The sequence below is a fragment of the Epinephelus fuscoguttatus genome, linkage group LG2 (genome assembly GCF_011397635.1).
Source record: "Epinephelus fuscoguttatus linkage group LG2, E.fuscoguttatus.final_Chr_v1".
NCBI classification, from domain to species: domain Eukaryota; kingdom Metazoa; phylum Chordata; class Actinopteri; order Perciformes; family Serranidae; genus Epinephelus; species Epinephelus fuscoguttatus.
The window spans coordinates 15,297,114-15,369,202 of NC_064753.1; the positions used below are offsets into that span (position 1 = coordinate 15,297,114).

Consider the following 72,089-nt stretch of genomic DNA (forward strand, 5'->3'; position numbering starts at 1 on the left):
AGCTCATTTGTATTGTTCCGGAGTGAAATTGTGAATTTAGGACATTGTAAAGAAATGACCCCTTTATGCATGAGAACAGCCTCTGAGAGAGGAGGCGGCTGGGGGTGCGGGTGGTGAGGGGCGCTGTCAAAGCAAAGTTGATCGATGATGCTGCCTCAGATTATGAACACAGAATTAGCACATTAGGACTTGTATGATAAATAGACCAACCAGCGGCCAGTCCCCAAATCACCTAAAAGAGTAGCGAGACAATTTGACTGCACCCACTGCTTAAGCTGATTTCAGCAGCGTGTGTTTGCATAGAATCTCTAGCTCAGCTCTTCAGGGCTGCCCAACTGTCCACAGTGTCGAGTTAGGCAACACTGGAGCCTAAAGGCGAGGACTGACCCAACTGCATAAAGTATTACTCTGACAGCGGCAAAAGTTTGCCACAAAATAATTTCATTTCAACAGAGTTTCTGCGATTAGTGATTCGAGGTGACAAACTAAATGTTTCAAGTTCAACTTTAGCCGTTTTGACAGTGCTGACCTTTGAGGGAACGGACAGCTGGAGTTTTCTAAATGGAGGAAGCTAGCTTATTAGCTGTGTGCACCATCCAGTTTTACTTAACCCACCTCTGTCTGACTATAAACTTCTCCACAAAAGATGAGAATAGTTTACAGACAGTTATGTGAAAGAGGACTCTGGTACAAATACATCTTTTGATAAACTGTGTGACCTTATTGTTCAAATAGCAACTGAGCTTACAAGTTTCCCTGCAGACAGTAAGCAATTAAATTTGGCAATTATCTAGCTGGTTTTCCATGTTTCTTTCTGAAGAAAAACAACTTTTTATTGAATGAAATGATGTACAATCTTGAGAACAAAATGGCAAGAGGGAGTAAATGTCCAAGATTAGATTAGATAGAGTACTTTAATAATCCGGTGGGAAATCTTACTGTTACAGCATCTTAGAGCAAAAAAGACAAATATAAAGAGTAAAAAAAAATATATAATACTGATCAAATTACGAGCAAATAAACTATACAGTACTAATAAAAATCAAGTACAATTGAAATAGAATGAAGCTCTGAAACTATAGTGACTGGTTGGCTAGCATTAGCTCTGCAGCGACAGTGCTGTGACCAGGCCCTTAGGTTTCTGACCTTAAGTACTGTTATCTTTGAAGTTAATTTACAGTAGTCTGCCCAACTTGTTGTTTATTTAGCTCAAAGTCCCTGCACAGCTTTGTCCCAAGCACAGAGGTGTTTTCACATTTTTGGATAATTAGACCTCTTCCTCAGACTCTGCGGGTACAGACATGGTTCGATTGACACCTCCCTCACTTGTTTATTAGTTTGTTGCACCTGTTAAGGGCGGTACAGCTTCAGGTGTAATCAGCCAGAATAACTGAAAACACATTTGTGAGAGTAACTAGTCTTTAAGTTAGATTTTATTAAAGTATAAGTTAGAGATTCACACTTTACAGATGCAGTTTAGCCTGTGGATGTGTTTTTACGATGTCAACCTTTCAGCATTTATTTTGTGCAGTTCTTAAGTTTGTAAAGTGTGTATATCTAGCTGCCATTAACCTCCTTGAGTTAATGAGCCACGGCAATTGAAGTTTGTCTGGCATGATGAGATGAACATGATCTGATCTATTGTCGTCAATATTGCAGCAGTAAACTTGGCCAAGACACAAAGTGCCTTGAAGCAAACACTGAAAAGGTTTTATGTGAGGAGTTTATACTACTCCAGTGTGCAAAATGAGGATAATTGGCTGTACACCCACAAACAGACACAGACACTGGCTGAGATAAGGCTGGAAATAGGAAGCTTTTAAATAGCTGACTGACATGAGCCACTTGTGATCTGTTTCTCTAATTAGTGATAAACTGAAGATGTGACTTGATATGGACATTCATAACTCTCACCGCTACTGCTGCTATTAATAATAATAGCATTTTTTTTTTACCAATATAATCTGTAATTAATCTGTAAATGAAACCTTTGTCTGTACCTAGTGTAGTGGGGTTGATCAGGTGACTGCGCCATTTTGCCACTGTATGAGTGTTCATACTAAACTAACAAGGCAGCTAAATCGTGCTGTGCAGAGACTGGTTAGAACCTTGCAAATGAAAATGAAACTACCGTTAAAGACATTAGCTTTAAACACCTATTAATGCTCTAACAATGAAGACAAAGGGACAATTTAAGAACAGAGTTAAGGCCAATGGAGGAGCTGGAAAATAGATTACCTGTCACCATTTTATTTCACTAACTGCAGAGTGTGATCTTCAAAAGGTGGCTTCAAGTGGCAAAGTGCTTTTAAAAAAAATACTGATACATACAATACTAAGCCCAGTGACTGATTTAATTACATTATTATACATTTTGTGCATCAAGATAAACAGTTGGGTTTTATTAACAGTTTATGACTGCAGAAGAAAAGCACACAACAACATGATGTGGTTAAAAGTGCGCCAGACAAACAGCACAGAAGAAAAATAATATGGATAAAACATGTCCACTTTGACATAAACCGAGTTCAACTTTTTGAACGCAGCAGCGCGCACCGCTTGTCACATGACGAGGAAAAACCAATCACAGTCGACAGATTTCTTTCCCTTCTTCCATAAATATCAGTCTGTAATAAATATAGAGAAGTTGATCATTTTAAAGCAGGGCTGCCAGAGCTTTACATCTGTCCCACGGACAATAAGCCTACACACTTATTAAAAGCACCTGGAAGAAGATCAGCTCTGCACTCAGGATTTCATGTAAACGGGCTATGGTACTGTCCTTGTTGAGGTTGTTTAGCAACCTCAGATGCAACCTACCGCTGCGCTCCTGAAAGCTGAAACAAAAAAGGCACAAAAGTAGCGCCCAGCACCCAACCTCACCTATCCATGCGGTTTAAGACACAGCGTGTGTATGGCCCCTGACAGTCTAGAGCGAGATAGTCTAAGAATGGTTCTCAACATGAAGGTGGCTGAGCCAGCTTCTATGAGTATAAGCAAAATGCAAAGTGGCGTTAGCCTATGGGACACAATCACAGAGACTCACGTGCACGAACATGCACAGTTGGCAGGCACGACAACCAACAGAGAAGCTCGGATGACAACACACACAGAGGAAGTGTGACTTTAATCTCTGGTCAGGACGCCATTACTGCACTACATCTTTACATAACAAAAAGTTGTTTGCTGCTTAATTAATGCTCTGAATGTTGCTTACCGCTCCTTTAGAACTATGTATAAAAACAGGTGGATGGAAATGCACCAAATTTCAAAGTATGCGGGATCAACATCAGGAGAACATAGAACCTCCACCCAGAAATGTGGAACTTGGAGCCACCATAAAACCTTTCAGTGGTTCACAGCAAATATAGACTAAACTGCCACTACCTGATGAGATGAAAATGGCAAATTCATCACACTGATAACTGAGAAGTTATCTTTTGCATCTCTAAGGATTAACCTTTTAATCTACTGAAGGTTTAATGGTTCTGTTGATTAAAAGCTGCAAGAAGGCAAATTCCACAACTGCAAATATGGCTGTGAAATATTGGATCTGTCTGATACAGGGCTGACCCTTCCTCAACCCTCTGCTGCTTCTCCATGTTAATGTCTCTGCAATTTAGATCAAACTTTTACATAAATAGAGTACCAGTATGCTTTTCAAACACGTTTATACCCTCTAAGTAGCCTCACAATAAGACAAACAACACATAGCTGACCTGCTCTTTTCTATCGTGCCTGCCTGGATGCAAAGAAAGTGTCAGTATTTTAAATATTTCAGCTGTATATGGCAAATCCTGACCTGTAATGTAAGTCTGAAGTGCAGTGTATTCAGCGTGTGTGAGTGCTAAAAACACTGGTACACATAAATAAAAATTAGGCTGCATGGCCTTTTAGGGCTAAAAGGACTGTAGGTGAGAATGTGTTGAGGGTAAGTGCAGACCCCTGGCACCCGGCGAGACCCCAGATCTGCTCCTTCCCTCCCCTTTAGCTGGCCCCTTCTCTCTCTGCAGGCACTGAACAAAGAGAGGACCCAAACAATGGATCACTCTGAGAGCTGAATGGCTTTGCGGGTCAAGCACTAACCCCCCTCCCTCTTTGACAGAAACACAACCCATACTTGTTCTGCTGAAGAGAGGCTGACCCTCCCGGCAAAGAAATAATGAACGCTGCCTGGGCATTAAACTGATAAAACTACTGGGACTGGGATCAGTTTGGCAGACAAATCACCTCTAATGGCGTGAGGCTGGAGCCTGTCTTCTGTCCTGTCTCTCCCCTCTTCATTACAAGTCTACTGTACACTGTCCAGGCATCCACACAGCCATGTTGAGCTGCTCGGCAGAGTTCATAGCTCAGGACGTGACCTTAAAGAGCAGCTGTCCGCTCTTTCTCCAAGCATCACTCATTTTTTTTTTGTAAATAATTTATTTCATTCCTGTTTCGGTTCAAGTTTGCTTGAAATGGTGTCACAAACAAAGAGGCCACCATGTGCAGCCAACTGAAAATGTGTTGGAGAGTTATTTGTTAGGCAAATTGACTGATCAACTGCCACAGGAGCTGCTGTTTATAAATAAAAGCCCCGCCTATGAAATCTCTCGCAGCATCGAGGTCCAACCGGGAGATTTGCATGTTTCATAGTCAATTTGGTTAAAAATACATTTGCAAATCATCTCTAACATTAATTATATTGCTCCTTCCTGCAGTGTCATAGCATCTGGAAATTCAGGTGATGTCTCTCAGGTTATCAATCACACCACAGAAACATGACCAATTTATTTTCTGCTACTTTTCTGTGATTGTCTGAAGCTTCACTTGCAAATTCAGTTGTTTTATGGCTGCAAAACACACCCCGCCATCTGGTACTGTGAGGTTAAGAAATTATTATAATGTTATGAATTATGCCAAAATGCAATTAGATCCAGCTCTGTTCATAGTCAGCATAAGGTACGATAAGATAAAACTTAATTATCCCCATGGGGACAATGGGTAAGATCATCATCATTTACTGATCCCTCCCTCCTCTTCTTCTTCTTCCTCCACTTTAACTTTGTTCCTCCTCAGACCACTGTTTAACCGGCGTATTGTATATCAGGTGCATTTGACTTCCTGTCGGCTTTGTGTATGGACGTTTGTGTGGCTCAAACAGTGGTTTTACAGCTCACCGTCTGTATGGGCAGCTGAGGTCTAGAGGCATGCAAGCTGTTCGGTCTTTCACCTTCGCTCGTGGCCCCTCCCCCAGGTCAGCGGCCATACATTAGATCAAGCTAGGCCTCACGGGGTCGAGGAACGGGTGCCAATCACATCACAATGCAGCATAAAGCAGGGGTGAGCGGAAACTATAAGCCTTGCCGAAGTGATGTCACATGATTTTTTATCATTTATTTCAGGCCTTTATTTCTTTTCCTGGCTGTTGTTAATTATATACAGTTTTTGCAAACACAGCAGGTATCTGAAATTATTGTCATTAAAATTTTCAAATGACTAATTGAGATTATTTGAATAATCTCCTTTAATCTGACTACTTAAAAGCTATTAATAACGTAAATTTGGATGGAAACCCCAGTGTTTGTATTTTTGCCGGCATGCCATTGTGGAGTGGAGCATAAAAAACAGTACAGCTGAAACAATTAGTCAGCCTATAGATCAGTTCATTGTAAATTGACTAGCAATAAACTAGCTTCTCCAAAGTAAATATTTTTTGGCTTTCTTAGTCGTTTATGATAAGAATCCAGCTGTGGAAAGCACATTACTAAGTACTAAGTATCATTCAAGTAGTATCACTATTTTCTGATATTTCAAAAACAGCAGATTAAATGATAAGAAAGCATAATAATTAGTTTCAACCATAAAAATATATAATAACCTTCCAGTGCAAACAGGTGTTACAGTATAAGGAATGGCAGCATGCTGCTCCTGGACAGCCTGTGTGTATCTATATTTGCATGCACTTCAGACAGCAGTCATACACTGAGAGGAGACTCTATGGCTCATTTGCCTCTGCTTCTGCACCCTGAGAATTGACTGTGTAAAAGAATCATCCTCAGCTTGAATCTATTATCACCTGATCCTGTACTGTTTCAAGTCTGCCAAGCCTGCAGATTGAACGCCTCACGTTTAACCCTTTCCCCGTCACTCTGCTGGATGGCATCCCATTTCCCTGACTATTACCAGGAGTAAATGTTTTCCTTCGCTCTCTCCAATGAGTAATTTTTGGTGTCGAACTTGTCTCTAACCTTTTCCTACCCTCTTTTGTTTGGCTTTTGTTTGGCAACAGCTGTTATCATGGATTCTTTTTTTTTTTTTTTTTTGGTCAGCTGTGATTGCTCCGGGCAAAACAGGAGCAGATGGTGTTTTGCTATGCATGAATGGAGCGTTAGAGGAGTTGGACTGAATAGGCCAAGTTTTGAATGGTGTCTACACAGCACCTGCCTCTTGTAGCAGCAGGGACATCCTAGTGGCATGATCTGTCTTGGCTTCGCTGCCATCGTAAGGGATGAAAGAAAGAAACAGAGGGGGAACCTTGTTGGGTACCGTCCATATTTATTGATTTTCCTGCGAGTCGTGGCATAATGTGGTGTACAGTCAGTTTGAGTTAATTGGATGTGACACAGCGTGCACGTGTAATCTATCACTCCAGTCTCCTGGTACACTTTATCAGTTTTGTTGCCATAGAAACATGTTGGCTCTGTAATAGCCTATATTAACAGGCTAAGTAAGTTGCAATAAAAGGCAATTTCAGAGTTGGGATCCTCTGCTGAACACAAAGCCTATAAAATACTGATGAAATAAAATCGGCAGCAGTGGGGGGAGAGCGAGCTGGGTTTTTACATTCTTAAACCAAGCAAGTCCAAATAAAAAGAGACTGCAATCGTTTCCATACAATGCAGGGACATCTGTCAACCTCTGGGGCATGATGATCTGTCACAATAAAGAAAGCTTTCTCAAATCACTGACAGCTTGCTGTGCATTTTTTTTTTTGCATACAAGAGCGACTGTATCACTCAACGGAGAATAAATGCTCCAGATGCATTTGGTCCGCAAAATACTGACAATGCACAATAACATTCTGAGTGAACCATAATACTCTGAAACAAACCAGCTCCTCATACGCTCATTGCTGTTATTGTTACGGTGACAACTGCTTCCAATAAACAGTTTTTCTTTGGGCTTTAGATGTTTATTCCATGACCTTTATGACGTTGACAGCAGGATGATGGCGGTTAGCTTATCTGCCCTCATTCTAGCTTCAGCCCAACTGCACAATACACATGCAAATATGTGTAGGCATTGGTATTAGCATGGAAAAATCCTGGTATCTGAGTGTGATTGGAGCATTTCAAAACAAGCATGAGGCAGGTAGTTTCATTTTAAGGATGTCTTTACTGTCATCACTTCAACATCAGTTTCTCCCTTCACTGCAACATTTAGATGTGGTGATTTAATAGGTAACAGCTGATGTGTCATTCCTCTGATTGTGATTACATACTGTTAATCATTACAGGAAAGGCTAATTCACAGTCAGCAAGAGCCGCACCATTTCCTTTGGGAATATTAAACATTTAAGTACAGTATCAATCCTTGTAGTGTATCGTTTTCTGTATGTTTAAAAGGTTGTATCAGAGTTCAGCAGTGCACAGGCTGACACAGGTCAAAAGACTGGCAGATCCGACTTACCATAACAGAACTCAACAAAAGAGGAGGGGTAAGACTAATGGCTGAATCACTGCATCACCAAGGCAACATCATCGAGCAGAAATCCAAGGATGGAAAATGTGTGTATGTGTGAGTTTGCATTTTGCACGTGCATGCATGTGGCTGCACGAGATGAAAAACAAGGAGAGGGAACAAAAGAGTGCACATGATTATTTCTGCTCGGGCTCATATTTTCTGCAGAATAGCACATTTCCCCAATACTTCATAACAATAAGCACTGTATTAATTCTTTTTATCAAATTAGGATTAATGTGCTAAATTAACTCAGCAAATTAATGATAAATAGGATTAAATTCAAAGATTTAGACATGATTCTCAGAAAGGTTGTGCGAGGGTATCATAATATTTATACTAGCCCCCCTGAATATACCATTAGCTTTGCTCGGAGGCATCGTCTACGGCGCTCCTTCAGTCTGGCAGGTCAAAAGTTCTCTAAACAAATGTTACCATTGGTCAGGGATGTCAACAGTCCAGCCAGCCAACAGAGCAGCCAACATCCCCCCAAACAAAGTTCACTATTCATCTCAGAGGTCAATAGTTCTCTTCACAAAGCTCATCATCGCAAGGTCAAGAATGCCTCCAAGAAACAAAGTCAGCCGTTTGACTGGAAGCTGACTCTCTCCCTGTAAACAGGGACTGGCCTTGGACTTGTAGGGTCAGCTGTCTGTGCACTTCTCTGAACCAGGTCTTAACAGAAAAAAAGTCCTGTTTTGTTTTTTTTTTTGTTTGGTTTTTTTTTTAAGGAGGCAAAGTTTCATGTCAGAGCAGAGTGGCAGGTCCTACATCTGCGACCTGAGTCCAGACTATGAGATTGGCTGCAGCGTGGGTCTGATGGTCAGATGGTCAGTGTCAGCAGGGCTTTTGTTGCGCTCACATTGTATCTGTGCGATGAACGGGAAAACAACAAAAGAGCCAAATAAATCATTAAAATACAGAATCCCTTAGCTTCCACATCTGACTCCTTAGTCATCCTCGGCACAGTGCCGAGCGACTGACCTCAGTGGGGAGGAGGAGGACAATTAGGTCACCTCATGATTGCATTACTCAAATGACATATTAATGTCATAGTGCCCTTCATGCATTTCATCAGCGTTAGTTAATGATGAGGACAGAAAGAAAGAAGAGAGGGTGTTATTGACTACTTCATGCTTCTATGATCCTATCACATTACACTCTGGAAAAAAATATTTATCTTGGAGGAACAACAAGGTCTACAGCATGAAGCAGGTGAAATTTATTTATTCACCTCTTCAAATCAAACCAATCCCCATTATAGGAGGAGCAGTGTATTATCCTTGTAAATTATGTGTGTGTGTGTGCGTGCGTGTGTGTGTATAGCGGTGTTTTGAAAATATCTGTAACCTTTTTATTGCAGAGTCCCATAACTCCAACCCTGGCTGTGAGATATTTGTACACACAGTGACCGCAGTACTGAGGGGTTATGGAATAACAAGGAGCTCCATGCATTATTAATGGGCTCTGCTGTGAATCTGTTCAGAATAATAACGGCGATTTCCCAGAGCCTCATTACTGTGTGTTTTTAAAGCATGTGTTTGGTATCCATGGACACCCGCTCTCACATTCTCCTCTTCTCCCCCTGCGTTGAGATTCAGGTCATGCACGGCACTTGCTGTTTTTAATTTTCATTTCATCATAAGCACTTTAAGACTGTTGCCAGCGCTTATTTGCAGTTTTCCTGCAGACCTCTTCACTCGGGCTTCTGACAGGACAGATGCTGCAATTAATCACGGCAGAGAAATGGGCATCGTTTCCATACCGAGCTGAAGAGCCAATCACCGCAGCAGCAGCGACGGCAGGGCCTCGGCCCAAATTACAAATGCTTTCCTAAAACTAACTAATTGAAAACAAACCAAAATTTGAAAATTCTATCAAGCCGCTATCACAGAAGCACAGGAGCAGATTCTCTCTCCTAATTTGTAACTAACATTAACCCATGTCTAAAATGTCTCAGCTGCCTTTGGAATAAAAAGGCCCTTCCCTGGGCCAGTGGATTCACAGCCTATTGTGAAGATATGATAATTATTGTTTGCCTGCCTTCCCTCCCCCGCTCGCCATTTTATTCAAGGGAGCTCAGCAAACCCCTGGGGATGTCTTGGAAATGAAGCGATTTTGAAGGGAGTAAGAAAGAGGCAGAATCCAATGCACTGGTGTGTGAGAAGGGGACTGTTATTGAGACAAGTACCAGTTACATGCTGACCTTGTCCAGTATCAACACTGTTTTTACACACAGTTACAATGGACTTCCATTCAAATCACTGGGAAACAGCACACACTATAATAATGCCAACATGGATGCTCATATACCCCTGCAAAGTATTTTTTCCCTTATAGAATTACTCCATAGAAAACATACAAATTTGTTTTTTGAATATCTCATAAAGAAGTGAGTGCTATGGATATTTATCAGTTTATTGATTTTCAATAGCTAACAAGGAGACGTGAAGAAATACCTCATAGAAATTATGGCTGATAAAGCTTTTGAAATAAACCGATTCCTTCAAATAAATATTTGTGATTGATAGTTTAATTTTGAACAGAGACACAAAGAAATATATAATACTTCATACAAAATTATGGCTACTATCATATTAGTGATGGAATGTCTCTGGATTCGTCTTCATGGCCGAGCACAAACTCAAACATTAAATTACTTTTTTTTCCTACCGTGAGCTGAAAACAACCTTTCAAGAACTCCATACCGATATGCATTTATTCTATGGACAGTTTTCAAAAGCAGTTGGTTTGTAAGCAAAATACAAACAAAATTAATCGCTGCTATTGTAACTCATAAAAAAGTATAAAAGAGCAGAAATGCACTATGTGATATAGCAATCCACAGGTCGTTTAACAATGTTTTAATTAAAGCCTCACATATTAAAACTTTACAACAGGTGATATGAAAAATGTACAACATTTTCTTTTTCTTTTTTTTTTTCTTTTTTTTTTTTTTTAAATCAGGGACTTCTGTACAGCTGGCAAAAATACCTCCGATGCATTTTCAGTTGGCTTTGGCAGTGCAACAAACTGGCTCTGCTAGTTTTCTTTTTTTCCTTTTTTAAAACAATGACGTATCAAGGAGCAGAGTAAAAATACATCAATCCCCAAACCATCTGCCTTGATCCGGACATTTGTATTTACCATAAAATATCCCCTTTGTTACACAAAATAAAAACATAATTTAATTGTTAAACATCTGAAGTAAAAACAAATAGATTAAAGAAGTTTTTGGGGGGGCGTGGGGTGGGGGGTGCCAGTTACACGCTTTTGGGCAAATCATCTGAAGGGTAGATTACTGGATACAGGAGGTCTCTCCCCACTCTACAAAACATGTACAGCAGATTACAGCTACAGTTTGATGATGTGATGAAATAAATGATTTATGGCAGTTTCTGTCTCAGTCTGTTCATCCAGAGATCTGCATCCCAAGACTTGTTCCTTTTCAGTTCCCCTTATTCTGCGAGACATTGTCTGCATTTGTGACGTGATTACAATGTGTTCAGATATCACGAGCCTTCCTCGTGTGATGATTTGATCAGCCATTTCCTCCGCGCCATTGTTGAACAGTTCGAGAACGATGGGTGAAAGACAAAGGTTGGAGTAAAGAAAGTCTTGCTATATACTGGCCAGTGTGGGAACAAAGACTGGTGTGTGGGTTACTGGTTTCCAGCAAGGATCCTGTGAGTCACTCAGTCCAGGCGAGAGCTGATAGAAATGCTTTTGTTGAAATGCATTCAAAATGTCCCTTTGCTGCGCTGAACTGACAACTCTGGCCTCATAAATAAAGCTTTATTGTTAAATAAAAACAATGAAAGACACACGTCTCTCAACATATTGTGTGCCTGGTCAGTTTAAATTGACAACTGAAAGACCTCACAAACAAACAAATAAACAATCACTGGGCGCTCGCCCTAACAGGCTTCTGTCAAAGCTCAGCCTATTTTATAGACAAAAACCCAGTTAACATGTCCACCCCCTGTACACGTGTGTGCATATCCGTCTATAACAATGGACAAGTTCTTTGTATAACATTCTAAATTTTACACACTTCTTAAGTGCAACTTAGAAAAGCAACATGGAATGATGCTTTTATTCTATTCCTGTTCTTTGAGATAGGATTTCCATTTGGCTCAGTAAATGCTGACCTGGGACAGGACCTGGGCATGGGCCTGGATTTGGGAGGGGTGTGGTTGCTGCTGTGGGGCCGGCTGAGGGCTGCCGAGCGATGCAGAGCCACCCACTGAATGGGGGGTACCGGGAGAGTGCTGGGGTGGGGAACACTGGGACTGGTGCTGCTGTTGCTGCTGTTGCTGTTGCTGCTGGAGATGTTGAATCTGAAGCTGATGCTGCATCTGCATGTGCTGCAGCTGCATCTGCTGTTGCTGCTGCTGCTGCTGTTGTTGTTGCTGCTGCTGCTGCATGTGGTGCTGCTGCAGCTGCTGCTGGAGGTGGTGTTGGAAATGCTGATGCTGCATCTGCTGCTGGATCTGCTGGTGATGCATCTGCTGCTGCTGCATCTGATGGTGCTGGAGGTGCTGCTGCATCTGCTGCTGCTGCTGGAGCTGCTGCATCGCATGCTGCTGAACCGGTTGCATCGGCGGGCTCATCTGAGACACCGCTGTGGACTGGGCACCCGCCACCATGCCCCCTCCGGCACCCATCTGGCCGAGCATCTGCGGCGGCATCCCGGAGGACATGTTCTGGTGGGAGACTGTAACCGAGGTCACGATCTGACTGCCCCCTAGTCTCATCTGCAGAGGTTTTGGGGCAATGGCCCGCGGTAGGGCTTGTTGGAGGGCCTGGGAAGCCGCTGACATGGAGGGGTGCTGGTTGAGAGGTGATGGCAGCACCAGGCCTGGGGACAGGCTGGTGGAGGCCAGGGTCTGCTGTACTGAACGAATAGTCTGGGCCTCGGCTGATTCTGCTGCCGCCTGGATGAGGGGAAAAAAAAAAAATCTACTAAGCCACAATTTTCCCCTCAGAAGAATACAATTTCTTCTATCTATAGATATATCATATAGCTTCTAGACCTCAAATTGCTTCTGTTGTTTTAGTCATTACACGAGTTTTCTACAGCTTCTCAGTGCACAATGTAACACAAGTAATTCTCAGAAATTTAATTAAATTTCTGTCAAACTCACACATTTTTCAGGTGAAAGGAAGAAACAGTTTCTCACCTTTGAAACCAGGCTAGCACGGTATGCTGCAAGAGCTTTTAAATATTCTTTCTTGGCAGCTTCTGTTTTGCTTTTATAAACCTGTGATGACACAAAGGTACGTGTAAATGGACAAATACAGTTTCTTTATAATTAGAGATCATTCCTATCACTACAGAGAGTACATTACACAGATCAAATACTATTTGTTTCATGCCTGACTCTGGATCTTTGATTATGCGATTTTCTGTAATTCCTGTTAACTGCTCGAGATGTAGTACCTGCTTCTGCTCCTCTCCCAGACCGTCCCACATGGAGGCCACAATCTTGGAAACCTCTCCAAAGGTGGCATTAGGATTCTGACCCTTAATAGCAGCCTGGGTGTCTCTGAAGAACAGGGCATAAGCCGACACCGGCTTCTGAGGCTCATTGGGATCCTTCTTCTTCTTCTTCTTAGGAGTCTTGGGTTTCTTTGTGGGATCGATCGGGGCTGGTCGCTTCTCTCCAATGACCTGCAATGATTAAAATTGATTGAGTTAAAGAAAGTATTTTACATCAGCAGGTTAATTCCCTCGAATTGTAATACAGTCATCTAAATGATTTCGGACTTTGCTCACCCTGTTGCCTTCATCCTGGTCATCTTCGTTGATGGAGCTGGAGGGAGACGGTGTTGCGGACTTGCTAGCAGGCGGTGATGGCGAAGTATGGGTGATGTTGGGGCCAGCCATGTTTAGGCTCAACTGTGCGTTGAGCTGGGACTGGTTTATGGTGGTCAGCTGATTCCTTGATAACATCCCATTGGGGCTGTTCATGCTGATGATGGACTTCATCACCATGGCTGGGTTGGGCGGGTACTGGCGAAGATGGCCTGGTCCAACATTCTGTAAAAAAGAAAGAGGCTTGTTAAGACAATAATTAACAAATATAATATTTTATTGATCCCTTTCTCTGTGCTTCCTGCCCTTGAGGCTGTGGCTGCCAAGACTTGCACCTCATTCCTCGAGCTCAAAGATATCTCTGCACTCCTCCGCTGCCCGGTGCACAAAGCTCATGAAGCGGTATCTCTATACCAGAGAGGAAATCGGGTCATTGGATTCTGCGGATTGTTATGTGGCAGATCACATGTCACTATGTCCTGGGTCTTAAATGTCTCTATTACAGGCCATGATAAATTATCTTGACACCCAAGGAGCCAACTTTATAAGCCAGTAATAGATGGCTACACAGCTCAGTTGATTCATTTCAAAACTCTATTGTATGGAAATCTGTGACACAGCTTTTGACTGCCCGGTCCCTTGAGGGGAACAGTGGACTCAGTTGTCTGGCGCTGTGGTACATAACTTCAAATGCCACAATAAAAAGACTGTTCGAGTCACAGTTTGTATGCATGCATGCACCTACATGTCAGTTTAGTTTGAGGCAGCCACAAGCCTATATGCTTTAAGGTTATAACTCTGTGAAAGAGGCACCTTTCATAGATCATGTTTGACTGCCAGAGTGGGGAAAAAATACTTCTCTATAATCAACTCCATAAATTAACTGGCTGAAGGTATGAAGCTTAAGGGCTTTGGACAGCTCCCCTCCCTTCTCCCGTCCAAGGCACAACGTAATAACATTTTCAAAATCTCTTTCACTTTTTTTCGTGGTCAAACATTTGGTTCTTGAAAGAGTCTCGTAGAAGGTGCATGCAACATGTTTGCATTGATTGTGGTGAGGATGAAATTACAAGGACTGCCAGCTCCCCAGAGGGAAGACTGATCAGAGAGCCAGCAGAGCTGACATGGAACAGAGGAGAGGACGTGAACACAACAGAAAAGGTGATTTGTTCTCCCTGGGTACATCCATCTGGTATTCAGCAGCACAAACTCAATCTCACCCAACATCAACACATCATAAACCCACAGACCTGGCTTTATTGAAAGAACCTTATGAATGCCCGTCTTCAAAAACAATATTGTAACACCATTTCAGACAGAAACATATTGGATCTACAATCCATTTCTTTCTCATATGCCATGTCGACTGCTTATCATAAATACAATCTATGAAGTGAGAGCGGATTTATATTTACATGTGCGAGGAAGATTCTGCAAAAGGTGAGGCGAAGGTGGGGGAGAAATTGAAGACATATTGTTGCGATGCTTCAAATATGGAAGCTTTCAGTTTCCTCGCGAATAAAAGCTGCAATAAACAAGCCTGTGACCAAATGACTGTGATTTACATATCTGCAACCCGCCATGTTCCAAGTGCTATTGTCATCTTCATTACTGAGAACACGATGGCTCGCAGTTTGCTCTCTGCTCGCTGCGAACATCAAAGACGCACACACTGAGCTCATTAGTCGTGGCCATCTGTATAATAACACTTTTGCCCAATCGCAATGATGCAGTTTTGACTTAGAGCAATGGCCCATTCTGCCATTTGTTTGGAATATGGTGATTTCCTCTGAATGGCCTTTGGATGTTGTGCATTTAAAAAAAAATATGCACTGATGACCACAGTTAAACACTTAGTCATATCACATTCAACAGCCTGCTAAATGTCTTATTTTATTGCATATTATAGCAATAACTGGAGTAGCTGCAATTGTGCCTTCCACTCTGTGCAACAAAAGAGCGATGACAGTTACGTCAGTGAAACGCCAGCCTTAGCACATCTGATTTGAATGAAAAGATAACAGCTAATAACACAGAGAGAGAAATCATCTTAAGTAACAGTCGCCTTGATTGTGAATATGAATCTGGTACCAGGATATTTATTTATGTCCCTGTGCCTTCTCATTTGCATTTTGATTGCAGTATTGTCAGCAGTCACAGCAGACATCTAACTAGATATTTTGATAGTCATCGTAAATCTGCACACGAGTCCTTATCTTGAGTACACAGTGGCCAGATGTGCCCTCCTTAGTCAGGTCTGTGTGTGTGTAGGTGTGCTGTCTGCCTGTGTTTGTACGGTCAAACACTAACAAGCTGAAATCTACTCCCCAATCAATAAAGGCTTTTTTTTCCTTATGTTAATTCATTTTGTAATATTCTCCATTGTGTTGCTTTTAATGTGACGGCTGAAAAAGCTGGCAACAACATAATGCTGTCAACAATATGCTGCAAAAAAGGAAGGAAAATAGCTTGTTTTGTACATTATTGTTGGCCTCTTCCACACTTAACACAGCAAACACTCCACACAGAGCCACATAAAGCATTTGGAAAACTAGCAGATGAGAAAAAAAACAAACAACAAAAAAACCCAACATAACTGTTGACAATGTGTGAAACCCTTTCCACAATAAATGCAGGCCAATAAACACAGCAGCTGGACACAAAATGCAACATTATGCATTCACCAAGTGATAAAAATCTCAACACTGATGTCATTGAAAGAAGGCTCCAGTCTGTTCTTTAAGATACTGGAAATCAGAATTTGGGGGGAATTTATGAACAGTGGCACCATGTACTGAGCTGTAACAGGCTGAAAAGAATGTTAACAAGTTCAATTTCCATTCAATCAATGCCAGAGCTCTTGGAAATGTTCCATGGCAGGAGAGGGGTAAAATCATCTATATGGTAATTATAAGGATGAATCCCCCAGTAACTTTCGCCAGCATGAAAGGTCAGTCCTATTAAAGATAGTTTATCAGTGCTCTGCACATATTCCTTTACTCGCCTTCTAAACGGGTACATCATTTTATTTTTTTTCCCCCTCCATTTTCAGCAACCTGCTGAAGTCTGTGCTTAAGCCAAATGAGAAAAATGGAATTTTGAATGCCGGTAAAGGCTATAATAGCATGAAGATAAATTGTTTTTCTTTCCCCTGCCCTGTCTCAGTCAAACACACTTCTCTCTCTTTCTCTCTCTGTGGTGTGCAAACTCAGTCCATCTATCTCCCCAACCCCTAACCCCCACTTAAAAACAAATCTCTCTCCCCCCTCAGACTGCGGGGCCAGTAGGTTTTCTCCCCCCGGTCCGGTACAGCCGCTGACCCGTACCCCTTTCCACCAGTCCTCCTGATGCATTATGGGTATTTAAAACTTGTCCAACATGACATCATTTCATTTTGAGAGCTGCCTGAGAAAAGTAAATTACAGAATCAATCATGCAGAAGGTCAAGCTGAGACTTCATTACAAGTATTGCATGCCTGCATGAATATCTTTCATTTCTGACTGACCCAATATGTCACAATAGCTGTCTGTCGAGGGAGAAAAGAAAAAAGAAACGGAGCGAGAGAAAAAAAAAATCCACTCTCTTAAATTGATGTACAACTCATGTCAGTGCTTCTTGGCTTGGAAGGGAGATAAGAGGGAAGTGTAGAAAAACATGCTTTCTGCAACAGTGCTCACATTTTCCATTTGATTCGGGATATAGTGGTTTTTGACCAGTCAAAACCCAGGGTATTATACTCACTGGCAATCTACACAATATCAAGGCATATCAAATCATGTGAACAACAAACTACAAATCTCTTCTTTCAGCCCCACTTTCATCTAACATGATGCATGTGGTCCAAACACTATTTGGTGTTAGACATTAGCATATCTTTGCCGCTGTAAAGCTAATGATATGTGAAACAGCTAGTTGCTAATGAAAAATATATAATGCATCACCACATGGTGGTAAATGTAATAAGACAGCAGGGCTCATATCTCCTAAATATTTTTCATTTTAACATTTAATACAACTAGTCGACTATTGTAGGTTTCGAATCCAGACGTGGGGGACATTTCGGTACATGCTTACATGTGTCAAGAAAAGCCTCAAGTGTGGTGAAGGCACCAGGTGTTTTTTGAAATAGAACCCAGAGACCCTCGCTGTGCAGCAGGGAGAAAATCGAGAAGAAATTGTGAATAAAGCAATACTGGCAGCTCTAACTCCAGTACTATTTGGCACTATTGAGATTCAATCACAAATCAGGAGGACACATGCTGGGAGACAAAAATGAGAGTCAGAAGCTTGTTAGGAGAGCAGATTAAATAAATAATGACTTCAGATTCAGGGCTTGCCAGGCATATTGCAGCTGAGAAAATGTATTTCTCTTTGTAGAAGCCCAGCATCTGTGGCCAATTTGCAAGACATACGCTGAACATTATGGGGAGAGGAATTAGCAGAACACTTGGCAATGCAATGACATGGAAGAAGCTTTTGAAAATAGCCCAGGTATATTCACTGGTTGGGTTTCTCATTAAGTTCTGATAAGAGACAGGTTTCCACACGCACTAAATATTCACCACCAGTAAGCTTGTATACAGAAAGAAAACCAAGACAAGTGTTTGGGAAATATGAGCATGGTGGCTTGATGAAAAATGTAATTGCAATAGTGCACGGTTTATTTGTTTGCCCCTGCAGCCATAACAAATAACACAGAATGTAATCATGTATATAAGGTTGTCATTCCTTTATCAGTGTGCTGACAAAATGACAAAACACCCCTCTTAGGGCCTTCGTAAATCATTGTCTCTGTATATAGAATGCACCGCGAATGGCGCTGTTACTTATCTCATTTAAAAGTTGCGTTCTCTTTTCAAGGCGAAGATAAAACCGTAGATGAATAGAATTTCTATAGGCATTGTCACGAGACTTTTGGGGATCAATCCCATTTACAGGAAAAATGAAGGGCCACCACGAGCCTTCCTGCGGTACAATGTGTGATGACTGATAACGAGTGAGTAGTGTGCCGACGACAAAGCCACGAGGCAAGGAGCAGAAACCCACATTCTCCCCTCAGTTTTTAATAGAGTCTCCGCACAATCAGAGACATGAGCCATGCAAATGGTGTTAAAGAGGAATAATGTTTGAGAATCAAATCTAATCCTCCAGCAAGTCGTGAGAACAGTCAGGAATGTAATTGTGTCAAGGTTCCGTTTCTTCCAGATGTAGAAAGCTTAACTGACCATGAAATGAAAATTCTTTAGGCAAAAGCCTTCTGGGGCTCACTTACTGTATGCGGCGGAGATATTTTAAAAGCCGCAATTATTTTACATGCCAGAAGCATGGAAGCAGGGAAAAGAGCTGTAAAATTTTATAGCCCCCTCCCTATATGGAATGTAAATAAATATCTCTAATATCAGTGTGATTCAACAAATGTGTTGCAGAGAGAGAGGGGGAGCAGGGGGTCGGAAACACATTTCATTTATTCACACAGTTATAATGATCATGGCACCTCATCTCAATGTGTTTTGTGGTTCACAAAGCAAATTCAGCATCAACATCATCATCTCTCCGCTCATGCCTTTGTCCTTTCATTTCTTTTCTCCTAAATGAATCTTCCATTTTTGTAATAGGTCTGTAAGACAAACTAGTCAGCCAGTGACATTTCCATTTTTCCTCCTCAATGCTTCTATGATTGTGGCATTTGAAAATGCCTTTCCACCCTAAGACAACAATCTCACAATCTATAGCACATAGCAGTATCAACATATGGAGAGTGATTATTTCGTCGACTGTTCCATGTTTGACCATCCGTATGCGAGGAACGGAGGATTAAGCTAAAAGTGGGTTCATGAAGTCCTTTTTTAGGGTAATTCTCTACAACACAAAGACAAAGCTGATCCTTAACTCCAAACACAGCATGTGTCTTTTCTGAAGACCTCGTGTGACATTGGACAGAAGCATGCATCAGCATTTACAACAGGAAAAAAAAAGGCTTCTGGAGGCAACATGAATTAAATATGAGCATGTGAAACTGTGGCACTTTTGGGTCCCATTTTCACTGTCCTTCTGGGACTGAATGCGCTTTGTACTTTAACACCTGTGATCTATTCACATCTGCTCACCTTACAGAGGGGGATCATCCACACTGTGCGCTTTTTTAAAAAAAAAAAAAATCCTCACAGTAAGTAACATAATATCATGACATTTACTCAATGTGATCATATACCTCCTGTGTTGTAAACAAGGCCAGATGCTGTGCCAGATGCACTGACAACAGGAGGCGTACAAAAACTGTGAAGGTGACATTACGGTTCAGTAAAAGGCCTCATTTAAGGACTTTATGCTTCTGATATCAGGGGTGTCCAGTAGTATATACTTATAAATCATATCTTTTAGTTTGGATACACCATCAAAAACCACATCTGGAGCTGCAGCCACAAGTAGGACAGACACTGAAGGAGCGCTAGTGCAGGATTTCTGTGTGTTGACAGATGAGGATAACATTTCTCCAGATGCAGAAAATAAATAGACGTCGTGATTTACTGGTGGTGTGTATGCATAGCAGTGCTCACCACAGGTTGGCCGTTGTTGACAGACACCCCTTCCTGGTCCATCATGTTGCGTGAGATGGTAATAGAGGGTAGATCCAGGCTTTGAGGGGGAAACTGGGGGATTAAGGGACCCCTGTGAGGAACCGGGGGCTCTGGCATTGCTGGGTAAGGTGAGTCCACTTCCGACAGACCCAGACCAGACTCCGTCTCAGGTGGAGGTGTAATGGGAGGAATCTCAAACTCCTCGTCTCCCAAGCTGGGTGTATGAAAAGTCTGCAAGGAAAGAGGGAAATCATGAAATCCAGCAACACAATACAGCCAGGAAGCATTCGCTGAGGTGGGCCTTATCTAACATGCCGGAAGGAAACCTTCAGGGATTAAATCAGACAACTTTGTTTAAGAGAGGGAGTGTTTTAGTAGAGTGGTAATACACTTGTCTGTAAGTGCACTAAGATGTAACATTTCCTAAACCTATTAAAGTCCACTTTGAGGAAAAGAAGGAAAAAGGCGAGTGCAGAGGAAGACGTCAAAAGCAAAAATATCAAGCAGCAATCACGGGAGAGAGAGGATACATGATAAAAGCCCTTAATCTTAGGGATGGAAGATGTTGGGTTGAAGTGCAGTGAAAATACACGTCACAGGGAGATGGGTTTAAAGAACATTTTCAAAGATTATTACGCTTGGCCAGAAGTGTTTCTTTTTGTTCCCCTTGCCTGCACCCTTAAATCTGCTCATCAAACAGCCTAATCCTTCTGCCTTTCGAATTAAAGCTTTTGGTCACACTTAATTTGCTTATGTGCCTTCTTGGAGATGGGACTGTTCACCTACTTGGGTCTTGTTTTCATCTGCGCATTGCATTAAGCTACTCTCTGGAAAGCCAATATATTCATATCCTCACAATGACCACACTGCAGGTCCACATGCATGCAGCTGAACACAGAGCCTAACAGCACGCTATAGCTGCTGCGGAGTTACTGAAAGCCTCTTCGAAGCACTGGTCTCCTGCTACAAGTGACATGATTTTAACTGCTGGCACCTGCCATGAAAGCGTAGTGGCATAGTGCTAAAATCATGCTAAACTCCCAGCATTATTGGATGTGTTGAGCAGCATGCAAATTGTAATGAAAAGAAGCCAGCTCTGCATCAAGTGCTGCAGGTTGATCCCAAACACTACTTTCTTGGTCACTTTTAGAGCACTGTTTAAGACTTGCCTCCAGCGAGCTCATCAACTACTTGAAATTTGTCAGACAATCCTGGCATGAAAATAATTGGCTGAGGAGGCCAAAAAACTGAAGTAGATAGGCATTCATACCAATTCGAATGGGCACTGATGAGACTGCCGCATGCCTTTTTTTTCCACACACCTGCATTTCATTTCCAGCAGGATTGTGCGTCCTCCTGGAGATGATCAGGCCGCCCTTTTTGAGATAAACCCTGCGTCTTTGAAAGGGGAGCTGGTTTTTCTCAGTCTTTGGTGCCTCTCTCTTAACAAAATGTGACAGCATTACATTTAGGCACATGTAAAGCATCATTGCAACTCCTACCCCAACAGAGGTGGAGATCTACTAACCTCAAATTAGGTCTGGGCAGTATATTGATATTATATTGGGAAAAGTGATGTGAGACTAGACACTGTCTTAGATTTCTGATATTGTAATATTGGAAGGGTTTTCTTTTCCTGGTTTTAAAAGGAAAACACCACTTAATTCCGAGAATTCCAATATGTTAGTTCAATCAGTATTTGTGAACATGAGCTACTCTCTCTCAAAGCCAGAAACCAGGGAGGTAACTCTCAAACATGTGATGCCATAGGTATAAAGTCTAGAGCTGCTCCATAGACAATGAACGGGAACCTGATTTTATGGGCCTATGACTGTTTTACCCAAGTGAGCTTTATTCTATGTAGTTTTCTTGGTTATGAAGCAGAAATCATACTTATAAACTCAGGCAACCTGCGGTTTCGGAGCCGTATGCAGCTCTTTAGCCCCTCTCCAGTGGCTTGCTGTGGCTTTGACAAAAAATTATATGAAAATGAATGATTATTTTTTAATACTTAAATTTTCAATTTATCATTGTTGTATGCTGATTTTTAAAAAACTGTTCCAAGATGTCATTGACTAAAATGTGCGTCATATATCTATGGCCCGTCACCTTTTCCTCTAAATGTTGCCAAACCTCGGTAGCAGTGGCTACTATGGAGTTTCCCTTGCTAGGCTAGCTGTGGATTCCAAATCCAAAATAACGAAAAGTCTCAGATGAAAATAGAGAATTAAATAGTGTGTGGACAGATTTGCTTTCACTGCAATGCTGCAAAATTGAAGTATAAAATAACATCCACCTTGTCGCAAAACATATTACTGAATGCTCATTTAGACCTATTAATAATGTTGATGTTAATGTTGGCTAATTTAGTCTTAATGGGCTGTTTTACCTTCATTATAAGGCTCAAATATGTGACAGACTTTTATTTATTTATCTATTTTTCTGGCCAAAAATGGCTGTTTTGAAAGGAAAGGATGCTGACTCCTGCCCTGGGTGCTCTCAGTGCCTTCTTTCAAGCATCTTTTCCAATTCATTGTCTATGGAGCAGGTCCAGACTTGATAACATCTTGAATTTGAGTTTCAGCACTCTAGTTGTTGGATTTGAGAGACAGTATGGATGTTCACTAATATTTTTTGGCTCTCTTAGACCTTAGGAATAACATGTATGAATTTTAAAAATGGGTGCAGTTTCCCTTCAAAGGCTGCATTACAGTAAAGTGATGTCATTTTCTGAACTTATCAGACTGTTCTTATTATTCTGTTTTTTGCCTTTACCCACATATTCATTATATCCACATTACTAATGATTATTTAGCAAAAATCTTATTGTGTCATTATTTGTGAAAGCACCAATAGTCAACCCTAAAATATTGCCGCGTATCAGTATCAAGGTATTTGGTCGTAAATGTGACATTTGATTTCCTCCATATCGGCTAGATCTACCTCTATCCCCATAAACCTGATAATAAGAGCTGCATGACCTGCCAGCAGAGCTCACTACAGCCAACAACAAAGCTAACCAGGCATGTCTTCCCTGTCTTCCTCAGCTCTGTCTTTCTGTCTCCGGTAGGGGATAGAATAACAGGAGGGAGACAACGGAGAGAATATGCCAACACAGCCCTTGATTAGGGAGTATTAATGTTCCCCTTGCTTGCTTTAGCACACAGACACTTGAAACTAATTCATTGCCTACTCAGGGCAGCTGTCTTGACAAGCACTGATGAATTCCAGTGGCAGAGGCAGCTAATAGAGTTTTCATTCCTTCCTTTCCCCCTCTCTCTTCCTGCTCCCTACCACTGTTTCACTTTTCAGTGCTTGTTTCACAGCGAGAGAATCAGTTCTCCTTTCAGAAGGAGCTAAGGTCATATTCATCACAGCCCTGGCCTCTGGCTCAGAGTACAGAATAAATCACGCACACCTTCAGTAGGAACCATTTACTCGGAGTCCTCTGCTGTCATATTATGCTTCTGTCCACTCAAAAAACCCTCCAAAACTTAGTTCACGATATTGTCCGTTCAGCAGCGTGAGAATCAAAACGCAGCGTGTTTGTAAAAAACAAAGCAAAACTGTCATGAGTCATGAATAAAAAGTTACAGTAGCACATGGAAAGGATCAGAGATCGTTCATCATTGTGGTCTTCATTCATCTTTTTCAATGTCCCCAGTGGCGCGGGACCAATCACCACAGCAGCCTTGAAATATATTTCATAGTTTCATCTGTATCATATCATGTAGCAATCTGAAAACACTGGCACACTATTATAATGTCTGTGACAGTAAAGTATCAGCCCTGTCCTCTTGCCTGGTTGAGGACAGTCAGATACACTGCACGGGCTGTGATACTTTGACCACATTTTATCCACATGAGCTCTTGCAGGAATGCTTTTGAGGAAGGAAACATATCACATACATTTTTGCTCTTGCTCTACTATGGATACTTTTTGCTGATGTAAGTCAGTTTCCTGTGGCGTTACACCTTGTAAGGTAAATCAGGGCACAGGTATATAGGCCAGTGGATCCTATAGGCTGGTGCTTTGTGGCCTGAATTACAGAGCCAACCCTGAGATTTGAGATGTCAAAGAAGGAGGTTGGCTGAGGTGAGCTCAACTTTTGTAGGAGAACAGCACGAGCATGACTGTGACCTTTAAGCAAAACACAGACGTACTTGGAGGAGAGGAATGCTGGTGTTTAGTGTCTGCTAAACAGAATGGAAGTAGAGGAAAGAAAAAGAAAAAAACTGTGGGGGAGGAAAGACAGAGCCAGATCAGTATCAAAGACTGTGCTTGTGTGCATCGTTTCTCTTTGTTAATGATGATACGAATTAACATCTGCACCAGGGGCACTGATAATGGAGACATGGCGTTTGTGTCTCATTTGGGGGGGTATGGAAGATGTCAGCTGTCTGCGAAGAAAAGGCCCTCTCCCCGGGGAAGAGGAGCCAGATTTTACTAGAACCCACAGAGTGTTACAGTGTTGCACACTGTCTAGTGTCATTTCACATAAAGCCAGTCTAATTCTGCACCAGGAGCAGCTTAGGGGGCTCTGATCGGAGATTAAGAGATGCACAATCCACTTTCTTCGCATCACCAGCCTGATTATCCATTTAAATTGTTCTGAAAGGCTCAGCAGAGCCAAGTGCCAAGCCAGATGCTGGCTTGGGATGTGCAGGCATGTACATGTTAAAGGGTAGGCAGGGGAGAGCACAACAGAGAGAAAGGGAAACAGTAGTGTGTGTGTGTGTGTGTGTGTGTGTGTGTGTGTGTGTGTGTGTGTGTGTGTGTGTGTGTGTCTTTCCACTGGCAGCCACAGGGTCCAGTAGTATGAGGGCAGAGCAGGGCTTGTAACCGAGAGGCCTGATGTACCCAGCATGAGCGTCCTGAGCAGGTGTGTGGAAAATCTCCCGTCCTCAGTGCCTATTGAAGGTGGTTAACCTGGACCACACTATACTGCACTGCAAATCATTCCCAACAGCTATTATATTCTACCTGAAAAAAGCATACAGTGGGGTTTATCTAGTCTACAGTAATACATTTATAATCATCAGAATTACTTGATTATGCAGGGCAGTTAATACAGCACAACAAATGCAAAGTAAAGATTATTTTTTTGGGCTTTTTGCCTTTAACGTACAGGACAGTGTGAAATGGGGAGACAGAGAGAGTGGGGGGACGACATGCAGCAAAGGTTTGCAAGCCGGAGTCGAACTCGCAACCCCTTGCAGCCAGGTATCACCTCTATACATGGGGCGCCAGCACTATCCACTAAGCTACCGACGGCCCCACAACAAATGCAAAGTAAAATGTTACCAAATACTGAGACAAAATTATGCAAAGCTAAGAGTATGCAGCCACAGAAGTGGCTCTGTGCACAGCAGTGCTTTGAGCTAAATGCTACCGCCAGCAAGCTAACCTGCAAACAATGACAATAAATGGGTTTACATCCAAATCTAGTGCAAATTTTTACTTTCAGAAAATTGGCAAAGAAATTTGAAAATGTATGTGCTTTTCCATACTGTTCTGCAAATACTGGGAGTTGATTCATCAAGATAAGCTGAAGGTGACGCCAATTCTCCGGTCAGGTGCCATCATACCACTGCAGAACAGGGCACAATGAGATGACCTAATCAAAAGAGCGCCAGTTAAACCTCAAATGAAGGAAGACAATGGATGTGTAATAACAAGAGAAAAACACTGGATGATGGAAATGGAGAGTTTCGGACAACTAATATTACATCTATGTATCTTGGGAGAGTTCCAGAAACAGCCCTGCATACAGCATGTTAAAAGCCACCCACAGACGACAAAGACAGCTTGTGGTTGCCTCTGTAGTGATGACTGTATGTCATCATTTATTCACTGAATCTGTTTCTATCGCATTTAGTTGCATTTACCTTTCATTGACAGACAAACTTTTCCACCCCATGCTCACAAAATATTTTGCATTATTTTGTGAGCATTTCTTTTTTTAATTTTTGGTGTTTCCACTCAGGTTTTTTCACGCACAGATTTGAAAAATGCACATAACAAGGTGGATGGATACACACCTAATGCTAACATGCTGATGTTTAATAGGATTCATGTTTCCCATTTTCACCATCTTGGTTGGTGCATTAGTAGAATTCTAACACTTGATAATAAGCACAAAACACAAAGTACAGCTGAGGGGACTGATTTTAGTTTTGCAAGTATTTTATCATAAAAGTACTGAACAAATAAAATGTTGACTTGATGGTGGTGCTTGGTGGAAAGTCAGAGAAGTTATTACAAATCATCCTGACGGGGTGATGAATGTCTGTTAAATCTATTGAACCATTGAAGAGACATTTTACTTCAAAAAACAAAATAAGTTGATGGATCATCAAAGTCATATTCATCTTCTGTGAACCATAAATGTCAGTACAACATTTTCTGCCAATCCTTCAGTCAGACTTTGACGTATTTTAAGAGAAATGTGAAAACTTATCCATAACATCTCCTGTAATATCCTGGAGGCACTGGATGAAAAGTAAGGGGATCACCAGAGTCAGTTGGCTCATCCTCTGAGGAACAATAATGTCTAGTTGATATATTTCAGTCTGGACCAAAGTGGTGGAACTACCGGCCGACAAATATTTCCATCCCTTGAGCCATGCCACTAGCATCACTAAAAGTGACTTTAGTGCAAAGGGTCTACAAATCTTGTGATAAACCTAGTTATATGCTGCTTTATATTAAGTACGTGCACATTGTTTTAACTCCATCTAACAAATGAAGCATCAAAACAATGTTTACAACAATAGAAACATACAGGGAGGTGACTCGGAGATGTGTATCAGTGAATTTTCTCTTCCGATGTTTTATCCCTGTGCTGCCATGGTGCTCTTTCAATATCAGGACAAAGAGCAAGAGAAAGCTTTTCGGGCAATATTCCCAGCCCTTCAATAAACGTAGTAATGCAATTCACAGATGCAATAACCAAGACTTGTTAAAGGCAGCAGCATGCAATTACTGCATATAATAGGCCTCAGAATCAATAGAGGCAGGATTGAGGATCCAGTTTCAAATATCTAGACAGGCAGAGTGCAGCTACTCAAATGACAACATCAACCATGGCACCCCTAATCAACATTATTTCAAATTTGGATCATTTGTAGTCCATTTCTACATATTTATAGTTCATTACACGTCTCTAATTTGATTGGGAAAGTAAAGTGATACATCTGAGTGGAACACAATCTCAGTGTACGGTATCCTTTTCCCTGAGGGAAGCAGTCAAGCTTTCCCTGCTAGGATGTATGCTTTACCAGGCACAGCAAGGTCATCTTATCTCATCCTCTAAGTGCATAAGGTAAATGATACACCAGCCATCTAAACTGCAAATACAGGTCTGCCGTTCTGATGTAGAAGCATTCTGCCTCGAGCACAATACATACTGTAATTTTAAATATACTGTACAATATGTGTTAGGCTGACAAATAGGTGCTGGATGTAAGCAGGTTTCTATGTAGCTTTGAGGCATTTGCAGTGATGCTTATAGCACAAAAACAACTGCCTTCTCTGAACCAAGAGTCAAATCCCTCACGGCAATAAAATTCTCAGCAGAGACAACGAACATGAAAGCTATATGTACCCAAATATATATTAAAGTTAAACTTCATTCTTCTTTCTATTGAAAGAACACATTCTTGTTCTTATGAATAAAAAAAATGAAGCAATAAAAAAATTGGGGTTTTGCTGCAACATTTTTACTTAGCCTGGCACTGATATGACCAGAAGCTTGTGGTGACTAATGTTAACTAATGTTAGCAAACCTTAGATAGGTGTAGCTTAGTTATTGCTAGGGGCCCAGTGAACTGACTTAATCACTCTACTTGTTGTGTTACTGTTACACTGTCTTAACATTTACCATTACCCCCAAATTGCCTGTGGCCACAGTGGCAGCTGTTAGCAGAATTTAGGTAGGTAATACAATTGGACACTTGCATTGCAATTTCCTCCTGTAAAACAACAGGTGGTCAGAAAACAAAAGGACTGCAAAGCTGTCAACTATTGTTCAAACAATCAAATTCCATTAGGTTGAAACTAAGCAATGATACTAACTTACAAACGGTCTTAGATGACAACTATTGCCAGAAAACAAGAAATCTTGTTATAATAAGAGATATGTCCTAACACTGAAAACGCACCAAGCAGTGGTGAGGTGCAGCCTATGGCGAGCTGCCATGCACTATCTATGGAAAGCTGTGGTGGTTTGATTTTGAGGCAAAGTGCAGCCAAACTAAAAGTTGGGGATAGTTTAACTCTTGGCGGTGAATTGTGGCCAGAAAAAAACCTGCAGCCAATCAGTAAAAAAAAAGTCCTGTGACTCCACTGACATGTTGACCTATGTCCATAAATCTCCTCTTGCCTGAATCACATGAACACACCTCCCGGCCATGGAGAAAGGTAATTATTGCAGCAAGCCACACTTGGCCGCTGTTTGGTGTATTTTTGGTGTAAGAGAGATCAATTTTGAAGTTTAAAATAGAAAAAAAAACATTTAGAGAATTTATGTGAGACTATGCAAACATAAGTTATAGCCTTGCTAAATATGCAATCTCTTTAAATGAACATTAGTCCAATTAATAACTCAAGGCACATCTTACTTGAGTGAAAGGTGTGGCTATGGACAAAGTAGGAGTGAACTGCCATAACATGCAGACAGGGTGCATCTGTTTTATGCAACATCTCTTTGGTTTGATTTGAAAACAATAGCTAACCAAATGTGGTGGCATAAATTTAGCCTCATGTCAAACTCTGCTGTTCATCATAGAGCCTTCATAATGGACACTTCCTTTCCCAGTGTACCCTCAGCCCAAGGCAGACACATTAAGTAGATTAATATAGCATTACAGTGGAGATAGTGTGAGACCTCAAAGTGGAAGTCGCATTAATCTTACTTTAGCTCAGGTTGCAGCAAACAATAGTTTGGACACTCCAAGAAGAAAAACCTATGCTTAAGACTTCTTCTCCCCCCTCCCTCTCTCTCCTAAGCACAATACCATCTGTGCCCTAACACTGGAAACAGTTGTTCCTTTTGATGAAATGCAAATGAGCTGGGCTGTTTTTATCAAGGAGCCCCCCCTCGGCCCATCCCCCCCGTTCCCTGACTGCCACAGTGGGCCCTCACAGCTGGAGGCTGAACGCTCTCCAAGCAGCTTGTGTCGTCGTGGTCCCTGCTGCAGTGGGCCTCAGTAGCCAGTGGATACAGAGGATGCACCCACTCAGCGTAAATGTGGGGGAAAATTAAACTTCTTCCATAACACTCTGTGGCTTTGTAAAGCAGCCACTTTATGTACATGAGGTCACACGCACTCAAAACACTCCTGCCGGAGCTTGAATGTTACAGTTGCATCCCAACTGCCTAAGTGACACGAGTGAAAACAATAACAGTGACATCCATCTCACTATTTTGGAGCTGTGTGATGATGCTTTGCTGTGGGTTTTGAAGCCAGTTCAATCTCCCCTGCTAAACTGGATGAGATTGGCCCGTTTGAACCACAGAGGATGACGGGTATTTTTGGTGCACTTGTCTCTAATGACAGGGCAGCGGAGTGGGTGGAGGGGGAATAGAACGGGTAAATTTAGCACACTGTTAGGACTACTATGGCTCAGAGAGGCAGTTTATACCTCCAGAGAAACAACTATTCCTTTCTCTCTTTCAATGCAACAGTACAGTACACACAGTTATCCCAGCACTCACATTGTTGGTGATATTTCACTTTTTGCAAGTGCTAGCAGACAGACAGTGACTGAGGTATACAACCTCTGTGGGCTCATTCATTATGTCTTTAAGAAGAAGAAGAAAACAGGTGTTTATAACCTCAGCTTTCTGGGATATCACATTATCTTAACAGAGTGCAGCCAAGAGAATCAGATCACATCAGCAGCAGCTCTCACAAGTTACTACGAGACAATATAGGGTGCGCCTAGCTCATCTGTCTGTAAGCTTAATGTCTTATGTGCGTCTTAGGACAGGCAGCATTTGAGCAGGCGGCATTTCAAGCAATAAAATAATGTTACCTGTGACAAAGATGGAGAAATTAAAACTAATAAAACATAGGGCTTGTGCTTTGGATATTAACTTCTACTGTTGCAAACTACAGAGAAATATTAAAAGAGAGGTGTCATTTATATACATGTCACCTATGAAAAGGCCAAACTAAATGAAAAATCTATTATATATTACTTGAAGAAATGACACTCCACTTCACTGCATTTGTATTGGAGAGTATGTGTGCATATAATTTGCCATGTTCAAAAGACCTTCTAAAATGGAAACAAAGTAAAGTATACTCACATCACCAGCAGCGAGCAGGGCACCATTGGCCTCCGCCATGTTCATGTAGTTGTTGTTATTCTGGAACTGCAAATGAAGACAAAAAACACAATCAGGCTACAAGTGTTCAGATAACATCCTGCGCAACTCGAGCTCTCCCCTCTCATAATGGACACCTGTCACTCAAATGGATTGTCACACTTGGCTCCGAATGTTTACACACGGAGTTAACCCTTTTCACTACATGCGCCAGCGCATTCTGCCGCCCTGCCATTATTGCGGCATGACGAGAGGCATGTGAGAGGCCCAGGCCAATTCAAACCGGGGTAATGAGAATCTGGTGTGGCTATTCAGCTCATATGGGATGGCAATTAAGGATATGTTTGCATCACAAAGCCAAGTATCAAGATGCAGTGGCAGGTTATTAACTTCAAATAAACTAGTGGAGAGATACTGAGGGGAAATAAGGAGGTGCAGAGTGTTTTTAATATGGCTGGAGTACATTTTCTTGTAGTGCATTTTTTGGTTAATGGAAGCTGGGTTTTACGATTTATCTCACCAGTGTGAATCAGACCATCAGATCCATCCTCTGATTTCAACGAGAATGTATTTTCAGTCTTTTCTGTTTAAGTGCAACAAACAAAAGTGCATCCTACTCAAGCTGCTGCTATCAGAGTTGATGTCAGAGTAATAAGTAGTGGTGATTAAATTGCGAGTGCCACACCGTAAAGACACATTAGTGTGTAAGACAGTTGATAAGCTATTAAAACACTGTACTTTGGTAAGAAATAACATGTTTTCACAACATACCCCGCCCCTCCCAACCCACACATAGCCTGCTGGCAAAATGGCAGCCACTTCCTTTCTTTGGAGACACAATCATGCTGACAGGTAGGAACAATGGGACATAGAATGAAGAATTATGGGCTAGCAGCTGGGCCCAGGAGCACAATGCACCTCTCTGTGAGTGAGTGAGTGCAAAACCCAGCCTACACGGCACGCAGGAGAAAGAGTCACAGCGCGTTTGCGTCTTCATGAGGTTCCACTGAGAACACATTTTCAACAAAGCTCGGCAGTAATCTCTTTTGTGTGTTTATTACAAAGTCACTCTCTTAAAACATTATGAGAGACGAAGAGCTCCAATAGAAAGAGAGAGTGAAAGAGAGAGAAAATGGCTTCTTATCCTAGCAGAAACCAAACAATAGTGGAAACAAATTAAGATCAGAGCGAACTGAGAAGTGCATTAATATATTTTCTAGCCCTTTGTGTTTTTTTTCCCCTTCTCCTTTTCTTCTGAGTGGTTAGTATGCGAATGTAATTACCGAAAGAACTGCTGCTAATCAACTGCGAATGGTATCCATTAATTAGTCTATGCCCTGGAGAGAGAGTAGGGAATCAGCAGCAATGTTAACAGTGTTACGCACCAATGAGAAAGGGAGCCACAAGCTCTGCTAGCAGTTGCTGAAGCAGGTGGTTTGTGCTGTTTAGGCCTCCGGTGCCGTCTTACCTGGAGCTGCCCCACTAAACTATATCTGACTGGAGCACTGGGGGTTTACATGTTTGCTCAAATGCACACACACAAATGTATAAAGACACACACACATACCTCAAGTGAGAAACATCTGTCAATAGCCAGCACTCCTTCACTTCCCAGCTGTGTGTAACTTTGAGACATGACATGGATGGGTTACGTCAGCCACTCAGCTGGTAATTAACCTTATGCTGGGCTTATCTCGGAAGTGTTACTCCGTCCCTCTTCTGCTTTTAGATAACAAATTGAAGTCTCAGAGATATCCTTCTCTATTCAAGCACTAGGAACATTGTTCTGATTGTGGGGGGAGATAGGGCTTCGTGCAGTGCTGTCTCTGTTTCTTCCATCCCTGTGTCTCTCTGGATGTGAATAAGATTTTAAGAGCGAGCACACAACTGCTCTTCTTTGTAAATACTTCTCTGAGAATTCAGGAGAACCCCAGAGGAATACACAGATCTGAAATCATTATACGACTTTAAATATAGATGCTTGTATACTCTCCTGCCTGTTGTGTGACAGAAACAAGCCAAGAAGTGTTTCTGAGCAGCTTTGTCTCAGGTTCCGTGCAAACATCCTGGTGGCCTGTCTTGGTCACACATTTTCAACTCAATTACTTGTCACACTGCGCATCACTGGTTAATGTAGATGACCACTTCACAAGCATGTAAGTGTTTATAAATCAGGAAGTGATGTGTCGTTAAAACAAACATGGCACTGTGAGGTATGGTTGAAATACATACTGTAAGCACGGACATTAAGTGAATCACATTAGCTCCATTAGAGAAACCACAATCAAGTTACATCCAAGTGCTAATTAGTGGCGTGAAACTCCCTGGGCTCTGTCTCTGTGAGTCATGTTTTATTGTGTTTCCAGGGCCCTTTAAGAGCAGTTCCATATCTCCTCCGAGAACTGTGACTAACATCCCAAGAAATGTCCCCAGCCACCGGTATCAATCTTCACCATTAAAAGCTGTACCATGTCGAGGCGCAGCCTAGGCCGGAGGCCCCGATGGACGACCAGAGCAGGGAGGAGATTATTATTGTTATTCCCAATTCATTTTTTGGGGGGAAGGCATTCACCACTCATGTTCGCAGCAGTGCCGATTGAGTCAAATGCCAGATGAAATTAAGTGTGATTGGAGGGACCACGCAGCTGACGGTAAGGCACCGCGCTAAAATGGGTCAGCGCAGACAATGAAGGCTCTGTAATTAAAATGATGTGACGAGCTAGACGAGAGCTGCCATGTGAGGGGCCAAACAACCCTGTGTGTGTGTGTGTGTGTGTGTGTGTGTGTGTGTGTGTGTGTGCACGGAAAAGCATTTCAGCATCAAGAGACATCACATAAATGAGAAGTTGAGGTAACCTGAGAATCGGTCTACCTTGATTTTTGTCCAATAAATGCTTCTAAAACACAATAAACTGGCCTTAAATGTCTGGTAGAGCACTATAGCAACATCTCAGGCGGTGATGTTACACGCCTTCAAGAAAGCAGCATCTCACTTCTTCACATTTCCAAAAAGCAGCCATGTACTACAGCAAGGGACCCAAAGGGAAGCCACAGAAAAGAGTGCTTTAAAGTAGCTGTGGGGTAGAAGGCTTTATTAACAGAGTGAATTCACAGTTAAAGGTGCTCTGTAATATGAGGCGCACTAAGAGCCAGACATGGCTACATGGCAGAGCAAACACTGGGCACTCAGTGTTTTTATTTCTCCTTCTGCACCACCAGCACATTTCTTCAATAACTGTTTAACAGGAGAGAATTAAGAGCTTACATGGACCCTGATCCTAATGTGAAAAGACTCCAGTGTCTGCATGATCGCAGGCAGACAGAAAACCAAGCAACCTTGCAGTGAATGGGATGAATATGAATTTCTAGGTTTTGCTGTAAATGCACAGTACTGCCTTTCTTTCCATTCTAAGCCAAGACAATACTTAAAAGATACTCGAATGAATCATTGTGAAAGCTTCATTTCAAAACAGTTACAATCAGATTCTAAACAACAAACAGCATGCATACTGCCCTTTTTTATTTCTCTGACTGCAGCCTGTGTAATTTTGATGCTTGATTCCCCCCCAACCCCCCACATTTTAAATCCCAGTACAAAAATATTTGTATGAAAGGATGTCCAGTGGGAAATAAGGTGTTTTACAGCTATTATAGCAAACAAAATTATTTCAACCTCAGGGTGAACACAATATTGCACCAACATGACCCCATCTCACCCCCAATATGATGGAGTAACCACACAGATCCTATCAGTAAACATGAACTGGACAACCAAGATCCACAGAAAACACGGCTGAAGAGCCTCTGATAGCACAGCTGCCATCTCCACATGCATACAAATGGAAAATAAACATGCTCTAGCCCATACCTTCTCATTGGAACACTGAATACTGCTTTGTCAGTGGTGATTAAATGATAAAGAACGGCTGAGAGAGATGTGAGATGACACAGCATTTTACCCTAAAAAAGAATAAAAATTAGGTACATCTGCTTTTTCTAATGATCCTCAGAGGACTGTTCCTTGGTTTAAAAGTACAATCAAAAAGTCACAACATCAGTGCCGTCTGTCAGCAGGTAACCAAATTGGACACATTCTTCCTCCCTGCTGAAAACCACCAAACTAATTCAATCAAGAGCCCAGGCTTTTCCAGAAACATATCAACTGCTGACAAGCGATTTTACAGTTCAGCTTGAGCTCAGTAATCACAGCCTAGCATGTGTTCTCTGTAACATGACACTTGTGCTAATATGTTCTCCAGTGGTCTCCATAAAACACAGCAAAAACACCACAGTTAAAACTCAACCTCCAATCCTGAGAAACCCGCAGTAATTTGCTGTGTATTATTTTATGCAATTTCCTTTAAAGCTCGGCCCACCACCAGGTTTGAGCCTCACATTCAGTGATCGGAGGCGCAAAAAAGCAGCACTGTTTCCTTTCCTGCAATCCTGGTCAGGCCTTGCTGCAGCCTCTGGAAAACTTATCTTCTCATTCCCGAGGTCCTCCTCAGCAAATAATACATGCTCATTTACAACCCAATTCAGCATAAACACTCTGCAGCTGCCTCTCTGGTGATCAGAAGGCCTATTCACGCCCAGCAGGCCGTCGCACATGCAGCGCTGAGCTGACATATATAGATATATTTCCTCCTATGTGTGCAGCAGTCAATTTGTAAAGCGACTCCACAACACAGCATGTCCACGCAGTCGGCTCGCAACCTGTGTTCTGATCTGCAGGCCGAATCGATTGGTAATTCAGTTTAAAGCTAAAATCATTACTCCCCCAGCCCAGCACTGTCTTCCGCCATTAAGACTGCAAGTCCTCAACTACATAAGGTAGCATTGAGGGGAAGTTCATTGTAAGCATCTCACTCTTCCTCTGCCTCTCAGTGTGAGTACCGCCGCAGTAGTGCAGAGGATTCGGCGTGAGAAAAAGTCGAGGTCTTATCTGGGATCTGATTCAAGCTGATGACAGTTTTGTTCAGGCTGTGTGCTGATTATCTCCTCTCTCACACCACGCTGACCACTGTGGCCTGAGCTAGTGTCATCACAGCTTGCTTTGCTTTAGTAAACAAAGACCTGGGCAGGCCTTATAACTTTAAACCCTTGCGGAGATATCAAACCTGCCACAAAAAGCCATGTTTCCTGGTACGTGTTACAAGAACAATCAGGGCCTCTGGTCAAACAAGATGCTACCTTTCTTTAATGTAAACATGTGCGCTATTCAGGTTGAAATTTGGACCTTTAACTTTCAAAAGACGTCATCACTAAGGTCTGTAAAATGTGCGAGCAAGAATTTTCTGATGGATGTCGTGAGCAAACCCAAAAGCAGAAACCCTGTTCTTCAAATTACTGTACATGGTACAGTCACGGGGCATGAAACTAAGTTTGCATATCCAACCAAAATGACAAGCTTAACTATCAAAATAAAGGAAAAACTTAAAGCGATTTCACAGCTCAGCAAATATGTATTATGTTTTTTCAAGCTACCCAGTCATTATGGCAGTGTTGAAAGACAGTAAAAGGCAAGCTATAGTTGGTGCGTTCAGCATATTCCTCGGGGCTAAATTTATATTCAGCACAGACGCACAGTGTGCAAGAGTGATAACACGGAGACACAAACAGACCAGGAAGAAACGGCCTTTATAAGATCTTTGAATTTATTCTGAAATATTTAAGAACGAGATTAGTTGTATTTAATGCATCAATGCGCATGTTAGTTAAGGCAGAAAAACTGTCCATCACAGGAATGTCATCCTCTGGCACACACTATGTTGTTGGAAACCACCAATACTTTATAACAAGTTAAAACACATGCTGTAAATTTTCAGAACACTCTTTCACTCATGTTTGCCCAAACAGTGCCAAACCACTTTGGTTATTGCACTGAATAAACAAAGAGCATTATACCAAAGTGACATATATGTTGTAAGTTGATATCTGGTGTGTCAATTTAGAAGCAAAATTACAGCCAAGCTTGCAGCTCTGTGAAGCCAAACATAGGCTCAGCTGTGCATTGAGCAAAATGCTTGTGCACCATAGGAACACATACTGACGTTTAGCAGATGATGTTTGACCATGAATCAAATAGTTATTGGAAATAGAGCTATTTCAGTGTGGACCAAAGTGGGGCTGTCCCCAGTGTCAACAGTAGTAAATCGTCAGCAAATATTCGAAGCTTCAGGTGATACTGAGCATGACTCAGCAAGGACTCAGCCAGACGTTTCTCTGTCTAGAATGAGATTAATGGCATAGCACTGCAACAAGTGTCTTTCAGTTTAACGAAAGGCATTTATTTGTAGGGATTCTGCAGCATTGTTGTTTGTATTGTTGTAAAAAAAAAAAAAAAAAAAAAAAAATTCCAAGAGGTTTGGTTTGTTTTATGTATGTCTGAAATCCAGAGGGGTGTGGCTGAAATTAAGTCCTATCTATGCACTTTTTGTGACAGATGATGGATATAGACCTAAATAAATGCTCATTTTACAGGTTCTGAATCTGAGATGCTTGGCAAAGGACCGTGAAAACAAACAAACAAAAAAGAATATCCAAATCCCAAAATTGAAAACCGAGTACCTACCCAGTGAATATCAAAGTCGAATATCTAGGTCCAGCCCTAGACCAAAGTGGTGGACCGACCAACAGGCCATTCCTAGAGCTACATTGCTAGCGTAGCTAAGAAAAAGACAACCCTTATTTTGAATTGTAATGTCCCTTTTTTTTTAAAAAAAAAATATCATTGTGATTCGGGGTGTCGGTGGCTTAGTGGTAGAGCAGGCGCCCCATATACAAGGCTGTTGCCGCAGCGGCCTGGGTCCCTTTGCTGCATGTCATCCCCCTCTCTCTCCCCCTTTCACACTTAGCTGTCCTATCCATTAAAGGCAAAAATGCCCAAAAACATATTTAAAATATATATATATATATATATATATATATATATATATATATATATATACATATATATATATATATATATATATATCATTGTGTTTTTAATTAGTTCTAACATTCTAGGTTTCTCTGCCATCATGTTTTATGTGTGCATGTTGATTTTAAGCCTCAACAGTGACAATACAGTAACACTTTAACACCATCATTTTGTAGCATGGCCACATCCAACACCACGTTACACAATGGCACTAAAATACACTGAGGTTCACCATAGCTATGTTTTCTCTGAGGCCTGAGACTTGGAAATTCTGCCAAAACAAAGATGGTCTTAGCATTTCTCATAATGGATCCATAGCCTGAGCCCAGAAGTCTCAATACTGTGCAGGTCAACATCCAACATCCCGTTTTTTTTCCCTAGCTGTTGAGTCTGCTCTGTACTCTCAAGAGCAAATCCTAAAAGAAAGCGCGAGCTAAATGGGGTTCCATCTTTGATCTGGCGGGGTGCAAAGCCATTGGCCCACAGCCACAAAGGAGCTTAGGCAATGGAGAGGGCCTCAGAAACATGGTGTAGCTTTCTCACAATGGCTGCTGTTGCACGGACACACAGCTCTTGAGGAAGCAACATGAGAAAGGCTTGGCTTGGTGGTGTTGTCTTGCTTTTACTGCTAAGCCATGTCTCAGGGCTGTTTACTCTCAGCAGCTTTGAAGCAACTCCAACTCAAGATGGTATCAGAGGTGTGGATTTTAACCAAGCTTACTCTGCTCCGCTTGCCATTCTTTACTACAGAGCAAGAGGTTGCTGAGGGGTTCAGGGAGCTAATAACTAAAAATTACATGGTTAAATGTCATACAGGAGAAAAACTACTCTCTGCCACTGGAAATGGGGTTGTTTTTGGTGACGCTAATGGTGATGGTTGTGCTACTTCTCTTGGTTTGTCGAATGGCTATGAGCTCTGGTACTTGGATTCCCATAAAGCTCTATTGAAAGCTGCTGGGAGTTGAGTCCTCTCTTATTGCTCTAGCAGTGCAGATGCATTTTTCTATTCCCTGTACTGCCGTTACTGGCTAATACACTCATTATAACCGGCTTTGGGAATGTGCACAGTCAAGAGCTTTTAGTGATGGTCTCCACACAATCCTCTATTTCTTACCTAGTAATGCCAGAAAAGGGAAATATTTGAGCTAAAATGGGTGAGATATCGTGTATTAAAATCAAAGTATTGAAAGCAACATCAAAATATTCAAATCGGTTAAGGGCTTAATGTGTAGTAGCATCCTTTTGGACAGCTTGGCTTAGTGGCTTCTGGATGACTTTGTTTTTGTTTCATTTATTTCAAGTTCAATCTTATCAGATGCTAAAAAACAACAATAACCAGGCTGCAAAATGAAGACTCCATTTCTAGGGGCTGTGATATTTGAAACAGTTATCTGAAATCCTTACAAACATTTAAAAAGACCTAGTTAAATAAATTGTCATTTGTAGCTTTGAATGCAGCCAGTTGGATTGTTAATCTTAAGTTTTTTGTCTCTTCCACTTCCTTGCTGATCAGAATTCTTGAGTAAAGCTATAGATTTTAAAACTTTCCTGTGTATACAGCAACAATACCTTCCAAGTAGGTGTGCAACCTGTGTCTTTTCTGTTATTCTTACCATAAGCCCACAGTAAGCACAAACCGACCAGTTGTTCAATCTCTATAAATCTGAAAAACACAAACTGCTGAGCGGTGACTCATATATCAGTCTATTATATACTACAGGGCTGACTGTATTAAACAAATGGCTAGGCCTGCAGCTGGAAAAGAGAGGCAATATAGAGAGAGCAGAGGTTATTGTCTAATTTAAATCTTGGCTGCTTTCCCAGAGCTGTACCACATTCCAATTTGTGGCTGTGTTGCTTGGCGCTACTGACAGAGGTCCGGCTGCAAATACTCTCGGGCTCCTCTCCAGAAATGTGTCTCCAAACTGACAATCAACAAGTTGGCAGAGATTAACGATTAATGGCGGGGGCATATTAGGTGAAAATAATGAAGATGCACACGTATAGATGTGTTTTGTGCCGTTTCTGCACGTGCCTTCTTGTCCTCCCTCTGTGGTTGCAATAATGTATCTATAATCATTAAGACTTGATGTGTTACAACAAAGGCTCTTAAAGAAAGCCAGTGCATTGCGTCTGTAATGTCTCTGAGTTCCATAATGAAATAGCAGCTGGAAAAGACATCTGTGAACACATAGTAGTTACAGAATGGTTGAGCGGGCTCTTAGAAGCAATTAGCTATTTCAAGCATTTTCTCCTTGGCATACTATTGTCCGTTCATCTGCTAGATTGACAGCACACCAGGACATCATTAGCAAACCTGACGGCTGTTGAGTCGCAGACATTGTTTTTCTTGTGACAGCAACCATCAGGCTAAGTGCTTCACTAATGTTTTTAACAGTATTTAAACTCAAAATGTCACTTTAACATTTCCTACTTCAAAAGCAGTGCGAGATTAAGATACCTGCTTTGAATAATTACAAACACTAAGCTTCAACTTTGATTCCATATCATTGCGCTGACATTTAAAGAGATTTGGAACAAAGACACACTACACATCTTTTAGTCGTAACGCAAAAAAAAAATAAAAAAAAATATTTCTTTCCTCTTTGTGAAATGACAGGTTGGACATCAAAGGCACACGGAAACCTGGAGGTCTGCTGTGTATTGAAGTGGTGCTTCTTTAGGAGAACAAGGTAAGTTAGCAAAGTGTTCACACACAGAAAAAAAAGTAAAAAACTCCATGCAGAAATATTTTCTGTTGATGACTCTTGTCAGTGTGTGTGTGGCCAATCAAATGCAGCCATTCTCTCCTGACTGAATTTCCCTACTGACACTACCAGGCAAACTAGTGAGAATCCATTTGTCACACTTTGTCACACAGATCATACACTTGCATTTTATACACACTGCAGTTAAAGAAAAAGATGACTGTAAATCAAAAATAATGCACACAAATACATGGGTTAGTCTTGTCCTGGAGATGTGGTTTTGACCTGTTCATCCAACATAACTGCGCATGAAAGCGTGCAAGAAAATAACCTTGAATTTGTCTCTTTTTACAATTGAAAACAACCATAGATGTTGTATTTGTACAACCCTTCTTTTACAGCTGTATTGATTTCCTCCTTTGGCCACAGCTCCCTCCGAGCACTTTTATCCCATTTCTCCAGTGTAGGCAGCTAAAAAAGGGGTCAGTGACATTTTCTGTATTTGAGCCTTGACCTCTATTTTAGGACCATGCTGTGAGTTTCTCCACTAAAATAAATGAGAGCAGGGCACAGTCTGCTCTGCGCTCGCACCTTCCCGTGCACATGTTCTCCCATCACTCTTCATTTGTCTTCATTAGGCCTGTGTTTGACCCGCTTCTACAATTCTCTGCCAGTATATATAGTCTGCAGAGAGCATCACATCATGCAATACTGTATCCTTCAAGTATGCTGTTGTTGACTAACTTATAACTGGTCAAACCAAATCTTTTACAGTCTAAAATTAATGTAAAAGATCCATGACTGATCCCATTACTCAATATATAAACAAAGCCTGTAATGGCAACATGAGTGATTTCAACAGGGGGCGCCATGCTGGAAACACTGAGCGCAGCGTTAAGTGAGAAACAGAATTCCCACCGACAACTTGTCATCAGCTAATTCACCTGGAGCCAGAGGGGGAGATTCTCTGGACACATAGGGAGAGTTAATCTCTTCATTCATCTTTGCTAAAGAGATCGACCCAATTAGCTTGCCACATTGACTGACAGCCCTTGTGTTTGCTTTTCTCCCTCCACTTTTTCCCCCTTCTTAAATCAGGAGTTATGCAGTTTATGCTGGCTACGGCTGAAGGCCTCTGAAATTATTCGAGGGAACTGTACAACAGTGAAATAATCATGATGTCTTTATTCAAATCTGTCGAGTCTGAAATATTCACCACTGCAATTTGCTGTGACTGATTAGCCAATGGAAGGGTTGCTTGGGGATAGCTCTCCAGAGTTCTGTAATTGAGCCGATTTGACTTGGGAGAGGTTTTTTTCTGCTGATAACTACACACATTCCCCTTTTTTAATGTACTTTTCTTTTTTTAGCCTTTCCTAAGAGCCAGTGCACATCGGAATTATGACGCTTGCAGAAACAGCAGTATGTAGGGCAGTTCATGTTTCGATTGCTGTCCCTAGAAAATGTGATTCCACATCGTGTTTTATCTGATGATTTACTGAAGTGTCTCTGGCTGTAGCCCAGGGACCAGTCAGTGTCAGTTGACCTGGTCACTGCAGGACTGTCAGATCTAGAAACTCAAAGATCGGGGACAATGGCCCCGAGGACTGCAAAAGTGGCCTCTGACATCCCACTATATGCACAATACAGAGAATGTTAATGCAGATGTCTGTGAGCTACTACTGATTCGTATTAGAAGATAATTTGTGTGGATATTTTGCGAAATATTACATGCATTTCACAATTTCTTTTGTACTAGCCATGTACAGTCTTATTTGAAAGTGAGACTAAACAGTTCATTAATCTCATCGCTGCACAATTTAACGCCCTTAAATACAATTTTGCTGAAACAGCCTAGTCTGGTACGACCAGTAGCTTGTGGTGGCTAATGTTAGCAAGATTCGGATACACCTTGTTCTTTAACTGATAAATTAGATTGTTAAATGTATGCCTTCTTTTGTCTACTAATTGTATGCATTTTAACTAGGGCCGTAACGGTACGTGTATTTGTATTTGTGACTTTCGGTTCGGCACGACCCTGTACCGAATTATTGGGCACAGGATATTATTTTATTTTATTTTGTTTTATTTTAATTCCGTTTTTGCGAGCCGAACCATTTAAAATATCTAGTTCCAGACGGACATAATTGAGTGACGGACTGAGTCCGACAGTAAATCTCTGCTTTCACTTTGTGCAGCACATTCTCGCATTTTGACAACATGGCAAGTGAGCCTGACGAACCTGAAGACCCACCCGCAAACCTTAAGTCCTCCATTTGGGAACACTTTGGTTTCAGGGTAAAATATGAAGATGGAAATAAACAAGTTGACAAGACAAAAGCAGTGTGCCGACACTACAGAACAGCGGTTGGATATGTACTTGGAAACACGTCTAACATGCTAACGCATCTAAAGCGACACCACCTGAGTTTGAACGTTAACCGGCACAACTAGAAAAAGCAATCTGGTACAAACTACGATATCATCGTCGATTAAAAAGAGAGAGCGTTTCCCTGACCATCGCACTAAAGAAATAACCAACGCCATTGGAGCTGAGTAAAATTGTTTAAGCTGCACTTTAGATATAAGCATGTTTTGTTTACTGCACTTTAACAAAGTGGGAAAGATAAGTAAGTTCCTAGTAAAACTGAATCTGAGCAGGCTTTAAAGCTGACCAGCTGCACTATACTTTTTATTTTAATTGAGTATATTTATATTTTTCATTCAAAAAATGTGAAAAAGCAGGATTTTATATATATTTGTTTCATTCAAAAATTGTGTAAAAAGAGTTAACTGCTGTGGTGGTATGTTTTAATAAGGTTACCAATAAGTAAAAGATATTTAATAGTTGTCTTTTTTTTTCATTACTGTACCGAAAAAAAACGAACCGTGACTTGTGTACCGAGGTACGTACCGAACCGAGATTTTTGTGTACCGTTACACCCCTACTTTTAACGTGTATCATTATTTTGTAATTTTCTTAGCTGCCATATTTGTAGCTGTTTAAAAAAAGCTGCACATGATCACTTTAAATAGCTGAGGTAACATTGTTAATACTACCCCCTTCCTTACACAACACAAACCCAATATACAGTATAAAATTGATTAGTGGTTACTTGTGACAGTTAAACAAAGGAATGGCTATATTCTTTAGCTGGCACATACATGTAAGGGATTGCGAGGCTTAAAAAGGGATGATATACAGTGCACTGAAAAGGGTAAGCCATCAAATAATGTCTAATAATGAGCTGGTTCATTATAATCCTGTATGGGTAATTATGAGATTAATATGTCAATGCTGGTTTTGGCAGGTTCCTCAGCCAGGAGAGGCTATATTTACCACAGTCCTTGTGCCACAATACACTGCAAACAGCTTCCTTTCACATTAAATCCCATTTATATTGTACAGCAAAAAAGAGAGATGCTGTTATTCTTTTCCAAAATACACCACTAATGCTCTGGGGCATGATTTGTCATTGTTATTCAGTGCTCGCTCACCTACACTTAAAACATGATCCTTCTGGATTTTAATTAAGCACCACGGTACCTCCCAAGGGGTTCTGGCTTGGCAAAGGAAACTACTTTGATTTATGTACTACTTTGTTGTTCCTGCTTGAAGCTTGCCTGTTATGAGAGACTGTGGTGATGAATGAAAGAGCCGGGCAATTATTCTTATTTGTTAATTAGTTCCTGTTAGGGATGTATTCTTCTGAAAATATCAATACCAACCAACAGTGAAGCAGAACATAGAGCTGTATCTTTACATGTCATCCCCTCACCTCACAACAATCAAATATAAACCAGTGACTATGCTAGAACTGGGTAAACTGGAAATCTTACTGTAAGCTGGGTACATGTTGATACATGTACGGCTTAATTTGGTGACAATCCACTGCTAAATCAACAAAAGCTGATAGGAATTTGCTTCAGAGTGTTCAGCATACCAACAGCATTATACATCTCGTTATGCATTTACATCTATTCCCCATACTCTCCCCCCTACAGCAGCAAACAGCACAAATCAGCAAATCACTTAAACTACAGTAGTAATTTACACAGCACTATGGGATGCCATTTCAAAAGCATTTCTATCCAAACAGAATTTACAGGCTGTTAAATCAGTAATTATCAGCAAACACTGTGGCAGTTTAACACAATTTCTAAATCAGAAGTGTACATATTTGTCTATTATCAATATGCCTCGCAGTCCTCTAGGTATGATGTTTAGTATTCTATTATGAATTAGTATGATTTCATGATTAGACATGTCAACACACAAGGCACAACAATAAACCACATAAAAAACATAGAAGTACAAGTAGTGTACGGTGGTTCATGAGAAAACAACCCTTTTTTAATCTTCTCAGATAGATGGCAGGCAGAGTTCACAGGTGCTGTAACATCCCCAAAGATTTGTGCCTGTTAGCCAAAGCTAATATTGTTGTTTCTCTTTCTAGATAGGCATTACTTATTCAGTAACCGTATAGCGTGGACAGCAGCCAGTTTTCAATATGAAACTTTAAGTATTGGCAGGAGTATAATCCAGACTACCCAGGTGTGCAATACGCAGCTGTTAGTAATAAAAGGCCACATGCCCTGCAATAACAGATGACAAATACTCGTAAGTGATGTAATATTGTTCAGATACTAATGGTTTTTTTTATGCAACCTGGTTACAAAAGCACCATTGCTTCTGAATGTGTAATGGTGTCTTTCTCTTTATTAATCTGAGTTTCTGTGGATGTGTGTCAGCTGTCTGACTTTATTGTAAAACATTATGTTAACTTCATATGGGCCTGCTGTGCCACATATTCACATTGACAAATCAGTAGCTCAAGATAAAAGTGAAGACGGCCAGCCCCCTCAGTGACACAAGAATGGTTACAGAGACAGACCTTGTACGAAGTCTGCTCTCCTAGATGCGTATCAGAAGGTAATGGAGTCTCGAAACTACAGGGGTGCTGCAGGAATCGCTACGATTAGCTAGTGGAACTGCTGAAGGTCACCACTGCTGAGCTGAGCAGCCACAAGCTCTCATAAAACCATGCAGCGTATCATTATTTTCAAAGTGTTTCATTATGGACGGTTAACCTTGGCTAACTCCGACCTAACACTTTAATCAGCTGCCTGTAATGCCTTTGAAACAGTGTAATCATTCAGCTTCTCTTCTTGTTTATCAGCAGGAGAGACACAAATGTAGTGGAGCCTATTTTAAAAAAAAAAAAAAAAAAAAAAAAGCAGAGAAATCCCTTTCCCTAGTCTGTGCAGGTATTTGAAAAGTTACACCGTGAGTCAGAACCTCCAAGGATGAAGAAATAGATCAGTTTCCTTGGAAGGAATGTCATTTGAAAGAATCGTCAGTGGCAGTCCAGGGAGGGAAACCCAGCCAAGGCTGAGGCCTCGCAGACCTTAATCTTGTTTCTACCTCTGCCATCCCGCACTATGACCACATGTGAGAGTCCACAAGCCAGCAGAAACACACACATCACAATAAACAAGGACATGCTGTGAATGAGCCTCAACTTCAACCCCCAAAATATCTGAAGTCGGCTCAAGAATTCCATGGACCCCATTCATGATCCCAGTCGAGGTTTCAGGGACTGGACCTTTATTACATGGCTGGAGCTTTTACTGAGGCCGTGTCCATTGTTCCTTTTGATCATGTAACCAAATAAAAACTAGACAGATTCATGAATACTGCATGATTTTCATCTAACTGGCAATCTGATGGACATAAAGAATCCTGAAAGCAGTGATACTTAAATAACATGTTGAGAGCTTTGCTCGTTCAAATGAAGATAATTGTTGGTCAATTATAGCCAAAAGAATGATGTAAGAGTGATGTAATGACTCAAGAGGGGTCTCTGAAAATTGTATTCTTTGCAGAACATCTTTGATTTGTCTTCTCTACGGCATCCAGTCCTGGCAACTTGAGCATGATTAACATTTTTATGGTTGTGTTAAGCAACTCAAAGCTCCTGGTTAAGGGTTAGGAAAAGATTATAATCTTAGATCAATATTGGAAAAGGTCAGTGCATCCTGTCTCATGCTTCATGTCAGGTTTCCAGCTGCACAAAGACAAAGTTCTTTGTAGTGAGAAATTGTAAAAATGTTTGCAAAAATGTGTGATAAATTAGTGACTCAGCAAGAGCGAAACAATTAAAGTAAATTAGAGGGCAGAAATAAAAAGAAAAACACAAATTAGTAAAATGTTGTTGTGTTTAACTGCTTACAGAAGGGTCTTTTACATAAACTTGTTCTCTAAGATGGATGCAAAGCCATTTCTGATAAAGTATAGGGAAGACATAAAGGGCAAACATATTCCTCCAAGAGCAGCTGTTTTATTTCCCTCCGGGACTTTATGGGACAGCGAGACAATCCTCCATCAGTGCACTCGATTGAGCTCTTGATATCATCATGAACATGAATTACGGCAAAAAACAAAAGTATACACGCCAGAGAATATCAGTCTAATGCATGTATATCAAAGATCCAATCAAACTGTGGCACGGTGAGATGGCAGTTCTCCAATTCTAAGAGACTATTATGGCTCATTTAGGTGGGGAAGCGGGTTTATAGGCTGCAGTATTATTGCTATGGTAGAGTAACTGCTGTGATAGACATTAACATTATCCAACTGCCACAAACAGACTTTGTGTTTGACAATCACAACCATCTAGAAGACACCGATCTAGTATGTTCAAGCAAAAAAGGGAACATAACAGTGCCCGTGAGCAGCAGATACATTGGTCTATTTTTTAAAAGCTATGTTTTTAAGTGATCCCTATATGTTTTGCTGTTTCATAAACAGGTTAGTCTTTCTTGAACTCTGTGTCCCTTGGCTCCAGCATGCCGTCTATTTGACCATTCAAATGAAACTTTTATTTACCCCCATTATTTAAGTTCTTTGTTCATTGGGTCTGAGGGATATTTGCACACCTGCTGCTATTGTCAGTCCTTTTAGTGCAACCTGGTAACACGCTGCATCATGGGAATGTGTCATGGGGGGTGGGGGTGGGGGGGGGGGGTGGATTAATTACACTGCCTAACATGTCATACTACACACACCTGCAGCCCATACACCTCTAATGAGAAATATATTCACAGTCAACCTGATGCATGAACAATTGCTGCAACAGTGACTAATATTTCTATGAGTAGGCTGCTTTAGTCAGAATGGTCACAGCTAAATTGGAGTATAGGGAGAAATCCTATACCCGACAAAAATTATTGTTTGGTTGACAGGACTAATTTATGGGTTGCGGGAGTTATATCTACATTTTGAAAATGTGATATCCTACATTTACCAGACTGGAAGCTGACTTTAAAAATAAATAGCAGAAACAGTTGGAGGAAAGAAATCTAATATAGAGATAGTGATGAACTCAACTAGTCCAGCTGAGAAAATATTCCCCATAACAGACAGAGGACATTCATCAGTGGCCTATGTTCCTTGAAAAGAGCTTAGGAGAAGGGCTTAAGTCAAGCAAGTCAAGTTAAAAGGAAAACAGCTGAATGTTTTGATAGAGTCTGTGAGCCCATTAAGAGAATTGGACATTAGATCTATGAAACATGGAATGGCTGCTTCTCTGGAAAGCTTTAAAAATGAATGTGTCTTAACAGCAAGGCTAACCACTAAAGGGACACAACACTTACTGAATCAGCCAACCAGAAGTGATTGACTGGTCCTTTAGAAAACTGCTTAATTCATGGTAGAAGCAGTTTTCAGGGGTGCTGTGAGTTTTTCCCTTCCTTTTAATAAGTCAGCAAGGTTGAGGCTGTCAAAGATGTAGTGAGCCAAAACCAGATTAAAACAGTTTATCACAGTGGAAAAATATCTCTTGTGGGGGCCCTCCTTTGACTCAAAGTGGCACAGCGTTCAAACATAATTAAGACTCCTTCAGACTCCTACAGGAGGTTAATTTTACCTTTGACCTTATGATAGACTAACCTTATCAGTCGATTTACTATTTTTCATGTCAGTGACATATATACAACTCAGCAAAATGCGAGTAACTGAAGTACTTTTGGTACTTGAGTCAAGTGGTGTCTCAGTCTTATCTTAAGATCATCCAGTCCTAAAACGTACTCTCTTACTGACCTTGACAGCGTCATCTACTCTTCTTCTATAGAGGCTGCAGGTAAGGTTAACGACTTTCACATAGATGAGTTCAGTCTGGTTTTGGAGTGTGCTTAGCTTTTGTAGCTTTGCGAATGTCCTCTAAAAAAACACTTATGATAGTTTGTGTCACACAGCTTTGCAACTGAGCTGGGTGTGGATTTCTCTTTTATGGTATATATGGTTTAATCACCATCAAAATAAATGAAACATCAAATTTATTACTGTGTCATGTTTCATTTGCACCAAACTGATGCATCGAATAATTACATATTTTGAAGAGAAGTAATAGCACGGCAGTTTTGAGTAACAGATTGTGCCATATCCAAACTCTCTATTATGAAAGTGATGATCAACAATTCCGAAAAAAATGTGAAAGCAATTAGAAAAATAACTAGTGTTTATTTACAGTACATTTAAATCACCAGACAACACTTTTCCTCAGGCACTTACATGGCTTGATGAACTATGTAGTGATTACAGTTGGACAACTAGTATCTGCTATCAGCAATTACTTGAGTACACAGGTAGTTTTTTTGGCCAATTTTTTATAATTTTATTTTGCTGATTCAATGGTCAGCCTCTGAAAAAAGAGTGAGAGCTGCTGCTCAGCGGGAAGTGTGAAGGTAGGTCTGGCTATGTGAGACTACACAGTGACAGACTCTTATTTAGCAAACCCAGTAGCACAAGGAGGCCAGGAACAAGCATTATTTTACATCTAACTCTGTGAATTAAGGGTTTATTTCAAACAAACAAGAGCTGGTAATTGTTGGAACAGTGGAAAGACTAACCAAGATGGTTTGTGCAAATTTTATTTTGCTCCTGTCGAATTTGAATGAAATGCACTTTTCAAAGAGTTAAAAAGGCAGTTATGCTAGTTTTAGTTTGGTGAAAGAGACGAACGTGAATTCAGATGGTGTAAAGTTCATCTTCTTGTTTATTTATTAGACTAAGAAAGCAAAGAGAGCTTGTGGCATGTAGCAAACTTGTAGCTACACATCTGCATGAATGTATGAGCATTTGCAGGTTGCTAGGCTGATGATGGCTGGTTGGAGAATTTTAAGATACTGCCCAACCTCTCCTGTGGATTCAACCTCTATGTATCACTAAAACAGATGTTTCTGAAACAGCCATGCAGCTACAAGTAGTGGAGATGATCACTGCCAGTGTTAATCCTAAAGGAAAAATTTAAATGTATGCATCCATGGTTGGCCTACTCTGTAAAGACATTCAACATGTGAACATGGAATTTTCATTGTTTTAACCCTGGAGGTCCAATTTGTCCCCGTCCAGACAACACAACCTGAGGCCAACTCAGTACAGCAAGATGTTTTTTGTCTACAAGCCATGTCAGGACATATGATGCCCTCTGGGTCCACAACCCACCACTTGAGAAACAACTTAAGAATGTGAGGTCTGTCTAAATGAACCATGCTGAGTAATGTACACAGGGATGTAATGAAGTGGATTTATGAGCAGTGATGGCAGGATTACAGAAGGTCTTTACGAGTGCTGATCTGGGTAATGGTCTATGTCTGTCTAAGATTTCAGAGCCTTTCTCATATCCACCTCATAAACACGGCAGACAACCTGGTCTTATGTTTCCCACAGGTTCAGACTGTTGGTTCAATCATCAGATTATACTTGTAAAGCAAGTTAAAATGAACAGACACAAACTCATACGTGCCATATGTCAACATCTCAACGTGATTAACAAAATAAAGATAGTGGCAGCTATGATAATGGGGTGCCACTGGAATCAGAAACTATCAGGCTCATAGTTTAATACAGGTTGCCATAGCTCTAGTTTGGGTTGCTTCAAAGTCAGTGATCATAAGCATTATATATGTCTCCATTGCTACCGCATCTGTGCATGCTATCATCAGCTCTGTGCAGCAGTAATGAGTGCTAAGACATCCTGCAGGAAGTGAAGAGCTGTGCATTAACAAATGTTAACATCTGCCCTGTGGAGACATATGTGTAGTGCAGTTAGTCAGACAGAGCAGTCATTCTTAGAGGCAGGAACTCCAAGTACAGTGTGTCTTCGAGCAGGCGGACTAAAAATAACACTGTCTAATCTCAGTGGGAAAATTAGGTGTTTAATAAATCTGTTGAACTACATCTCCTGACAAGCTACAATTAAAAGACTCAGCAAAACACATCAGCTATTCACTTCTTGGATGTTTAAACATTTAGCATGCACCTTGAAGTCATATCCATCAACTGCTGAGTTTGACAAAGCAGACAGACTCTGAGGTTACACCCCACCCCCCCACCACACACAAACACACACACACACACACACACACACACACACACACACACACATGCATTTAAAGCTGTGTTTGGATATGTTTAGAATGTGTGTGATGAAATGGCACCAGCTGTGTACACTGGAGAGATGCACAAGGCCCCCTGGTTGAGCAGAGTGTTAACCCCTTCCCTCCCCATGAAGCAGAGAGGACAGCAAAGACAGAAGAGGCCTGCCCCGATATGGTTTGGACCCAATGAGAGCTTATTACCCAAGGGTTTGTTGTTGTGGATGCATATAAATTCACTGAGGTTCACCACTCAGTTCTTTACAGCTTTGTTGTTTTTAGTTTCTCTACACATGCATGGGTCAGTAGGGCCCACATGAACCATGAGCAGGCTTCTGTTTTACCTACAGCACATTTTACAGGCTCAATAAAGTTCTCTAATAATTGCAGCTGCAGCCCTACATCATCATGTCAAGTCTTACTGTCTGAACAACGTCCTAATTATTGTTTTTACAGCACAGTTAGTCTTTCATATCGTAGGTGAGTGGATGATAAAATCCAAAGTAAATAGTAAATAATCACTGTTCAGTTTAAAAAGGGGAAGACAAGTAGACTATACGCAACAATGTCGGATTTGTCTTATTATAAAGTACTTCAAGTTGCAATACTTAAAATTTCGACCAGGTTGATTTGACGACATCTATGGTTACTATGGTAACAGCAAGTACGGTTTAACAAAACACCTTGAGCAGCTACTTTGTCAGAAATATAACAGGAGAGCAAGTTGTGTATGTGTTTACAACCACCAACCAAACCTACTAAAAGTTGTTTTAATAAAGAAGTCAGTCAATAATAATTACAGCCGCAATCCAATTTCGTGCCGACCATGGTGCAAGTCATTTTCCACAATAGCAGGGCACAGCAAAGTTGGTTACCTTGCTGTCACCTGCAACTTGCTATTGAAAATGACCATTGCTTTTATTTATTTATTGTAGATGCATTTTGAGGGTATTTCACTGTGGGTATGGCGGACCCCGCCACTGCAAAAAAACAGGGCTTGAATCTAAATGCAATGAATGTCTTTTGCACTAAAAAAGACAACCAGAAATTGTGCAAAAAACAGGGCTTGATTTTGACACAACTCTAAGGGAGTTTTAGCTTTATGTCAAATGAAGCTTTCATTGGTTAGACATTTGATAATCTGCCCTTGCCCGCTGAAATGTTTTACTAAGCACAAAAGTTGTTTGTCCCCTTACAGCGCTCAACATGAACAGTAATGGAGTAGGTCACACAGAATGACTTTAGTTTCAACATCTCCATATACAATGCCCTATGAAGCTACTTTATGTTTTTCTGTATGATTCTGCAATAGTCCTATAAAATACTGTGATGTACGGTCAATCCCGAAAGAATTATGATGTCTCAGTGGTGCTGCTTTTGCAAATAAACCTCAAGTGTTAGCACCAGTGCAGGTGAAGAGTTTGTATTAACATCTGTTGGTAATTTCAGTCTCTCTGTGCCTGGAGGTAATGAAAACCCACGCTAAATGGATACTGTATCTGAAACATTATTAAACCTTAAAAATAGACCAGATGGCCATAAATATGGGAATAACACTGAGTCCCTTTCATGAAACCATTAAAGTCAATCACATTTGACTTTTACAAATACCAAAAAGAGTCAGATCCAAACAGCTCCTTGTCTTAAGTTGATGCTAGGCATGGCTGAGGAGCTTGCCCAGAAAAACCACATAACTTTAACTGTCTCGCATCACTGGCATCACCCAAAAAAAGGAATTGGACAAATGAGAACTAGATGCCGATGTATTCATGTAAAGTTTTCTAAACTTTAAAAGGCAGCTCTTATATGTTTTACTGACTACAACCAGGTGTTCCAAACACGAGCCAAAGGGCCAGTAAAACTAAGAATCTTTATCACAGATAAAATGAGAACAACGCAGCTTGAAGTAACAACCAATCAGTAAAAGTAGGGGCCATGGCAGGTGTGCCCTTGAGCATAGCTGATAAGTGTTCAACCTTAAGTAAAGGTAGTTAAAGAAAAGCAGACCCTGCTGTGACAGCCCTGTCTCCTGCCTGAACCATCTGCATTTAATGCTAAAAACTAACAGAAATAAACCTTTAGATTTGCTCTGAGGAGAGTTTTGACAAAAGAACTGTTTAATTCCTCCAGATTGCAGCGATTTTTCTTGAATTTATTTTGTGACTATTCAGCTGTGTGAATTTGTGGCATGTTTCTCTTCAGCACCGCTGTTTCTCCTTCATCTCAGTGCCAAAAAAACATGCAGCTTCATTAGTCATGACTGCAGCACCTAATTAAGTTTGTGCCACTCGTTTGGATTTTTCTGTAAATTTAAAAGAATCTCTGATGTTTCAAAGTGCCTCTGGGCCCTTCTGTCTCTGTTGTCATTAAAATTGAACATTTCCTGTGCCAGCGTTTTGAGAGGGTATTGCCTGTTTTCAAATCAAAACTGTGAATCTAGTGGAAGTTTTGCCATTTGCAAAAAGGTGCTGTGACAGCCTATAAATAGATTAAAGAAGTAATGCCTCAGTTCTGTGGGACTTGTAAGCATGCCACATCTTTTGGATGACTAACCGCTCTGCATTGTGCTACCTTTCAGCGAGCTGATTCAAATAAATTGGAGGCTTATTTGAAAGATGCATGCGAAAGAGCCTATTTGTTCACCATGGAAAGGCATTGTAATTAGCATGAAATGCATGCTTTGTACTCTCCCTCTCTCTCTCTACAACATAACTGGTGGAGATACTGGATAAGCACCTTCTCACCACCCTCCCTCTAGCTCTCTGCCTCCTTTTGCATTGTGGCCAATTACTGTTACAGATGGAAAATTTCACTTGACCTGGGGAATTTATGAGCAGGAATAAAATCGCACTTCGACTCTTACACCAATTCAAAGCAATGTAGTTAAAATTTCTCAAGGCTGATGAAGACATGATGAAATTGGGCACATATGACAACTTGGCCACATGACAAAGAGCTGATGAAACAGTGAGACAAACCTGGTAACTGTGTGGAGCAGCATCAGATTGCAAGGGCAAACAGCACTATAGGGTTGAATAATTTGGGAGGGGGTGGTGTGCGCCCGTGTGTGTGTGCATGTGTGTGTGTGTGTAAGGAGGGGTGGGGGATGTCGGGGCTACCATTGTTTAAACTTTGTAAAAACAGCACGCTGCAGTTGTGTCATTAGGCTGTCAAAGTGATGTTCCCTCTTGCTGGGGTGCATGGGAGTCAAGCTCCTGATGGATGACGGGCTGAACAGTTCAAGTGTTACATCAGTGAGAAAACATCACAAACTATCATCTGTGTTTTACATAACCTCTGCCTCGCGTTGGAGGGTTAATAAACTTGTCATACCTCAGCAATGCTCTTATTCACACCTTGGAAACAGGGCGGCTTGTGTACAGATGCAGGCAAGTGAATAAACCAACTTGTAAACAATGCAGAAAAATAGGCTGTCTAAGCTGAGAGCTGGCAGATAAAACTGTGTTGTACATCATGTGGCAGCCTCTATTAGTCAGACAGTCTTTTACAGGGTTTACTGATGCCATGTTTGACGTGAGTGCAAAATGCTGACAATAAATGCATTCATACTGCACAGATAAAGTGTGCTATCTGTATAGTTGTTTCTATAAAGCATCTCCAAGCGCTATCATCACCAACACTGATGTGCTGCTAGTTAAATAAAGTTGTAACAAATCAGCATGCCAAAGGGTAAACAAGTGTTTGTCCAGCATGGTATTTAACTGCATTGTTGAAGGTCTTATAACAGGATCACAGTCCAGCACAGCATTTTGACACTTGATCCACTGGGTCTCACTTTCATTACATTGAAATGCATGCACTGTAATGCAGACTCCTGATGCAACGATCCATCACTGATGTTTAGGAACATGTAACTGTATATAGCCAACAGCGCCCAATGTCTGTGGATCACATCACTCTGGTGAGAGTTTAGCAGTGCATGTGTCCGGGCTGAGCTGGACAAAAGTAACCCTGTGCAACTACACTTGTCTTGTGCTCTCATTTCCATTACTCATAGCCTACACAACAGCAAAGTTTGCAGCAGGAGAGGAGAGTATTAATTAGGAAGCTTCAGAAAGAGTCATGCTTAGTAGTTGAGGTGAGGGGGGGTAAAACAAGTGGAGGCAACTAGGAAAATGAAAATATCATTAGTTTTAATCCAGTTTAATTTGGGGACAGATTTTCACTCATTAAAGATGGAGCAGCCCGGAGTTGCGGCGCACCAGCGTGGTCACACAGCAGCACCAAACTAGACTCCGGCACAAAAAGCAGAGGGGTTTCTCACCTTATTGAAGTTGTAATAGCCCAAACAGTGGGCAAAATCCAGGTTTGGTGGTTCTCCTGGAATAGAATTTCCACCAGCAGTCGGATAAAATCTTACATCCATGATGTGTGAGGGAGCCGCGCAGCTGTAGCCTGCTCTGCACGGAGATCAATTTGTTTCTGCCGTTTACAATCCCAGCGCACACACACACACAGACACGGAGAAAGAGAGGCGGTGAAACTGACCCAAGCTTTGTTGGGGTGAATGACACACTGCGGTGAGAGGGGGGAAAAAGGTTCGGGTAAAGTTTTGGTATTCCTCTTCTACACCTGGTTCAGCCGGTTCATCTCTGAGGAAGCCCACACGAAGGTAGGACTGAGCCGAGGAAGCTGTCCGTCAAGCGGCAGTAGACGCTGTGTGCCCATGCATTTACACACAGCTGCTGCTGTATACAAAGAAGCCACGAGACCGGCGACTGTGCGTGGGTCCTCCTCCTTTTCCTCCCCCTTCAGACGCAGGAAGCAAAAAAAAAAAAAAAAAGAAAAATGAAAACTGTAACAAAGTGGCAGTGATAACCACCAAGTAAGTCCGCGCATGAAAACAGTGCCGTCAGTAATGTGTCCGTATCCTCCGCTGTGTCTCTCACAAGTTTATCTCTCCAACTTAGGAAACTAGTTGTTGGAGCAGTTTGAGGAAGCTAGCTCGGCCGCACGAGCCCATCTGCTAAATACAGCGAGTGGTGGGTTTGTAAAACAAGCAAAACAACACTCCACAGATGGTGCAATTAGTGGATATGATGTAGTACACTGGAGTGTTTGAGTTCAGCCCTCGGCTCTGCCTGTCGTAGTGATGAACAAGGCGAAATGTGTGAACACGCCAGCCACTCCCCAAACACACCAAGCCACTCCCATACAAAACACTGCATTTAAGTCCATGTGACATGTTGGCATATGATAATTACTGTTACACCACTCTGTTTTCTTTTCATGTTTATGTGCGTTTTTTTAATTATTATTATTATAAACCACATGTGGGCTATATTGTAACTCTATATCTTATCTGAGCATCAACTTTAAGGTCCAGTGTGTAGGATTTAGGGGGACATATTGTCAGAAATGGAATACAATATGATAAGTAGGTGTAGGTATGTTTTCTTTAGTGCATTATCACCTGAAAATAAGAACTGACCTTTTGCCAAGCCCCGTCCCATTCTGATGGTCCATCGAGTTGAGTAAAGGGGAATTTGTAATTGTGCTGCAGACCCTATGCACATGGCCTATGCCACTGTGAGCATTTATACTTGTGTGGTGGTGTGTCCATGTCACTCTGCAGTTACACCTCCAAAACACTAGTTGGCGGTGGAGGTTACTGTGAAGTGCTGTGAAGTTAAGTACACAAATGAGTTTCACTACATTCTTGGAACCCATCGGCTGTAGTCGTCGTCTGACTTCCGGCAGATGGCGATACAGCCTCTGGGGGCAGACCCCCGATTTTTTGGCATTCTGGTTTGATTTGGGCAGAGGAGGCGAATTTCCGTTTCCGACTTCCATTTATATATAAGTAAATATGCTGAACCATTGCAATGGATTCAGAGTTTGCAGTGACGCCAATTATGTTCCGCCTCGTTAGTTCACTGCACGGACCATTTAACCTGGCAACAACTGCAGCCGGCTCAAACGTGATTGGTCAATATCTCGTGTATAGCAAACAGCCTACAACCGGAAACCGGGGCTGTTCTGCTCTTCTTCCGGATGCAAGATCTCTGGGGTTTGCCTACAGACTCTACATTCGCTGAATGTAGAGTCTGTATATAGAGACAAGTTTCACTATATCAATCATTCAATCAATCAATTTTATTTATAAAGCCTAATATCACAAATCACAATTTGCCTCACAGGGCTTTACAGCATATATCTCACATCATTCACAGACAGAGAACCTGTCTTTTGTGGGACACATTTCCCCCACAAATACAACATGCTAATGTTTTTAGCACAAGCCTATGGCATTTTACATTGTATAAATTAGCCTAGTGGCTAGTGGACTTTTCCTCTTCTCATATGAAGCCAGGGACAACAGCAACATCTCACAAAGTTCACTGACAAAACAACTGTCTTATACTAAACATGTTTTCCAAACAAATATAAGATGCTAATGTTATTAGCACAAGCCTGTAGCATTTTACATTGTACAACGCAGAAGTATAAGTTCCGCTGAAGCATGGATCCCACGCTGTAACTAACTTCACTCCCTGAGGAAAAATTATTGTATTTTCGGGAAAATTAAACCGTGATTCCAGAGAGAAGCAGAGAGAGGGGTCTGCAGTCTGTGTTTGAAGGATATATCCAGGATGTCAAACTGACTCAGCAGCAACAACAGGTTAAAAAGACAAAGATTGTTAGAAGTTGAAGCCAAAATATAGGCTACAGATGACAGTGTAAAAGTGAACCACCACATCACTGATTGCCACAGAAGACAATGAATACAAAGGGAAACTTTGCCTATGTTGAACCAGCTGTGTGTCATCACAGTATGTGCAGATGAACGGTGTTTGGCTTCGCCCCCGTGCCGCCACCAGCACCCGGACCACCACCACCCGATGAGCAGGGATCTCTGGGGGAAGTCAAACAACATTCATCTGCACACACTGTGATGACACACAGCTGGTTCACACTGGTTCCTGTACAGCAGGGTCGGTCTTTTTTTCAGGCAAACGCAGCATGTGTATACATTTAGTAGGCTATATCTTCAGTAGCTAGCTAGCTAACCCTACACTTTTCAGGGTTTGATTTTGGTTTTGGAACAGGGAAGAAACGTATATCTTTTTCCAACCTCTCCAGGTAACAAGTATCATTAATAGACGATGTGCTCCAGGCACAACATTTAGCTCCAAATCCACAAAACCAGCCTGAAAATGAAGGAAATCTGAAACGATTGCACTACAGTCAATGGAGCACAGCTGTGTTGGTGTCAGACTTTGGTCTGAGCCGGCCTGATGCTATATTATGATTGGCCAGTCTGCAAAGGGTCAGTTGTCGTGTTTTCACTACCTTGGAACGAGCCATTCATATCTACATAAGGAATGGGTCCTCGCCCTTGGGGTCCACTGTGTTGCACTGCCATGTCTCTACAGTCACCAGTAATGGACAAACTAAACACTGGCTCCAGACAGGATCATTCGCCTTTTCGCATCCACAACCTTAGTTCGCAGCCCCTCTGCACTAGCAAAGCAGTGTCGGAAAAACACTGATTTTTAACATGAAACTGCTCTATTCAGTGTTTTTACCTGTTTAAGTCACCGGATCTGCTTGTTTTGGAGAGGAAAGGACCCCTGTGGATAATTTGGCTTCTGCTTAAAACCTCTTGAATGTCTGGATCTTAATAATCTCAGCTTGTTGCAATCTGCTGTCCTCACTGCTAGACGCCACTAAATCCTTCACACTGCTCCTTTAAAGTGAGTGTTGTCTTCAATGGTGAATGACAGTAGGGTTTAAAAAGTATGTTATCTAAAAAAATACTCCTTTGCATCCTTTGCATTATGGCTATTATTACATATTCAGTGACAGGTTAAAGGCTATGACAGTAAAACTTTACATATTATTCCACTTTTACATACATCATCAAATGCTGATGCTAATAGTATTTGATGATGCAAGACTTCTACTTTTCTGGGAATACACCTGCCAGCCTTTTGAATTTCACAGTATTTTTCTTTTCATTTTCTGAATTGTCATCTGGCTTTATTCACATTTGACCACTGGCATGTTTTTTTCAATTCATGTATATTCATACATGCAGTTTATTGGCTTCCCATCAGGTTTAGGATTCATTTTAAGGTGCTTGTTCTCATGTATAGTCCTTCATGGTGTTCTCCCGTGCTCTAGACTGAAAACAAAAGGTGATCGTGACTTTGAAGTAGTGGCTCCAATACTATAGGACTGTCTTCCATTAGGCATTAGGCATCTGCAGTCTCCCTAGAAGCCTTTAAAAAGCAACTGAAGACCTATCTTTTCAAAATGGCATTTGTCCCACCCTAAGATGTCTGGTGCTTGCTCCTTGGTGTTTTTCATTTGAGGTCCTCAGTTGCATGTGCTTTTAGTCTGTTTTATGGTCTTTTACTTTTATCTTGTGGCTTGTGTTTTTATTGTTGTATGCATTTTTTCCCACTTCTTCTTCCTTTGTGAGGCACTTTGGGAGTTTTATTTCTGTGGTAAGTGCTACACCAAAAATATTACTATTATTAATTATTATTAACCTCAGATAGCTAACGTGCTGGCTTCATTTTGGCTGTAACTAGCCCAGTTGTGTGTATGTGAGAGTTGAGTGTGTAACTCTGTCCAAAAACATACCACAGACTGGTTCTTTCTGTTGTTTTCACCCAGTCTCTCTGTCTCTTTTTCTCCTGTTTCCATATGTTCATGAATTGGAGTCATAAGGCCCCAGAATAATTGAAACATTTTCAACTTGTGCAGACGCATCTTGACCTCAAGGCAAACTCGCGACTGTTCACATTAACTCACATCTTTGTATTGAGTTTTGCACCACCTCTAGAATTCACTCCATAATCACACATCTTAAGTATAAGACCGCCATCATCGACGAGGTTCTCAAACTCAAGACAATCCTAACTTTTACTGCAGCCTATCCCTGAATTCCTTTAAGTTATCAATTTGTACAATTTTATTTGCATTATCTGCACTTTAACTAGTCTTTATGAACATATATTCAGCTGTGCTACCTTTCTCACAGTAAGACAGTGTAATCATTTGAATTATTCTCCCTTTGAAATACAGGTTGCACACAGTTTGAAGTTATGGCAAGCTTGTGCTCTAGATTGCAGAGACTATTAATTTAACAATTTTCTAACTGATGTTTCCACAAACCAGACATCAGTTAGGAATCTGCCCTGGCTACAACCCCGTTTCAGACCCCATATAAAAACAATGGTCAGATGCAATGATGATAGCAATAGGCTATTAAGTAATTATGAAAAAATAAGAAGCAAAGAAAAATATGAGAAACCACAGCTAATGGGCGGAGGTGGTGGTGCTCAGAGGCCACTGGGAAAACAATACATCCAGCTTGTGTTATCCTAACTGTAGAATTTGGCACTTTTTTAAAACTTCCATGATATGAATACACATCTTTTACACAAGTCCTCATACCAAAATGTGGGTAAGTTTTGTTTTTTTTATAAAACAATCTCTAAAATGGACTCCTAAAAAGCCCCATTATTAATGTATTGTTAAGTTTGGGCAACTGGAAATTCAGTGTACATAATCCACCTTTCATTTGTTCTCTTTTAAAAGACACAAGATGTATTGAATTGGTGCAAGTTCATCCTAACTGCCATCTACAGCTACAGAGTCAGTCCCAGTGGGCTTAAATGGGGGAAATGATTCTTCCAGTGTCACCTTTTGACATGAACAAAAATATCAACACCTGATCGCAATTACAGCAGATATAAGATACCAGAAATGACAAGTTACAATTTTTCCAAGCATAATTTTACCCTCTTGAAACTGTCTGTATACAGATGTCTTCCCTCATCTCTTTGAGACTGAATTTGAGCTTTACTATTGCAGCTGATAACTGAAGCAACTATTCAGCCAGGCAACCAAGTTTCATCCCTGCCCCAATGTCGCAAATGCTTGAGTATCCAACTTTCATTCTGTCTATGAAAGTACTGAATAGAATAGCACTTATGTATCCCTGGCCACCTGGCACATCCATGCGCACTTCACCACTCTGTTGTTTTATTGTATAAGCTCACCCTGTGCATGCAGTCTGTGTACAATTTTCCCAACACACTTCTCAGTTTTCTTCTCAGTTTCTGAGTCAGACACAAGACAAGCTTGTGCAAGTGTTACTTTAGGCGGCTGCTGGAAACAGTTATTTCCAGACAAGTAGATCAGAGATATTATTTTTGAGTAGAAGTACTTCACAGCACTGGGTGAGAATAGATGTACACCAGGGATCCATAGAAGCCCACCTACTGTAAGACTGTCTGATCAGGTTTGTAGGTAGCTATACTGTATGTGTGGGGGGAAAAAAACAAGTAAAAATAGTTTATTGTTTACTGGTGAAACAGCTGAAAGGTTTGTATAAAAAGAACATCATAAAGAAAGCAAAGACCCTTAAGTAAAACTGGATGCAGTAAAAATACTGACATCGTGTCGAAGGAAATGTGTTGTCACTGAAGAGCTTCAGACAAACAGAAAGTTGTTTTCATTGGAAATTGCGCAGCTGTTTGCGTTGCAATACAACCTTCACTATATTGTGTGAATATCAGAAAAGGTGAGTAGTTCATTAGTGGGACTTAAAAGGGATAATCCACCCAAAATCTATATATAGCAAAGCCCTTTTCATTGCAGACATTTTGACTTGGCATGGCAGGAAAAGAACAGGTGCAATTAATAACATTAATGATGGCTGTGTTACATTAAAGTGTCCTAGTAAGTCAGTCAGACAGCATACACAATACCTTGGAACATGCACACCTAAATGGAGCACCACCATAATTAATGCTATTAATTACACCTGTGCTTTTCCTGCTACGACATATCAAAATGAAATGGATTTTTTTTTAAAGGCCATTATTATTACCATGACATGTACACTGTGAATGTCTAATACAAACTGTCATATCAATTTAAAAATACCAGAAACCAGAATTTCACAAACAAAGAGATGAATACATTAAGAACTGGTGGATTTGATGCTCACTGCACTCCTAGTTGTGCGGCAAGCACACAAAAAGAGTCTTTTCATTCACCTGTCACATTCAGCTCTCCAGAGTGGAAAGAAGAGGCCAGAATAAACATGAAAATCAGTGCTGTCGGCCATGAGAATACATGAGCAAAGCTTTGCAGTTGTGTCATATTTGTCCACAAATGTCAGATTTTCTTTATTTACCATTAAATCTCTGCTTTGAAATATGTCAAAATGTGTTTTTTCTCTCTGTACAGACAGACATATGGACATTCTGTTAAAGTGAACATCCACTACTGTTTAATCATAACTATTCTACCATTCAGTAATCTTGTGATATCACAACCTTAGCGTCACCTCTTCTTCTTTGTCTGCAGGATGTACCTGGGTCTATATTTAAAAGTAACAAGTTATTTTTAATTGGATACAGTTGGCAGGCTGCTTTTAATATTACTTTGTACCTCCTGCTCTCTAATACAATCACACTGTGAAAGTCGTTTCACATTGTGAAAGTTAAAATGTGCTTCAGTAGAGCTCCAAAAAATATTATGTTGCTATAGCCTTTGCTGCGTTTTCTGTGTTAATGTGTGTACAAAATGTTCACTTTATGTATCTCACTTATTGCATTCACAGTTTGAAGTTGTTGTGGCCGAACGTGTTGATATTTCAGTGCATCATGGGAGCATTTACACCAAATTCGAATGCTGTTGTACCATCTCATTATAATACAGTCATCAAGGACTTGCCATTTTAGGTATCACCATGAATTAAAATGTTGTTTGTATCCTGAATTGCCCTTTAGCTGACTCTTGCAGCTGGTATACCTGTGGCTAAAGTTTAAATAGAATGTACACAACTTCTACTTCTCGTTTTGTCCTTTTTCAGTCTGTGCCTGTGAGGTCAAGTTACCCTTTAACTCTGGGAATTATCATACAAAGTCGGCAGATATAAAGCCTCTGAATGTTGCTGCCCCAGATAACTATGAATTACATGTATACTTTACACACTGACTGATTAAGTGATGTTTAACACCCTATATAATATCAATAGCAAGTATTTTCATTTTGTATATAATAAATCATACTATATTTGTTTACTTTTTACATAATATGGATGTTTGTCTATCCTATATGAGGGTGCTTTTAAGCACTTGTTATGAGACAGAAGAAAACACTGTGCAAGTGGGATGTGCGTTGGCATGTAATATACGCAAGCTTAATCAATGACATACAGTGCTAAACTCTGCTGTGCTGTGCTGGAGGAGATAATCCTCATTTGAACGCTCTCCAGTGCTTGCTTAGAGATGGTCAACAATCCATGATAGTCGCCAAGAAATCTACTTTGTAATTATGGACACATTGATGCATATGCAAACCATTTTTGGTCATGTTCCTGTTTGATAGTGGCTCTTGCATGCATAACGAAGCAATGCCTTCACATACTACACACACTGATACGCCCACCCAATCAAATCTCATTCACTCTTGCACATACAGACACATAAAAAAACCCACGCAGTCTCCCACACACCACATATCAGATAAGCGAGCTCCTCTACATTCCCAATTCAGCCTGGTTATTGGATGTTTGGTTTTCAATATGACACAAGTGTGGTGTGTGTGTGTGTGTGTGTGTGTGTGTGTGTGTATTTCGGCTGCTGTTGTTGTTATTTATTCCTGTTTTTAATGTTGTTTGGCTGTGCAGCCAGGGAGCGGAATTAATTTCTTTTCTGATGGTTGGGTATCAGTGTCTCAGCCAGATGAATTATGCTTTTCTACCATATGTCATTTCCTCTCAGCCTGGCAACACTGGAACCATTTGGTAACGTGAAAACAAATTATCTTCTGCTGGCTTCTGCTCAGATTCAATTAAAGCGGTGCAGAGTAATTATATGGAGGTACAAAAGAGTAATAAATGCAAAATAATTAATTAACCTAATAATCTTTATTTACTGTACAGTCCCCTTCATATTAAGTGTGTGATTCTGTCAATGTGCGCCACCTTCACAAATAGCTGCAGTCTGATGTTTGTCACTGAAGCTCCACTGAAGACAATTTTGCGTATTTAAATCATGTTTAATTTGATGCGCAGGTAGCCTGCTTGTTATGCTCAGAGCTATTGTGATTACTATCACCAGCACCCATGGAGAAAATATGCATGCTACAGCTAAAAGAGGTGTTTCATTTATGGGCAGACACTTATTGAGACAGTGACATGCATACATACATGGTGTGACAACAAACAACAACAAGCATATAGGAAGAGATTAGTCCATAAACAGTGGGTTATTGTGTAGTAATGTGTCAACCAAAGCTGATGTACCACTAGAATGAAAGAAATTAAAAGAAACAATTCAAACTGCAAAAGACTAAATTCTCTGGAGAAAAAAAGTGTGCTGAAATCTGCTGTAACATTAAAATAGCAGAAACACAGAGTGACTTTGAACTGACAGTCAAAATCCAATTAGTAAAAGAATTGGAAATAGCAATGAACAGTGCTAAAAGAAGTTGATGTTTCAGTCTTGGTGCACTAAATAAAGTGGAAGTATTCATTTAAATGTAAATGTAAGTGAAGTGAAAGTGTTGAAAGTAACTGACCCTTTGTTTTCACATGTCAATATGACGTTTCCAAAGGAGATTATAGTACATTTCTGGAATAAGAGTTCTAAAATATCAGAAAATAGATATCAATGTCAGAGTATTGTGAATGAAGAGGGCATTAAAATCAAGAGGAGGGCTGACCAGGATTTATATTTATGCGCTGAATCGCCGTAGCCTACACCATGGCCTGATGTACTCCTTCCCAGAAATGTAACCACATGACGCAGCGACGCAGACCTCCTGTCTGTTTTTGTAAGCTGAAAACCATTTCCCTCAGTGGAAACAAAGCTTTTATTTACTTTTATTCCACAGATAAGAAACAATAAATTGACAATAAAGCTTTCACAAAATAGCATCTTGTGTGTGAATTATCCTGGCTTCATATGAGTTGAGGAAATCTCCGCTGGTCGCAAGGCTAATTTCTACAATGTAAACAATGCAATAAGCTTGTGCTAATAATGTTAGCATGTTATATTTGTTTGGAAAATGTGTTTAGTATAAGACAGTTGTTTTGTCAGTGAGCCTTGTGAGTTGTAACGGAACCTAATTTTGTAATGTTACCTTTGTTAAATGTTGCTGTTGTCCCTGGCTTCATATGAGTAGAGGAAAAGTCTGCTAGCTGCTAGGCTAATTTATACAATGTACTTGTAATTGAAGTTTTCTCTATTAATCCATGTTTAATGTGTGTTTTGAATCTTGAAGCACTTCACAGAAACCCAGCCACCAACTAGTGTTTTGGAGGTGTAACTGCAGAGTGACACAGACACACCACCACACAACGTGTGTATGCTACAAAGTAGGCTCTTCATAGAGCTGATGCACAAGTATAAATCTGCCTTTAGGGAGGGGCTTAGTGAAGGTTCAGTTGAAGACTCAGTGGAAGTTCAAGCTCTGAAAGGATCTGCAATCTTGATACATAGAGCTGTTAGTGTCAGCGGAAGTGTAATCACTGAAAGCAGATAAACTCAGTTAAACAAAGAGAGATTAAAGCAGTGGACCTGTAGTCACTGAAAGTAGTTGTATTGTAAATTGAGGAGTGAGCGATGAAAGCAGTTGAAATGTCAGCTGAAGAGAAAGAAATGAAGGAAATTTAAATTGACATGTGACCACTAAAAGCCCTTGAAATGTCAGTTGAATGTCACTGGAAGTAGTCGTGTCAGGTGGTACACACACAGTAGTCTAGCATCTGTTGAAATGCCAGTTAAAGTAGCTGAACTGTTAGTGTAAGAGTGAAAATTAGTTTGTGAATTGAAGGTGAAGACAATATGATTTTCAGTCAAAACAGAGCAATGAAAGCAGTTAAAATGTCAGTTAAAGTGGAAGAAATGATAGAGGAACTTGAGATGCTTGCTTTGAAGGCAGTTGAGGTTACAGTTGGGTATTTAAGCAATGACAGCAGCTGAACCATGGCTGACTTAAATCATTAAAATAGTAAAACAATGAAAGGAAGTTGAAGACGGTGCTTTGCAGGAAACTAGCACGCTAACTAGCCACTGTACTGCAGTTTTACTGCATTATTGGTTGGTGAAACTGCTTTTCAGTGACGTCTTTAATTTCTGCAAAATTCTGGAACATGCGCGACCCTTTATTTGTAAGTAACAGTGCAGTTTAATAGTGTTGATAAATACAGTGATGCTGAACTGGCTCCACATTTGCTTCTGTCACAGCCTCTTTTACTTTTTTCATTTTAATTTTACTGTACATGTTTTGGTTTGTACATCAGACATGTCATGAGGAGTTCTAACTTTACCTTGACATGCAGTGATCTTGAACATTCGCTTGTTGTTGTTACTCAGTCAACCATGTAAAAAGTTTAATTAAGTACCTCTACAACCACACGGTTTGTTCCATAGAAAAACATTGCTCCTGTCGATTCCTTGTGAAGGGTATTAATATTTTTTTATTATTATTATTTGCAAGAAATGGACAGCTTTTCCTACAAGAAGCATGGCACAGCCAAGCTGGAGAAAAATGTTATTGAATTCAGAGCATGAAGTGTTCTCAGACTAAAATCATATGTGCCATTACAAGAGAAAAACAGGCTTAGTTACAAGACTGTGCGGCCGTTTCTGTAGAGTGTTGGTGAACAGCCACTCCACTGAGACTTTAAACACACACACACACACACACACACACACACACACACACACACACACACACACACATCACTGACAAATTTAAGTCTGACACCCTCTCAGAGATAGACAGTGGCCTGCAGCTAGACACTGAAAACATGAGGGGATAACACACTCCAAACCTCACAGCGAACCATTACACAACTCGCTTTCAACTTCCATCATTGCTCTGAATACATGTCCCATATAAAATATGATAATAATTATGCTCTTCAGTTATTATCCACATTTTATTAAAAATCTTTAAAGTCTGTGAGGCTGAAAGGGGGGAAAAAGCAATAAAACCTAATCAATGGTGTTTCAGCAGTGATAATGTGTTTAGTAGCTCAGAGAACATGTCTCTGTGTAGAGAATGGCTTTCAGGCCTTAAGTCATCACACATCAGTCCTATCCTTCTGTTGCCCTCTTGGATAGATTCTTTAGATGATGATTATAGTTACAGCATGATCATGAAGAGAAGCGCTGCTATTTATAAGGACAGTTTTCCTTCAATATAAGGTCCAAGTCAATAACAATCCCCATAGATATGAGAATTTTTTTTTAAATGGCCTAAGACTTCACTTACAAAACCTTTACAATTTGGATGGTGGCAAGCTCAGTGATATTCTTGATTAGCTCACCAGATCCAATTGCAAACCCAGTCTCACTCCGTAGTCATGGAAATCCAGTGCTTGGGCAGTGACTTACAGCGTCAGAAACCAGCGAAAACAGGGCGTGGTTCAACGTCGGCATGATACATGACCGATGTAGTGTGTTTATTTTGAAAGAGACTGTATGTAAAAACAGAAGTGTATCTTGAAAGAAAACAACTTGACACAGTGTCCCAGAACGTCAACAACCAACGCACCCAGGGTACCTTGCACGTTGTATCTGGACATGGACAGTCCATGACCAAAACGTCAATATGTGGTGTGATTGGAGTGAGAATGTGTTGTTCAGGCCAGTTCTGTCCAACGGTATACAGTAGCCTATATATAATATGCTATATAAAGTGTCTGTTAAGTGATAATTGGCAAACCCATAGAGATTTTAATATAACTAGCTCTGCTGCATCCTTCTGTGGCGCATTTAGCATCTTTGTCTGTTTTGGTTTAACCACCTGCAACTTAACTGTTCAGGGACGACTCTCAGCACTTTCATCAACACCAAAACAGGTTGTTTTCAGTGGGAAAAAGCTCATAAAACCACTGATGGGAAAAACTTGCACTCTTGGTCACGTTAATTTTGATGATTAATAGAATAAACTCAATGAGCGTCACTTGAAAATTTGTTTAATAAAACACAAATCTGACGTCAGGGAAGACCTTGGTACAGCATGTTTGCATGGACGCAGCCACACCAAAAACTTAAAGTAACCGCACAATGATTCAGCGTTACACAGTGTATTTCACACGGCATAAAAATCTGTTTAACACTGTCTACATCTTAACTGAGATTTATACTTGTGCAGTGGTGTGTCTGTGCAGTTACACCTTCAAAACACTAGTCGGTGGAGGGGTTTCTGTGAAGTGCTGTAAAGTTTAGTTGATTCAAAACACACATTAAACATGGCTTAATAGAGATAATTTCAATCACAAGTATGCAAATCAGCTTCACTATAACTTGCAGCATTCACAGACAAAGCGCTTGTCTTTATCTGGACACATTTTCCCCACAAATACAACATGCTAATGTTTTTAGCACAAGCCTATGGCATTTTACATTGTATAAATTAGCCTCGTGGCCAGAGGACTTTTCCTCCACTCATAGGAAGCCAGGGACAACAGCAACATTTAACGTTACAAAATTCAGCTCTATTACAACTCACAAGGTTCACTACCAAAACAACTGTCTTATACTAAACACGTTTTCCAAACAAATACCTATGGCATTTTACATTGTATAAATTAGCCTAGCAGCTAGTGGAGATTTCCTCTGCTCATACGAAGCCAGAATAAATCCCAAAGGATAAATCACACACAAGACTTAAAATGCTATTTTTGTTGAGGCTTTATTGTCGACACAATTTATTGTTTCTTATCTATGAAATTAAAGTAAACAAAAGTTAAGTTTCCACTGAGGGAAATGGTTTCAGCTTACAAAAATAGACAGGAGGTCTGCATTGCCGCAACGTGTAGTTACATTTCTGGGGAGGTGCATGTCAGGCGATGTCGACATAGAGCCTACACTGTAGCTACAGCATCCATTCAATACAGAAGAATAAATACCGCCTTACAATAAACACCCTGGAGTCTCTTTTACAGTGAAGGACTCTGAGGCCTTCCAAAATACCAAACTATGACCATGGTTAAATCATGCATTACACAATTAACTTATTATACATAAAGACATTGAAAGGATTTCATATTTAATAATTTCCCAGGAAATCCACTGTACTCTACCCGCCCAGCACCAAATGGTTCACAGACAAGGTTGGCCACCAACTGGTGAACACAGAGAATTTAGCAGCTAAGAACCATATGTCTGCTGTCAGGAGTTGGTGGAGAGCAAAACAGAACTTAAAAAACAGAGTGAACCCTGGATCTACATTCACTCAGTGGCCAGAAAAATGACTTCAAATAAATGCTAATAGTGATCTGTGATGGCCGCTTGTGTAAATAGGTTGCTAATATGTTTGTGTTATCAGCTACATGTTACATACAGCAGCTATAATATCTCATGCATGCATTCATTTTAGCCCCCACCCTCGCCCTGATTCCCTCCTTTCAACCACTGTGTTTGTGTTTTATGTCGAGTCCTTGGGGGCCATTACCTATATTACACTTCTCAGTAATGATGACGGAGATTAAAGGTGGACTAGATTCATTTTATTCTTCCTGGATTTGCAGCAACATTCTCACTGTTGAATCATATCTGTGCCTCTTAGATTTTCATATGAACATGTGCTGTGTGGTTAATGCCAGCTGCTGTTTGATTTGAATTCATGGATATTTTGTTGTGTTCAGACTGCTGGTGGGTAAACTGTACCAAATGTTATCTGCAAACTATTAGCAGTAGATTTAATCTAATCGGGCATTCTGAATTCTAGTTTCTCCCTTCCTACTTAATATTCATATTGTGTGTTGAATTGAAACGTGCCATTAAGCAAAGACAATTTAGTCAGTAAATAAAATATGGTTACCCCCCCTCAAGAGTTGTACGCAAAATTAAATGATTTGCTTGTGTAATGAATGACACCTGTGTAGTAAGTTAAAATAAAAATTAAAAAAAGCTTTTTGTTGCTGGACATACTGCTGGCTATTTTATTACAAGTCTGAGGCCTGTGTGGACCAATAAGAAACAGGGACTGCATACTGACAAATCTGCAGGACACTTCATTATATTATTCTCAATTAAAACCTGTCCTCAGCAGCATTAGTCATCTTAGCACTCGTCATTCATACTAATTAGCGCTTGCCTTCCGTGCCACATGCTGGAAGAGGATATTTCAATATCCCATTAAGCGATTCCAAGATATGCCCTTGATTGACGTTCCCTTAAATCCGGGAGGTAATTACATTATATGCTTCAGTTTTCTTTTAATAATTTCAGATTTCCTCAGGTTTTTTGAGTTTTATGTTTAATTTGTGTTAAATTCATCCTCACCAGCGCTGTGTAAGAGGAAAAAAGAGTCAAAACACTGGCACCGGCACATGAATGAATGAGTAAAGCTTTTAAACACACCGTACATGTGTTTACATTCAAATAGTAAGTAATTAAACGCATAAATCTTAATCACATATCATGCACTCTAACATTATGCTACTTGCCCTGCAAATATTACTCAATTAGAAGGCAGCCATCAAAACTACACAGTAACCACTTTTACATTGACAGTTAAAACATAACTGCTCACTTTATTATATATAAAACAAACCAGCTTCTATTCAGTGGACTACAGTGACTTAGCCACCTTGTGTTTTAGGAATTCACCATCCATGTCTATATTTTATGTGGCACATTTGCACAGGAAAAGTCTGTGCTTCACTCACTTTACTGACCTGCTGATTTAAAGCTGTACAAAGGCTTAAGTGGCTTTTTGTGCTAAGCAGCCGCAGCACATGGATGAGTTTCCTGAATTTGCATCTACCTCACTGTCAGCAGATTTCATCAGGAACTATTTTTCTAGTGAATGCAGAAGACAGGAAAGATGTGTTGCTGCAGCACAGTTGCCAGAATAGAATGTTGGCATGCACATTTTTGCAAACCACAGATATGCTACATTTGTGCTTTCATACATATGACGTATAGTTCAGATTACAGTTTCTCATTAGGACAAGGAGGGGATAGTGAATGATGTGACACCACGTGATTGCTGCCAAGTAGCAGACAGCAGCAGCCCACTGTTAGAGACCAACAAAAGTGTGTATATTTTAACAGGGGTTTGGGACATGTCCAGCCCTGTTTTTTAGCACCAGAAACAGATGTTTTGTTAGCAGTAGTTTGGGACATGTCCAGCCAACATATTCTCACTTCCAACTTGTTACATATCGCTGCTTGTTCAGTGGACTTTTAACGTCTACATAGACGTGCTAAGTATCCTGTGTGCGTCTGTTGTTGAGGTTCTGGGATGCAACATCACTTTACACATGTTACATGCATTGTCAGTTTTCAAAATGCACTTCCGTTTTCACAGGAAATGTACAGTACATGCCCGTTAAATGCATACACTCATTTTCAAAATAACCTGACAATGTTTGTAAAACATATTTTAAAAACGTATTTATATTTATTTCCTTGTGCAACAAGCACGCGTGGTTAGGTTAAGACAAAGATCTTGGTTAGGTTTACAAAAAAACATAACATTATGGTTTGGCTCAGTATTCATACAGAAAGCGAACACCAGGCTCCTGGGTGAAAGTCCAGTGTTTGTTGGACCAATGTACCACCCCTCTTGCCCAATCAATAGGGACTTTCCAGGTACTTAAGTTACGTTGTTTAAATGTGGAGTTTCAAACTGACGCCGTCTGGCATTCATACTCCTGTGAAAGGATGGCTTCACTTGTTGGTGTCTGACATGGAAATCACTGACGTAGCGTGGTATTTGATTACTTTGGAATGAGAATGGGTCGGTCCAGACATGTTTTAGCAAGAAAAACTGGTATTTTTAACAAGGGTTTTGGACATGTCAAGCTTTGTTTGTACTGTAGCAACCAGACTGAGTACTTTAAGCTCAAACAGGATATTTTCCTAACCCTTTCCAAGTGTTTTTTGTTTAAGTTATTCATCTGGAATTAAGCAAATGTTTACAGACTTCAACATGCTTTCTCAGGTTGGATGGTGAATTCTTGTACGCTGTGATGAAGTTTGTGCACAGTAAACAGAGCAGGAACATTTAGACGACAAGAATAATTCTTCACCTCAAAAGCTACAAACATGGACTTGAGATATGGCCGTGGGTGAACTGGTGGGGAACCTTCATCTCAGTCTACTGCCGTAACCATAGTAACACGGCATAACTAAATACAACCAGCTGCTGATGACCTCGCCTCTCTACCTGCCTCTACCGTTAGGTTGCCCAATCGGAGTAGCGCACGCGCGAGGTAGAGGTACGAGAACGTCACTTCAACAAACAAACCACAAGCAGAACTACATGACCACAGTTTATGGACTTCTGCATTTTAGAAAAGAAAAAAAATAATATGCTGACTTCACAGCAAATGCAACCAGTAACAAGAGCCTTCACAGAAATATAGTGAAGTCAGAAGTACAATATGTGTCTTGCAAATGTAGTGGAGTCAAAGTAATGTCTCCAAAAACAATAGTACTCAAGTAAAGTACAGACACTCAAAAACTGTACTTAAGTAAATTAACCTCATTAATGTCCACCACTGCAGATGCAACACATTCTCACTCTGACCTTGGCACATATCAACG

At 40.8% G+C, this 72,089-nt stretch overlaps 1 protein-coding gene across 1 annotated transcript; it reads right to left on the reverse strand.

Annotated features, from left to right (window-relative positions):
• Positions 1–9,891: 9,891 nt before the first annotated feature.
• tox3 (TOX high mobility group box family member 3) lies at positions 9,892–55,622 on the reverse strand. Its single transcript, XM_049563136.1, has 7 exons — positions 54,809–55,622; positions 30,439–30,504; positions 20,102–20,353; positions 13,505–13,768; positions 13,169–13,399; positions 12,909–12,989; positions 9,892–12,662 (listed from the first exon to the last, which is right to left on the reverse strand). The coding sequence occupies exons 1-7, from the start codon at positions 54,908–54,910 to the stop codon at positions 11,862–11,864; spliced, it is 1,797 nt and encodes a 598-aa protein (XP_049419093.1). The 5' UTR covers positions 54,911–55,622; the 3' UTR covers positions 9,892–11,861.
• Between the last annotated feature and the right edge of the window lie 16,467 nt (positions 55,623–72,089).

Excerpts from the sequence above, each read along its gene's own strand:
- tox3 (XM_049563136.1), bottom strand. The coding sequence starts at position 54,910 with ATGGATGTAAGATTTTATCCGACTGCTGGTGGAAATTCTATTCCAGGA. Across the intron at positions 30,505-54,808 it reads GCTATTACAACTTCAATAAG|TTCCAGAATAACAACAACTA; the intron begins GTGAGAAACCCC and ends CTTCATTTGCAG. Across the intron at positions 12,663-12,908 it reads GTGCTAGCCTGGTTTCAAAG|GCGGCAGCAGAATCAGCCGA; the intron begins GTGAGAAACTGT and ends CCCCTCATCCAG.